Here is a 67,022-nt window from a genome sequence, read left to right on the forward strand (position 1 = left end):
ATGCAATATGCATTGGTACTTGGATTATAAGGTAGACTTCAAAGGATGGCAGAAGTAGCTTCATTTTTGAGTTTGATTACTCTTTAACCGTTTATCACTTTCCTAATAACATGACTCTTTTTCCAACTACACCCTTGTAGCGACAATTTCGTCAAAAGAGTCACATTTTCTTTCCTTACGTCTTTCCAATGTTGAGGCTAGCATTCATTTTTGTAAGTAAAAAAGTAATTGAGTATATATGGATAGGCCAAGTAATTGACATGTGGCTAAATTGGGAAAATAGCACCCTGGCTAATATTGAAACTCGTTGACAAGAAGACTGTCTTACACGTATGTGTACTCAAACTGGAATACCTTTATTCAACTATTTAACATACATGATCACAGGGTAACTTCTTCACATACAATACATCTTCCCCCCCCCCTCTCCACTACACTAGCAAGCTAATAACTAGTTGTTGATTTATTACTATCATGATTAACTTCATCAAAATAACTTTTATTAGGTTAAAGAAATCGTCGATTTCGATTGTCTCCACATAAAACATTGTAGGGAATTTCATTATCTCTGACGCTCAAAATCTCGCCCGTTTTACTCCAAACGCTAAAGGTGAAAATTGTTATTCTAGAACCCCTGGACGAGCCTAACAAGAGCCCAAACAGAGAGATGAAACGTCAAACATTTCCAGGAATATAAATCCACTTAACTTAATGGCCGATTCAAGGTCATTCAAGAATGAATATTGTCTTTCAAATATTGAATCCTTTTTTTCCCCACAGGAGGAACTTGTCCCCACCAATGAAGTCGTTTCCGATGTTCTCTAATAATCAAAACAGCCCCATAAAAATCTTTGAATTACAAGTACCACAAAATCATTATCATTTAGTAGTACTTGATACTAATAAGTCAGGATACTAGGAATAAGTGTGGGTACACGGTTATTCATCTGGAAGTGCACTCAATACCTGCGTTTTCGGTGTCAAAAGCTCTATAAATATTCGATAGTTGAACTGGGGCCCACCGGAGGCCATTGGTTAGCGTGCGGACAAGCCGTGAATGTACTAAAATCTAGCATGGTTCGCGCCATTCTATTCCACGTATTGTTCTTACACTTACCTCAATATTGTAAAACAATAAAACTTCAGTTGAGCTGAGCCAAATCAAAGACCACTCACCCGCTCACTAGCAATCACAACAAACGATTCCTACTCTTTTGGGACATGCACCCCTACTCTTACAACATGCGTGGAGCAGTGCCTCGAGAAGCCTAAGCTTAGAAAGCGCAAAAATGTTGTCAAAACGTGCTAGGCCAAAGTAGTTGAACAACTAGTCATGTCACTTAAGCCCTAGCAATACTCAAGACGGCTATTGTCTTGAGCTATACCTGAAAGAAACCACCAGAGACCTCATATGTTTTTTCTTATTCAATGAAATAAAACGCAAATTCTCCAGACTAAGACAGGCTAAGCTAAAAACGCTATAAAGATGGTTAAAAGGCACAACGGACTGTATTGACATCATAATCAGCACCTACAAGGTGCAAAACTTGTACTAAGGGCAAGATATGGTGTCTCTAATTGTAAAACAGCTGTTTAGTTCCGGGTCGGCCTTGGTTGCGGATCTCATCAATTATTATTTATTTATATTTTTATTGCGAGAATGTTTTTCTCATTGGATCGTTACATTTATATTGGGTCTTGTTCACCCACTCTGGGTTCCTGGAGCGCCGTTCGAGGCGATGATCCACTAGAGTATATGGGGTGGGGTGGTGGGGAGACCTGGGATCGAACCCATGAACCCAAGTATAGCTCGGCCGAGCGTTAACCAACTGCGCTACACCATCTCCCCTTAGAATAAGAATAAATTTTGGAGGTTCCGTGAATTTCAGTGAATGCTACTTCACGGGGGACTCAAATTTGGGCGATCAAGTTTGACGTCGAACTTTATTAATTGCTCTGAGGAGGGCGCAATCCAGCATAGTGCCAGTGCCCAGAGGTCTTTAGACACATTATTTTTTTTTTGTAATAATAAATCTTCATTGCCACTTTTGATCATGTCATGGCGTAAAAATAGATATAAATATGGTTTATAAGCATAACACAAACATTGTTAGTATATAAAAGAAAAATGTCAAAACTTTAAAAGCAATAAAATAGCTGACTAGAAATTGATTTCTTGGTTAGTATGACTAGTATTGTTCAATACACATGAAAAAAGTGAAGACGGAAATTGCAGATAGTACAAAAACAGGTGGAAAGAGGTAAATGATGAAAACCTTGGTTATTGCAGTAGAGTGAGTGGATCAGATTGAACAGATCTTTTGTCAGCTCCCATCGTTGATGGCATTTGGCCGGGAGCCAGACAAAGGTGCGTGACCATGAGTATCAGAATGGGTGGGCATCACCAAACTGGCAGAGGAAATAGAAGAGGGGGAGGGGTCGATGAGGGACACCCCAAGAGGACCAAAGAGTGCTGAAGATCACTCCAGCCTCCAACCTCCCTGGAATAAAAATAAGGGAGCCCAAATTGCATTGCAAGCAGGCTCTATAGCAAGCGTTATCATCTAAGACTGTAGATGTATGGACTCCTTGTAGAAATTGTGGGGCTGACTTGGCATTGGCTGGCAGTTCGCACTTATCTTGGCCCTTTGGTCCCATCATTTCAGCTGACATCAAAGCCAGCTTGGTGGCACAACATTTAATTCTGCTGTAACAAAAACACCACAGAAGACTTAAGAATTGCTGCTTAATCTTATCATTGGCCCATTAATCCTCAAAATGATTGGTAAGTATGAAATAAATGACTTCAAGTATGATATGGCTTCTGGTTGATTCGTTTTTAGATTCCCAAATGGATGTTTTGGTGGAACAAGATGACATATCCTACCTTGAAAATATATTAGAATCAAAAGTTGAAAAGAAACTATTAGGAATCAATTGAATGGCGTGTTTCTCAAGATGCCATTAGATGTTTCAACATTGCTCTCCAAACTTTCAGTGCCGTGTTCAAGTTCTGTTCATCACCACACCCAACGGTGTTGACCCTGTGGCCATGTGATTTGTAACTGTCTGTATGTACCTACCTCCCAATATTGACAAGTGTAAAATATTTAGCCTGCCAGAGGTACCTCCAGGTAAGGGGGGTTTTACTCTTGCATTCACCAAGAAGACCTTTGGGCAAAAAGAGTAAGGCCACCATAAGAATGAACCCAGAAGAACCTCAAATTAACGGCATCAGCAGAGCAACTTGAGAAAAATCAGCGGCCAATCCAGAGACTTGAAAGCTTGGAAATCACCAGGAACATCACCGTTGAGTCACCTGATGTAACGGTTTGTGGGAATTGGGAGATTCAGATTGTTCAAATGACTTTTTAAAACATCATTACTACTCAAGTCCATCCCTTATGAGAACCCAGCCAATGACCTTGGCCATATGCCTTGGCCAGAAGCTAGTTTATGCCGGCATGAGAAGGAGGTGCCTTGAAGACACGACTTTTGTCCTTCCAGATCTTGCATATTAAGATGCGAGGCCTTAAAAAAAGAGTAAAATCTTCCCACACATACCAGTAGCTCCCTAAACTTACACTCAGCCAGTAATGGCTTAAGATACGGGCTTGAACCAAAGCCCATGACAAAGCAGAAGACACACAAGTATTATGGGTTGATGACAGGATTAGTTCTGCTACCTGGCTAATTTTGGTCACCCATTGGTTAGTGCCTTGAAACCCTTGGCTACACAAAGTCATGTGGGCTGACAGAGGGTAAGAACAAGAACGGGAAGAGCAACAAAAGCAAAAAAAGAGGCATTATTGTAAAATATGGCAGGTTAGAAACAATACAAACAATATGAAATGTAAAGACACATCATTAAAAACATCACAGGAATGAGAGAGCTCTCATATTGGGAGAGACTAAAACAGTTGGGACTGTATGGTGTTCAGAGAAGGTACAAAAGGTATCTGATACAGTGCGTCTTCAAAAGCATCCATGAGCTTTGTCCCAACCCAGGATCTAGGGTTGATTCTAGTGACTGTAGAGGCTTAATGTGCCTTTTGAGAGCACCTTCAAGTCCTCAAGAATCCAGGCTAGTTCAGACAATGAAGTCCGCATCTCTTCTTTCTCGGGCTCCTTCGTTGTTTAACTTACTTCCCTCTAATATTTGTAGGGAATACATAAGCCTTGTTGATCTGGTAGCATCTTTCAAGTCAGACTTGGACAAATTTTTAGATATCATTCCAGTTCAACCCTACATTCAAGGACTAGCTCGGTCTGCCAACTCAAATTCGTTGGTAGACCAAATATCATATAAGATTGAAAGGTAATAAACAAACGAATTATAATCTTTCACTTCAATAGTACTGGGGATTACATTTCCTGTAGCGGGTAGAAAAGCCCGTGAAAAAACAAACCAAAAAAAAATATTAGTGTTACAAAAAATGACATGACTGTTACAGGAAAATTCTATTCTGACTAATGCAACTATTCTCAATGTCATCATTTTAAAACATTTTAGCGACCAAAAAAGCACATTTAGTTTAAGTTCAATGAGTTATTTTAAAGTCAATTGGGTGAATAAATCAGCTTTAGATCAGATTTTGCAAACATTTTGCATTAAAGAAATATTTTTCAGATTCAGGTCCAAGAAAAAGATCGGATTTGGATTCGGAACGAGCAGAACATTTTGGATTCAAATTTGGTGAGATTGGGAAAAAATTATCAGATTCGGATTACATAAAAAATCACTTTGGATTGGATTCAGAACCCTTGCAATGCACAGCTGTAGTAAACAACCATCTTTTCCACCTCTAAAAACAGAGGCTGGGCTGATTGGTCAGACTATGTGTCAAGTACTTTACAATATGGATTGCATGTCTTCAATAAGAATGGAGTGTGAATGGGTTTCTGGTCAAATTGGCCTGCTTTCAATAATAACAACTCTGTGTCAGTTTTGGAAATAAAATAAAAAGATAAGACATTCAAATAGGTGTGCTCTGATACCTTAATGCTATGACGTGGGTCTTAACGGCCTTGCAGCCAAATAGAGAATAAAGCTATCATCCAGGGTACTAGAAAAAGCCATTCCTACAAAAAGCAAGTCATCAGTAATGGTCAGAAAATTAATTCAAATGTTTTTTCCAGATAGTTTCAGGATGTAGAAGTAAGTTATAAAAGGATGAAAGAAGTTACAGTTCGATTTGTTATATTTAAGTAATTTGGTAGGTTTGCGGGGCCAAAAATGGCTGAATTCTCATTTAGTTGCATTCTGCTTTTTTGAACGAAAAAAAAAACAAGTTTTAATTTTGCCGTTTGATAAAAGAAATGAAGTGACAATGCACACTCATTCTTCTAACGCCACGGTTTATAGTCATATTTTGATGCGTTCTGAAAGGGTAACATAGAGAAAATGAAATGCAAGGCTTCTAAATTCAATATTGGCATTTTGAGAGTGTTGATATTTGAGATTAGTGTGAGATTGCATTTTAAATCAAGCAAAAACATGAACTTCTATGAGTATATGGTCACAATAATGTCTTTTGCTTAAAGAACTAGAATGAGTGTAACAATTTCCGTAGAACTTTTTATTTCTTATTTGCGTTTTTTTAATGAATGACAATATTTTAAAACAATGTTATTCAGGAACAACTTTACTTTAATATTTCGATAGTTTTGGTTTTTGGTTGTTCTAATGCTACAAGTTTTCAATCCAGTTGTTCAATAAGTACAATTCCTTTCATTTTTTGACTTTTTCCTGGACTCTAGTCCAGCATAGGACTCAGGTCTTTTACTAGAGTCATCTTAAGCAAAAAGACTGGTCTAGGGAAATTCTCAGAAAAGATGAATGTTTTTTTCTTGACGAGTTTGAATTCGAGTCCTTTCTTAAAGGCTAGAATCTAAGCAATTACTCAAAAATCGGATAAAAGACTTGAGTGCACTTGGACTTGAGTCCATACTTGCCCCAGGACTACCATATTTACACCATAGAAGAAGTAACATAGAAGAGTAAAAATCGAGTTTGTTGTGGTTTTTTACTGCAACTGAATCGGTAACCAGTGGACAGTGCAACTCTAGCTGATGGAAAGCAGCGCCTCTACAATCAAAAACTATACCCTAGCAACCAGTCAGCTAGTCAGCTGACATTCATTCCCTCTGAAAACTAGTCCGCCTGGCTAGCTCTCATCGCACTCTCCAGAAGTTGCTTCCTCTATGTTTACACCACCAACCCTCCAAGAGACCTTTCAAATTCTGTAAGGGTATAATTGCAAACGCGTATGACATCCAAACAAGGATCAACAGAAAGCAGTATGTTGCTTACTGGCAGCAAACCAAAGAGTTTTTTTTGCATCTTTTTCCGTGAAATTCTGCTAAAGCAGCTAGTGATAAGTTTAGAAAAATTGATACTCTTAAAGCTAGCCACCAAAAACTCGTGAAAGTGTGCTTTTCCCAAGACGTTTTCTTGGAAATGATTATTATAAAGTGTTGGCGCGATATAAACCATACTATATATAATCTCTTGTAAAATGATGATCTACATGTCATAACTTTTCAGAATTTTACCAATGGAGGATTTGAAACGTCTCCAAGAAGAGTTGATGGCTTATTCATGTTGTCACAATAGTTGGTCAGTAAATTGTTAATTTAATGACTTTATGACAAAATCTGGCATCTTAGAGCACATTTTCTCGTTTCCACTTCTGTTTTTAGGCACCTAGATGAAGCAGAGGGCGCTTCCTCCGCTCAATGAAAAGAACTATTGATATGAATTGATTCTCTTCTGGAGTCTAGTGTTATTGCAGTTAGGGCACTTTTCTCACAAAATGATTTTGTTTCTGTAGTTAGATCAAATCACATGACGTCAGGTATTGCGCTACTGCAGCTCTCCTTTTTGCTGACTTTCTGAAGCAGAAAAGAGGAAGTTGAATTTATTATTCAAATTTGTTGGTCGACCAAATATTGAAAAAAAAATAAGTGCCAACGACTATACAAATCACAATCTTTCGCTTTAATTATACTGGGGATCACATTCTTCGCAGCGGTTAGTAAAGCTGGTGAAAAGCCAAACCAAAAAGCAATGCAGAAGTTTCTAGCAGAAAATTTCATTCTCTATTTGATCTTGTTGTGCTGAAGTAAATAAAAAGATCCCCAACAAGAAACAGCAATTTGACAAGAAAACAGATAAGAACCTGATTTACAAAACGGCTTAGAGTGTTCTAGAATATGAAAACTAGTAAATAAATCATCCATCCAATCTTTTCGGTACAAAAATCTTCTTCTTCTAGAGGTTTTTTACAGGTCTAGTTATCAAGCTTTCGTAAAATGTAAAAATATCTGCTGCAAGCGGCTATGCATCGGAAAACGAAAGGCACGCCACAAAATTTATTCTTGAATTAGGGACGATATTGGAGGTATAGTTGATTCTATTATTTTCTTACTTCCAGCGGCAAAAAGCCGCCGTCATGGGCCGTTTGTGATATCTCGAGCTTCCCACCTTGGGCCTATTCTTGTGTGTTTGCTTTTTTAGCATTACCGAGGCCTGAATAATAAATATTAGTTTTTGATCAGAACATGGACATCCAGGCACACATTTCATTCAAAAAATATCAATTACCACCACCCAAATCTCTTTATATCAAGTTTAAAGTCGTTAAATCAACCAATCTAAACGTCCCTGGCTGGCTCAAACTGCCTGAAAGGCAGCTCAATACCAAAGCGAAGCCTCAAAACCAAATCATTGAGGGGCCCGGTGAAACTACGAAAAACAGATTAAAAATTGTACGAATTGTATTCATTTTTAAATGAATTTCGAAAACTTCTGAAGCTTATCCGAGTTTGCTATTTCCTACATCAATAATGACAATTTTCCAGATGTTGGCCCGAAAGGTTCACTAAGGTAATGTTTTCTGTTCTGTCTGGTCACCCTGCTTTTGATCATAATAATGCATGTGGAGAGAAGAAAATTTTGGCGAAAAAGAGCTCAAAGAGCAATTCATGGACAGCTGTAAAAGATTTCATTCCATTTATTACCTCTCATGAATAAAAATGGGTGTGTGTTGTTTTTCATAACCAAGATGCAACAAAAGATGGATGAGCAAAAGTAACGCGAAACTTAGGTGCCTTTGAAAATTTGACTCGTTTAGGCGGGAAAAGATTGTGGCAAAAGATTCATCCACAAAGAACTTCGATTCCTACGCTTGCCCTATTTAAAGCACGGACATTTAAACGCCACGTATACCAATGCTCTTTCCAGCCTCGTGATTATTTCAGTTTCCGAAGGATGGACATTGAGCTCCTCTTTCGATTACGGATCCAGGCCATGAATGAGGTTATGCCGTCCAACGGTGATAATCTATCCGACTTGGGACTGGATCTACTTCCTCTCGACTTGTTTTTCCCGCTCGTTGACCGGCGATAACCCAAACAGCCTGCCTAGCCGAATCAGCCGACGGAACACAACAACAAACAGAGAACATCGGCCTCCGTCAGGGTACCCTCTCTCTCATGATATTTTAGTGTGGCAAAAACCGATCCTCGCCTGCTGAGTGATGACTATTTGCGCCACTGGTGGATTAAGCGTCAAAATTTACTATTAGTTATTTGATGGTGATGGCTCGTAGGTTTTTCTTTGATTATCATAATTCTTTTCATGGTCGGTTCAATATTGTTGGAATAATATTGTAGACGGGCTAGACCGAACAATGGCGTCACCCTGGGCCAAGGTAGCATCAGTTGTAGTTCCCCCTTCATTCAGGCATTGGTTGAGCCCTTGAGACATCAACGAAGGAAGCAAGCATTCAAGCGTTGCCATTTGGGGACCCTCAGTCGATTCCTTCCGTTCTGCATCCTTGGAAGCCAACCGTACCCGCACACCCATCACGGTTCCGCCAGACGGAACAAGCAGACACGCTGACAGGCTGACACGCTCACCCGCTCCACTGACCCAGAAGTAAGAAGTGAGTGGTCGACACCTCACGCGTTCCGGCCGTGATCCGTGGTCCGTGGTCTGCCATCGCTCGCTCGGCTGTTGGCTCTTGGGGTGATAACTGGATCTATCCATACTTGTGGCCAATGCTTTAGGTGGATAGCTCGAAAGCGGATTGGCTATTTCTGGACTTTTTGACCCCATTATACCGCCGATCGAATGGGAGGGGCTCCGATCGTCTCACGCCCAAAATTCTGATCCGCCAAACTCGTATCACACCATGAAGAAGACGGCTCACACCCGTGGTAACACGGCTCAGGCCAGCGGTCCTCCCACGGTCCCCGAGGACCGCTTGGAGAACAACCCAACCAGCCCCGAGGCTGACCGACCGGTGGGAGCGGCCTCAGCCGATGGTCCAGCACCGGAATTGTCTTCGATCCGCCCGCAGTATGATTTGCTGTGTCGGGAACTGAACATGGACACGCTGACGGCGGAAGAGGCGTGGCAATCCTACCAGCAGATTCGTCAGCACTACACGCTCGAGGTAAGTAAGCAAAGCTTCAACCCTCTAGCCCAACCAGCCCAACCAGCCCACCTAGCCAGTTCAGTGGCAAATGGCAAATTCGGGCTCCATCATGGGCAGGTTCCTGCTAGAGACGGGTGTGGCGGGTTGTGGATGGTGTCGGTATTCAACATTTTTGAAGCGGTTGCTTGTTCTTTGCTAGGGTCATCAATTGCATTGGTTGGCCTGCGCGCTTTACGTGGCGTGCCATAACGCCCCCATGGCCACAGTGGGCGGCTCGGTGGATGATTCGGTCGAAGGCAATGGCGTGTCCTTAACGCGATTATTGCGCTCGTGCAAGCTTAGTCTCATTCAGTTTTTCAACAAAGCCAAAAAATGGGCCGACATGTCCAACTTGAAGGCTCAATTCCGCGAGAAGATAGACTCGCTCGAGCGCAACTTTGCCGTATCCAACGTCATTTTCAAAAAGTATCAGCCCATCTTTGTCGAGCTCTTTAAAGATCCGGCCAAGGATCCACAAAAGATGGTGCGCTCTCGCAAGCAAAAGTAAGATCCACGAGACCTGCCCAAGATGGATTTGACCACGTTATTTGCCCTTCACAGGAAACCTCCTTGCACTCCGGGCGATGTGTTCGACTTTTGTTGGGGTCTATTTGTTCGGGTGAAAAAGGACTTCACCGCCATTTCCGACGATCTGGTCAACTCGTACCATTTGCTCTTGTCTTGTGTGGACTACGTGTACGGGAACGCCCTCATGGCTCAACGGCACGATCTGCTTAACGAGCGATTCCAGCACCCTGAGGGCTCCGTGGATGAACCGCCCTGCATCCTGGAACAGTTGTGCCGCATGCATGATGGCATTATCTCCGAGGTCAAAACCATCCGTGAGCATTGGTGGAAGCCTCATATAAAAAAGTTCTTCGATCAAAAGGTAAAACTCTGTGAATCTTGATGACTGACTTATTTTGAACCTCGAGATGACCTCGGTAGATTAGAAAGGTGGACAAGTACATAAAATGAAAAGAAGATTGAGGGAGAAGACTTGACGTTGTGATTAGTGCAGTTTCCAAGTACTAGAGATGTCCCCGGTTCAACACTCGTCGCCGACTTCCAACCCTAGCTAGCACCTGCCACCAAACAAAATAAATGTCTTTTCTCCACAGTTAGCCTGGCTCTTTTTGGCTTCTTTACAGTTGTTAAAAGGTGATCCGCTAAGCTTGACGGGCATCCTGGATCCGTTGGTTTTCGACGTGAACGCCAAGAACGTCCGCAAAGATTACGAGGCCTACATTCTAAGTATCGGAGAATATGACGAGCGCGTTTTCTTGGGCGAGGATGCCAACGAAGAGATTGGTACCCCTTCCAAGTTCTCGGGCCACAATGCAGTTGACATCAGCGACGTTGGTGAAAAACTCGTTGCTCGACGGAATTTAAACACGCAATTTGAAGGCTCCAACTTAATCCCTACCACCCCGTTGAGTGGAAAGCACTATTTAAGGGCCAAAGAGCAGCTCAAGGTCACCCCCGTGTCCACGGCCACTTACTTGGTGTCACGGTTAAATGCCCTCATCGGTCGGCGTGAAGCCGAACCAAGTCAGAGACTCTTGAGTGTGTTTCAATCCTGCGAGATCGACCCAAAAGAGGCGGTGGTGAAGCGGGTTCAAGACATGGGCGACACTTTTTGTTCTCAGTACACAGCTCCCAGCGACAAACACCCTGGCTCGCATAATTCGTTCGCGCGCATGCGTCTCAAAATGGGTGTCATTCTGTACTACAAGATGCTGGAATCCATCCTGATCTCTGAGCAAAAAAAGAACAAACCTCTGGCCAACCTCTTAGAGCACGACTTGTTTCATCAAGCCTTGTTCGCCTGTTGCCTGGAGGTCGTGATTTTCTCCTACAATTCTCAGAGGACCTTCCCTTGGATCCTGGATACCCTTAAGCTCGAGCCCATTCACTTCTACAAGGTGATTGAGGTTATTATTCGTACCGAGGACTCCTTGGCAAGAGACGTGGTCAAACATCTTCAGAGAATTGAGGAGCAGATCCTGGAATCCCGCGCTTGGACTCGCGAGAGTCCTCTCTGGGAAGCAATTCAAAAAGACCCGCTGGGCGTGCCCACTTGTGAAGAAGTCTCCCTACCCGGTCAGCATGTGGGTGAACCTCAGATCGAGCCGGTTCCGGGTCAATCCCCACTCTCCCATCACAAAAGGCCGTTTGCCGTCAAATGTAAGTCATTGATTGATTGATTTTTCTTGTTGGCTCCTTCAGATCTAATTGTGGTGCGTTTTGGCGTGTCTTTTCGTTGTAGCGCCTCTTGCGGGAGATCGATTCAAATCTCCAGTGGTATCTGCCGTCGCCAGAAGACAACTAGCATTTGGAGATGCACCCAATCAGATTGCACCCACTTCTCCCGTTCGAGCCGGACAGTCTTTGCTCAGCCCTCAAAAGCAATACGTTCAGGTTCAAGGCCAAAGTACGTTTGTAATGCCGCATTCTCATTCGGGAAATCTTCACTCATTAGCTCATCTTCCTCGTTCAAGTCTTTCATTAAAGCATACGTGTTTTTCTCCCGTGTTTGTAGGCGGTCCTGTTACCCCGACCGGAGCTATCAGATCAATAGGCAATGGAAAGATCATGATGATCATCGACGATGAAGGCTCCGCCCAACCCCTGCGTCCGAAACGCACTGGATCGTTGGCCTTATTCTTCCGCAAAGTGTACCACTTGGCACATCTTCGCCTTGATCTCTTGTGTCACACCCTCCAGCTGACGGACGAGGATATCAAGAGGAAGATCTGGACCACGTTTGAACACACCATGATCAAACATACTCTTCTCATGAAAGACCGCCATATGGATCAGCTCCTGATGTGCTCGCTGTATATCGTTTGTAAAGTGGTCGGCCAAGATAAGAACTTCACAGACATCATGAAGAACTACCGGAACCAGCCCCAAGCCGCCAGTCACGTGTATCGAAGTGTGCTCTTGAGAACCAAATCGGATTTGATGGCTGGGGGCAACGCCTCCGACGAAAGTCAAACCGATGACAAAGAGAAATTGCCTCCAATTAAGGCCCACCCTACTCCCACCAAATTGGCCGCCTCATCCAGTATCGTGGACGGTGAAGAGCGTGGGGATTTGATCAAGTTTTATAACACCGTTTTCATGGAGAAGCTCCAAGAATTCAGTCGGAAGTTCCGCCGCAGTCGTCAAAATGAAGCCCCTCCCCTTTCACCGCTACCCAAACTACGAGCTCACCCTCAATCGCCTTGTCGCAAGGTATCCGACAATCACAAGGTTTTCATTCGCCCGCTCAAATCTGCACCTGAAGATAAGGTTCGATTCAACCCCCTTTCACCTCACAAACCGTTATCGTACAGCTTCAGTAGGAGTCCGGCCAAGGATTTGGCCAAAATCAATGCGCTCATGCGGACCGAAGTTGAAAAGAAGACAACGGTAGGAAAACGACTCCTCACTGATTCGTCTTCCACAGGCTCAGCCATGATTCTCATCAAGGAGGGAGAACCCCCGATGAAAATGCAAATTTTGGGAGGATCAGGCGCCGTCAATGCCAAGTTGGGTCTGATCCTCAATGACAGGAGTTCGGACGCGTCTTAACTGGATGAATATAGTTCTGAGAGAGACTCCTTACCCAAGGAAGACAAGTAATAGTTCCGTGCCCTTCACGTTCCTGAGGATCATTACACGAATGTAAGGGAGGAACTCTCCGATGAGTAGGACAGACGCTATTCAAGACACCGAAACGCATGATTATAATCAATAACGTCACCACCTTCATTAATATTATCATATAAACATACATATATATATATATATTTACTCGCAACTTTAGCTTGGCGCTTGTGAAATAATACTTTATTTCATCACAAACAGAGAGACAGTCTTCAATTGTTCATTTCATTATTTAGGTTTAGTCCTCCTGATCCTTTAAGATCCGCTTCTCAGCGATAATACCTCTTGCGTTGCCAAACGGCACAACTGATTAAAATCCACGACCAAGTGGGATCGCCAGAACCTTCGAACACGTCCCCATTGCTTCGCAGGGAAGTTGGGGCTCCCAATCCCATGTAGAACTCGAGCCACAGCTCGCCCACTCCACACGTGATCCGAATGAGTGCACACAAAGGAGCGAATATCGGCTCGAATTTGAGATTCGTGTTTCAAAGGGGGCGTTTCTGCCATGGACACTCTAAAGGCGGCCAAGTCAACTTGGGTCTCGTTGAAATAGTCTTGAATAAAGCTCTTCAACTTGTCGCTTCGTAACGGATCTACCTCTTCATTGGCTTCAGCAAAAGTTGGATAAGAGACGGCAGCAAAAGCCCGGAAGACTCGATTTAGGCTATGAAGTTCGGCCATTTCTTGGTCCTGAATGCGTTCAAACAGAAAATCGTTTAAGGAGTCCTTCTGTTCCGCAGTGAGTCCTTTCAGGGCCTCAAAATGGAAAGCCAGGTCACTGAATTCGACCAGTACGCCACTCTTCTGATAGCGATTGTTGGCAAATGTCCACTGCAAATTCTTCAACTCTCGTTTGACGGTCCCACTGTCCCATCCCATAGCCGCTGCCATTTCCACCACTGGAAACGAAAAGTGCCCGAGATTTGTCACATCTTGGCCCTTCTTGCGAGCCAAAGCCAAGGCAGCGGCCACTGGTGGGGACTTGTGGGCAATGGCCTTCAATTGCCTGGGTCCACGGTAGCACTGGATTTTACACATCGAGTACACGGGATTCAAGAGCTTGACCCACTGCTTGGGATCACTTTCCAAGTAACACAGCAAGGTGGAAATGTTTTCTTCGGGCAAATCGAGAAGCTCGACCGTTTCGTTCACCGAGATAGCCACTTCTTTGTAAGGCGAGCCCGGCAAGGCGTCCGCTTCTTTGGAACGATCGAAAATCGATTGGAGGAACAATCGAATTGTTCTCCGGTCCATGGAATTCGAGTATATGTGTCTTTTGAGCTCGTTCATGTCTTCGCCCAAGTTATTCAAAAATAAGTGGCAATGGGCTTCCAAGCCATCACGACCAGCACGACCAATCTCTTGAATGTAACTTTCGAACGTCTTCGGCATGTTAAAATGGATCACGGCTCGAATATCGGACTTGTCTATGCCCATACCAAAGGCCACGGTGGCCACGACGATCCTCAGTTTGCCGCCCATGAAATTGGATTGTATGGTTCTGCGTTTGAAAGGAGACAGACCGGCGTGGTAAGCTTCGCTGGTGAACGACATTTTGGTCCGACCTTTTTTCCGGCCATCGTTCTCCAGATCCCGGTCCTGCAAGTTAGTTCGAATTAGGGTGGCCAAGCGAACGCATTCCTCCCTGCGGGTGCAATAAATGATGATCGAATCACATCGGCTAAATCGAGGTCCTTGTAACAATTTGATCAAGGCTTGGTCTCGATGACTGTCTTTGGAAACGGACAAAACCAAATTCTTGGGCAGAAGGGGTCCACGAATCACACCGGACTTGATTTCCACTGACAAACTGGTAGCGATATCGTTGACCGTCTTCTCCGGGGCCGTGGCGGTGAGGCCGAGGATAGTTTTTACACCCAGCTTCTCTCGAATCACTTTGCACAACCGGAGATAAGCCGGTCGGAAGTTGTGAGACCATTGAGACACACAATGGGCTTCATCGATGCACACAAACGAAATGGGGGGTAAGTCCTGAATGATGGAAGCGAAAATCCCGCTCCCTCCGGCGAGAGACTCGGGGGAGATTAGCAAGAAATGCAATTTACCGGCCTTGACTTGCTCCACGACTTTGGTCCGATTAGTGGGTGTCAAATTCGAGTGCAAGCAAGCGGCTTTCAGAAAGGTGGGTAGGCCCACCACTTGATCTTCCATTAACGAGACGAGCGGGGAAATGACGAGGGTAATGGATCGTTCACGACGGGCATACAAATAAGCGGGTAATTGGTAGATCAAGCTCTTGCCCGAGCCGGTGGATAAGAGAACCAGGGTGGATTGGCCGCGAAGAATGCGAAGAATAGCTTCTTTTTGGCCCGCTCGGAAGTCGGGGTAGCCAAATTTGGCCAGCGTCTCGCTCAGGAGATCGGCTCCATCGTCTTCGGGCAGTAAAAGTGGACGAATACCGGTGAGAGCGTCCGTGGCCGGCACCTCCTCGGGCACTTCCCAGTGAGAGCAGGCTTGAAGCAGAAAGTCGTCGTCTAGATAGTCAAATACATGACTCGGGTCACCGTCCATATCCAGATGAGAGGCGCTCGATGGGGCCACTTTTTGATATAGCGACACCACAGTTGGGACCAGCATTGGCTGGCGAGTATTGCTTAAAGCCATAGCTGAAGCTTGGGCCAAGGTGGGAAACTCGAGCTGGTCGCCCAACTCCGCCTCCATGGATGTGGGCAAAAGTCGATCGGCGGTTCCGACGCAATCCCGGGCCCAATGACCGGAGCCCTGACACTTAAAGCAGACTTTTTCTTTTCTCGACTTGCTCGGGTTTTCTTGGGCCGGGTTCTCTTTCAGAGCGGTTTTCCGTTTCCACTCCATTCGGCGGTACTTGCCGCCGGTCATGCCGCGTTTTCCACGAGAAAACGACTTCTTCTTGAGATTAATCTTGACAAAGTTCTCTTGGGCGGCCGGGACCAAGGGACGCCGGGTCAGGCACCGGTCAGATATAGCCCGCACATCGCCCAACGCCTCGGGCTCGTCAAAGCCTAAGGCGTACACGTTCAACGCGTTGGGACCCTGGACGGGCGGAGGCAAATCCGTGACGTCCCGGTCGGGCGTGGCTGAATCTGATGAGACAGGGGGCCCAACAGACGAATGATCCGGGCTGGCCGGGGCCTGACACGGGCTCGGGACCGGGGCTAAGCCCGTCTCCAACTTCCGTCTTTTAAAGCGGGTGGGCCGAGGGTCGGATTCGGGCTCGGATTCGATTTCACTGACCTCGGCGTCCGACGACGGCTTGGGCCCGGACAATTTGAGGCCGGCCTGGGCGGAGCGATGGCGTTTGAGCCGTACCGGCTTCCGTGGACCCAGGGCCCGGGTCAGGGGGCGTGGTTCGGGTGACAGGGGTGGTTTGGGGCTATCATCGGCCTCTGGTCCTGGTCTGCCCGCGCACCGGTCCAGCCAGTCCAAATTGACATGCCGGATGGAGGCCGAGGGCCGAGCCGAGGGCCGAGCCGAGGGCCGAGCCGAGGACGCTCCCTGAGTGGGCGACCAGGCCGTTCCGGCCAAAAAGCTCATGGACTTGAGCGGCATGGAACGCGTCCGAGTCAGAAACAAGCCAGCAGTGGATTCTTCCATGACTGATTGTCCACCACCACCAACTAATATTAAACAACGGTAGTCCTTTACGACAGGGAAAGATGGATGGATGGATGGATGGATGGAGGAAGCTCGCGCTTCAGGATGGATCTGGGATCTTCCCACCACCCGTTCCAGAGCCCGACTGGATGACTTGAGCCCAGTCCAGGTCCAACGCAACTAGAGGCCACACAAAAGGCCTAGGAGTGTCAGTCAGTCAGTCAGTCAGTCAGTCAGTCAGTCAGGGCCGCTCTCCCGCGCATTTTAAAGCAATCTGCCTCTAGAGGGCGTCTCGTCTTGGTGATCGGTTCAATCATAGATGAAGGAACGTAGATAGAAGAGTAAAAATCGAGTTTCTTGTGGTTTCATACAGCAGCTGAATCGGTTACCAGTGTATCAGTGGACAGTGGAAAATTAGTTGATGAAAAGCAGCGCCTCTACAATCAGAAATCAGACACCATACCCCAGCAGTCGGTCGGCTGACATTCATTGGCTCTGAAAACTAGTTCTTCGCCTGCCGAGCTAGTTCTCATCCGCACTCTCTAGGACTTGCTTCAATTCATCTATGGTTCAATCACGAACTTTAAGAAACAAGGACTGTGAACGAGCTTCCCGCCAAAAGAGGGATGGTCTTAAAAAAGGAGTGAAGGTTTGGTGATTTCGGCATTCTTGAAGCTCTAGGACCAGCGCTGCCAAATGTGATGATTTTTCAAGTAATTTTGGGACAAAATTTTCCTTCTGATGATTGGTGATTTACAGCAAAAAGTATCTCAAAATATGGTGATTTTGAAAAGTCCGAAAAATCCAACTTTGGTTGGCTATGGTTGGCTAAAATAGGAAATCTTTTTTTAAAAAAGTGCACATAGGTTTGAAATAGATTGTAAACATATTACAAAACACCTACTTATGTTTTCCATCAATCTGAAATAGCTCTTTTATCTTTGCAACTTTTTAAGATACTCTAATTCAAATTTTGGAATTTACTTCTGTTTGATTAATGAACTTCTCTTGTAAAAATCAGGCAAATCTTGACGTTTTCTCATGATTTTTGTGGTGAATGGTCATGAGGTGGATGGTGAGTTTCAAAAAATTGACTTACCATTACTTTTATGAAACTTGAAAATTCTTTCTTTTCTCAACAAAATTGTTCTGCAATACACTTGTTAGGCTCTGGCATTATTCGGTTTTAGTTTTTGAACTGAAGGTTATCATTTTCACAAAATGTTAACAATGTGCAAAATGCTCATCAGTCTAGGAATAAGCATGGACAAGGCAAGATCTGCGCGCTAGGGATTAGCAGGTTCAAATCCCAACACTGGAAGATATCATGACATAATTTTCCTTTTCGTCTACGTGTTGCTTGATAGGGAAGGCCAAAGCAGCCCTTACAACCTCCAGAACGTGTTCGTGCTGATGCTTTGGAAAGTTTATTTGACAGTTTTTGTGCATATTTGATCGATTTGTTTTCATGCAAATTTGCTGTCGAAAAGATCAAATTAATCTTCAAATTTTGGCCCGCCCTATAAATAACAACAAAGCTCATGAGGTGATTCTCTTGGCAGTAAACTCTGGAGGGCATTGATGGCATTTTGCAATTCCATGGCTGAATTAGCCAAGAGAACCAGGTTGTCTGCATATTGAAGATATTGTACCGGAAAATGGTTGATGGTGGGTCCTTGGTGTGTGAGGGCCTTGGGCAATTCGGATACATAAAGATTAAAAAGAATTGGCAATAGTGGATAAGTGAGAATGGATATCACACTCCATAACAACATTTCCAAACTAGCATTGAATATTGCCTGTTTGACTGATGTAAAAAACTTGGTTATGGCATGCCACGGAAAATACAAGCGCAGGTTGATACTCAATTTGAACAAGTCAACATTCAAAAGCTACAAAATTGCGCATTGAACCCAAATTTAAGTGATCTGGATGTTTTCAAGTTAAAAGCTTTTGCAAGCATGTTAACCAGTCTGAGAATACAGTTGCCAAAGTATAGAGCAATTGCTCATTCTGGGTAATGTCCAAGCTTTAACTAACTCAGCTGTACAAATGTCTAAATTATTCACCTCTGGACTGACTGATTGGGTGATTGATAGATTGACATCTAACCTTCAAGAGGCTACAAGGTAGTAGGAATTTGGCATGCAACACCACCAAAGAACCACCTTGATGGGGATTAAAAGGGACGTGAATTTTTTTACCAAATAATACTAAGAATTTGACGTTTGCAAAACTTCTTAAAGTACTCATATGTTGGAAGGACAAAGTTGTGGAAGAGGGTGAATTCCAAAAGTTGTGAGTGGCCATTAAATTGGCCTTCCATCAGTGAAATTTCATCTTGTGAGATTTTACAAGGTGTGCCCATTCTAAAATCAGAATATCAAAATAACTCAAAAATGCTGATGCAGGTACAGAACCTTATTTATTGACATTGTCCACATAATCACCCTCTGTATCAATTCAGTTATTAATATGCTTCATCCATGACAAATATGTGGTTTTAAAGTCATCTTCTGATAGAAATTTTCTTACTGCCGCATTCCAGACATGGCTGACTGTATCCCCAACAATATTCTTCCTAGCAAGGAGTGATTTGGCCTTGCAGAGCTCATAAACTTGTGAGTTGATAAGGCCTTAGTATCAGGTAAAAGATGACGAATTGCAGCTCTAACATTGTTAACTGATTGACCAAGTCAAGACTGGTTAATCATTGCTTTCCTCCTATCCTTCTTGGTTTTCGGAAACAATTTCAAGTGTGGCAAGGTTGCGTGTAAGTCGATACCGCACTAATTTCCGAACTTGCAGTGCTTCCAGTGCGATGTGGGCAATTGTTGTTGGTATGGGAACTTATTCACAGTTGAATCACGCAAACTTTTGTTTCGAGATTTGAAACAAGGCCTACTAAGTTATAGGGACATACTGATTTTAGAATTGGCAACCTCCGTTAGATGGTCACCAAGTGTCTGAAAATTAGTCTTGAGTGTATCTTGCAGAATCTATCTCTTATAAAGGTGTGAAAAGACATATTTGGCTTCATTTGGGCCTCGATCAGGAAGAGTGTGAACTTGGGCAACTACTGTTGCAAAAGTTTTTTTTGTTGCAATTCAAAATAATTGCTCACGAAAGCACGTAGAGTATCTCATTGCTCCAAATTCAAACGAAAAATCAAAACAGGACTATATAAGCAAGACTTTAAATGACATATCCCAAGGCTTCATAACACAGAACCTGGCTTCAGTTGTGGAATCTGACTTCTAAAGGTGGACTCGACCCATCAGTAATTTGAACTCTCCCCATTCATTCCCAGTCACCCTGAATGTGTGTGTTGTTGTTTGGTATGAACCCTCAGCCCTTGGCCGGCTTTAACCCGCACCCCTACTGCCCCGCTCTAGGCATGGGACTCCTCCGGCCTTGATATTAGGTTCGATTCACCCTAACACCCACGGTCGTTGGTGGGCATCAATCAATTACGCCTCCAATACGTACCTGAGACCTGAGAGCGAGTTTGGTTGTCGATTGACAGGAGGAGGCTCTTCTGTGGGCCGTGATTCCATACTTCCGGCCAGTGTCTCAGTCATGTGTGTTGGTTGCTGACTCGGTTGCTGGCTCGGCTGATTGATCGAGAGTTGAGGCGGGTGGACTGAACGGCTGAGTGGCGTTTCATCCTTAGGTAGCTAACCTTTGGCTTATCAGCTGCCACTGTTTTCGAGGCCCTTGAAACCGAGCTGCCGTAGGCCCTCAAAGACCCCTGTGGAGTCAAGGTGAAAGAGCAAGGGTCCGAAGGGAGCGCCGCTCCATGCCATCCAACCACCTGGTTCATTCGTTCTGACTGACTCTCACCGTGTGTGTGTGTGTGTGTGTGTGTGTGTGCGTGCATGACGATGCTCGGCCAATTGACGATTGGGTCGATAGTTGGATGGATGACGACTGACTGACTGACTGTCTGTCTGTCTGTCCAGAGCTGTGCCTGTGTTTGATCGATGAAGTTTGAGGGCAGCCCGAGCTTGCTTTAGCCTGGGCTGGTCCCCGTCCGATCCCAGGCCCTCCTGCCAATGACCCCGATCGTCGGTCCAAGTGCGCTCAAGCTGATTGATCCCCAAAACGACATTATTCTCTCTGTGGATCCATCACCATGGGTCGCAAAGTCAAAGTCGCCGTGTGCACGCTCAATCAATGGGCCTTGGACTTTGACGGCAATCTCGAGCGCATCTTAGCCTCCATCCAAGCCGCGCGTGAGGCCGGCGCCCGGCTCCGCAGTGGTCCCGAGCTCGAGATCACGGGCTACAGCGCCCAGGACCACTTCTACGAGGGCGACACCTTTTTGCACGCCTGGCAAGTGGTGGCCCAATTGCTGACCTCGCCCGTGTGTCGCGATATCCTGGTCGACGTGGGACTGCCCATTCGGCACCGTAATGTGGCTTACAACTGTCGTTTAGCCTTCCTCAACGGCCGAATCCTCCTCATTCGGCCCAAGATGATCCTGTGTGATGACGGCAACTATCGCGAGACCCGCTGGTTCACCGCTTGGACTCAGGCCCGCACCCTCGAGGAGTTCTACTTGCCGCGTCTAATTCGCGATGTTACGGGTCAAACCCGTGTGCCCTTCGGTGATGGCGTGTTGGCCACCGTCGATACCGTGATTGGTTACGAGATTTGTGAGGAGTTGTGGAACCCGGCTAGTACTCATATTGGCATGGCCTTGGACGGGGTTGAGCTCATCCTGAATGGGTCGGGCTCCTACATGGAGCTTCGTAAGGCCTATGTGGCCGTTGATCTTATCCACAGTGCCGCCATGAAAGCGGGTGGTTGCTATTTGTTTAGTAATTTACGCGGGGGCGATGGCGATCGAGTCTACTTTAACGGCTGTAGCTGTATTAACTTGAACGGTCACATGCTGAATCGAACTCAACAGTTCGCCATTGAGGAAGTCGAAGTAGCCACGGCCACTATAGATCTCGAGGACATTCGCTCTTACCGTCACCGTTTGCGTAGCTGGAATATCCAAGCCGCCCAAGCGCTCTCGTATCCACGAGTTGACGTGCCCTTCGCCCTCTCGATGGATTCTGACCTGGCTCTGCCTTCCTATCAGCCCATCGAGTGGATCTACCATCCCGCCGAAGAGGAAATCTTGTTAGGCTCCGCTTGTTGGCTCTGGGACTATCTCCGGCGAAGCGGGCAAGGCGGCTACTTCCTGCCGTTGAGTGGCGGCGTGGACTCGGCTTCCACCGCATCACTCGTATTTTCCATGTGCACGCTGGTGGTCAAGGCTGTGAGTCAAGGCGATGAGCAATGCCTTACCGACGCTCGGCGGGTGGTTGGCGATAGCGACTACGTGCCGCAAGACCCCAAGGAGTTCTGCCGACGCATATTCGTCACTTGCTACATGGGCAGTGAAAATAGCTCGCAAGAAACACGCGACCGAGCCAAGTCATTGTCCAAAGAAATTGGCTCGTATCATCTGAATATTGCCATCGATACGGCCGTCACTGCCCTCATTGGCATCTTCTCCACCACTATGGGCATGATCCCCAAGTTCAAAACCCGAGGGGGCAGTGTGCGGGAGAATTTGGCTCTACAAAACGTCCAAGCTCGCGTTCGCATGGTGCTCTCCTATTTGTTTGCCCAATTAGCTCTACTCGTGCAAGGAAGGCCCGGAGGCCTGCTTGTCTTGGGTTCGGCCAATGTGGACGAGGCTCTCCGAGGCTACATGACAAAATATGATTGTTCGAGTGCTGATATCAATCCGATTGGTGGGATCTCAAAAACCGACTTGAAACGTTTCTTGGCCCTGGCTCGAACCACCCTCAATCTACCCGCCTTGGATTCAATCTTGTCGGCTCAACCTACGGCTGAGCTAGAGCCACTTCACGAAGGCCAAATCGCGCAAACGGACGAACAAGACATGGGGATGTCCTATGAGGAGCTATCCATTTATGGGCGATTAAGAAAAGAGCAAAATTGTGGGCCCTACTCCATGTTCTGCAAGTTGATTCATTTGTGGCAAGACAAATGTACTCCGAATGAGGTAGCCAAAAAAGTCAAGCTCTTTTTTCGCTTCTATGCCATTAATCGCCACAAGATGACGGTTCTCACGCCATCATACCATGCTGAAGCTTATAGTCCAGATGATAATCGGTTTGATCATCGACCATTTCTTTACAACGTCAATTGGCCTTGGCAATTCCGAGCCATCGACCAAAAGTTGGACCAATTCAAAAGTGGTCTTTCAAAGCCTATCTCTGATCTCGATCAAGAAGACGTCACCAAAACCGTGTCGTCCAGTATGAAATGCTCATCGGGGCTTCAAACCGACACAAAAGAGTTCGCTCGGACCGGATCGAATGTGTTCGGTGGAGTCATGGTCGCTCCCACGGATGGATCCTTGTCCGCTCATCCAGTTCTCAATATTGAGTCGGCTTCAGCGGCAAAGACTGAATTCGAAGAGATCCCTTCGTTTAAAAAGGCCAAAATTACGCCGCCCAATTGCCCTGCGCCAACTCACGATGTTGAACAGAAGAGAGTTTCATCATCGCTCGAAGACGGCCCATTCCTCACTCGAGTTCTACAATAAACGAGGATTTGGCATATGGCAATTAGTAGTCAAAGCACATAGAATTACACAGTTTAAGGATTCCAACAGACATGTCCGTCCAATATTAAAGGCACTCCTCACCTTATTGTTGCGTTCAGAAATATAATTGAAAAGAATATGTTTTTTTTTCCCTCTTCAGGATTCCAGCCATGAGCGACAAAATTGAAAAGACTGATGAGCCGGAAACTAAGAAACGGAAAAGTGAAGAAGATCCTCCTCAGGACAAGGCCAATGATAATGCTAATAAAATCGATTCAGAAGACGATGAAGATGAATGGGTGGGACCGTTGCCGAGTGAGGCAGCCCCTGTTCGTAAGAAGAAAGTCTTGGAATTCGAAAAATTGTACCTGAGCCATCTCCCCGATGCACAATCGTACGAAAAGAGCTTCATGCACAGAGATGTAATGTGTTTTGTCGCCACGACCAAAACCGAATTTGTCATCACGGCCAGCGTCGACGGACATGTCAAGTTCTGGAAGAAGCGACAAATTGGCATCGAGTTTGTCAAGCATTTCAGAGCCCATTTAGGAAATATTCAAGGAATCGACGTCAATCCAACTGGAACGCTCTTATGCACCATTTCCACCGACAAGAACGCCAAGATCTTCGACGTGATCAACTTCGACATGATCAACATGATCAAACTTGGTAGGTTTCCATGCTATCCAAAGTGCGCCCATCCTCGCCCCATCCCTTTTGTTTCGTTTCCTTAATATTGATTAATTTTCACCTTTTCTAGGCTATACGCCAGAATGTTGTTGCTGGATTCACCGCTCCGGAGATGCCATTCCAGCCTTAGCCATTAGTGAAGCCGAATCCACCCGAATTCACATCTACGATGGAAACAGCGTCTCGAGTGTCCCATTGAAAACCCTGGCTAATATTCATATGAAGTCAGTGACCATTTTAGCCTACAATTCTATCTACGATGTGGTTGTTTCGGCAGACCAAGGTGGAATGCTCGAGTATTGGTCGGGACCCAAAGGGGATTACGACATGCCCTCAAATGTGGATTTCGAATCCAAGTTAGACACGGATCTCTTTGAATTTGCCAAATCCAAGACATACCCTCTGAATGTGACCCTGTCGCCCAATGGGAACTTGCTGGCCGCCTTTGGAGCCGACAAAAAGATTCGAATTTTCAAGTTTCTGACGGGCAAATTGAGCTGTGTTATCGACGAGAGCCTCAAGCACTACACGGAAATGCAACAAGTGAGACAAGTGTTTCCGGCCATGGATTTCAATCGAAAAGTCTCCACCGAAAGGGAATTAGAGAAAGGCGATTTGCTCCGCCACAACAACATCATCTTCGATAAAACGAGCAACTTCATCATATTTGCGGCCCTCCCCGGAATCAAGGTGGTCAATCTGTATTCAAATGAAGGCAAGCGCATTTTGGGCAAATCAGAACATCTGCGGTTCCTCAATGTGTCCCTATTTCAAGACTTGGTCAGGAATTACAACGTGGCGCCTTCCATCGAGGTGCAAGCCTCGGAAAACCCGGCTTTGGACGACGGTGTTGTGGATCCCACGCTCTTCGTGACAGCTTTCAAAAAGAATCGATTCTATTGCTTCAGCAAACGCGAACCCAAAGACACGTCGAATGTGGATGCCGAGCGTGATGTGTTCAATGAGAAGCCCTCCAAAGAAGACATCATCGCGGCCACGGAAGAAAAAGGGGCGCCACGGTTGTACGAAAATGCCACGTTACACACCTCCGTGGGCGATATCCAGTGCAAGCTGTTCGCCCGTGAATGTCCCAAATCCGTGGAGAACTTTTGCGTTCATGCCAAAGAAGGTTACTTCAACGGGCACATCTTTCACCGCGTGATCAAGCAGTTCATGATTCAAACCGGAGATCCGACAGGGGTAGGCACGGGCGGAGAGTCCATTTGGGGCGGTGAATTCGAGGACGAGTTCCATCCCAAGTTGCGACACGATCGTCCCTACACTCTGAGTATGGCCAATGCGGGTCCCAACACCAACGGCAGCCAGTTCTTCATCACGGTGGTGCCCACCCCATGGTTGGACAACAAGCACACCGTGTTCGGACGAGTCGAACGAGGCATGGAAGTGGCTCAAAGCATCTCCAATGCCAAGGTCCATCCCAAGACGGACAAACCTTATGACGAAATCACGATTGTTAGTGTGTCCGTGCGTAACCCTGTGCGTCTTTGAAAGAACATCAATTGATAACCAAATACCATTGCTGTGTACTCCAAACGTATGTAACAAAAGCTCCCAATCATCTGTCCTACTCCATGACCAGTCGAGTATGATGAGTCGTGTTCTTCCAGAGCCAACGACAACAGAAACCGAGCGAGACGAAGGCCTGCCTGACTTATATTATAGACAACAGATGCAGGGAAAATAGAAAGGGAAAAAAAAGCTTCTAGGCAGAGAAAGGAGATCTTCGTGAGATCTTCGTAAGAGGAATTTGACACGTCTTTGGTACCTCGTTCTCAAATCATCATCCCCCTCTGTGTGAATCGTCAGTTGCTAGTTATTGATCGTCAGTCTGTCAGTCAGTCAGCCTGTCGTCCTGTCGGCCAGTTGAAATGGTTTTGATTTAGAAGTGCGCACACGGAAGGGAAAATCGACCACTACAATTGTTTTCCCGCTCTTTCATATGTTCCACACGTTCGGAGGATGTGAAATTATTGTGTCTCATTGACAACGAAACTTTGAAAGGATTTTAGCTTCGCGATAACATGTCTGGCCATGCCAAGCCATGCCTACGTACCCATTGTTTTCTTCCCTTATCAAGCGCCGCAGTTGTAGTGCGTTTGAAAAGGGCCGGCTTTTGTCAAGTTGGCCATCCATCCATATGTCCCATCAAGGTGGCAAAGAAGTGGCCAATCATCATCGGCCATGGACCATTTTTCGTAGAGGGTTCGTATCATGATCATTGCTGCAGATCAGGACTCAATCCTATGGGGACCCATTTTTGGAGCCAGTATACCGCCCCTATGAAGTCCTTCCACAAAAGAACAAACACTTAGTTGTTCCATGGAAATAGCGCTTAACGCCATGGGAGTCGTATCATGACGATAACATCGCATCATTGTTGCATTAATCATGAGTCCTTGAACGCAGGGAAAATGTGTTTTGATGACATCAGGGATGACATGAATGACACCTTTTGTGAAAAAGAAAAAGAACTTGCGCATGTCCTTGGTTACCTTGAGTTTGGAATGAGGAAATCCACACAACATATTTGCAATTCGCATTTAAAAAAAAAGCCACCTGAGACCATCAACAAATCTAATCACTCCGAAGAATTCATTGCGATTTCATTGCAATTGAGCACGCCTCCCAGCGTACGGAGGATTCAAAGGGCATATCTAATGAATTGTTCGACATCGATCAAACCTCTCCTGACGAGTTACGCGCGCTTACACATATTTCCTCGTTGACCAATTTTGCGCTGTGCCTAATTGGTCCTCGATTAATACATAAAGTGGACAAATGCAACAACAAATATCGATTTTTCACGAATGCGAGGGAATTGCCATGAGCCTTCATGATCAAGCAGTACTGCAATGTCCGTCTCTTGTACTTGTAACACCATGGGCTAATATTTACTACAACACGCACTTGATCAATGATCATGTACGTATAATGATTAATGAACATCGACAAACAGGATATGCTTAGGTTCACTCTCTTCCTCGGAATTGAGGATTGACGAGGGGCTGACGAGAACGCGTCAGAAGGGACAAAACTATCGTGCGTGAAACTCGGTTCTCGAAAACAATTTACACGAACATAATTTCCAGATGTCTACAGCCTCACTCACGTCTTCTGAAATTCGGTCACAGCAAGTGTCCAAACTCATTCATAAGAACAAGCAGAAGGTTTAAGGGATGTTTTGTTCCCATTTTCTGTTCGAGGAGGCGAAAATGAGACATTGATCGGAAAAGCTTGTGGCAAACTGTGAGAATCGAATGATCCGAATTCAAGCGAACAGTCAAGTGATTGCGAATGTTCAAAGGAGTACAGATGCCTCCTGGTTCCAAGGTTATTCTCATTGGAAAACTGAACCAAATCGAAATGTTCGTCGCTCTAGCAGATTTACGGTAGGTACGTTTGACAAAGAGCCCTAAGATGGATGGAAACCATTTGAACTTTCAAACACAACCTCATTGGTTGCATATGTCTGTCAATAAAATAACGCTCATGTCACACAAACTAAGTACCTAATTGATTTTCACTGCGGACAAAGCCTGACCTGAGTTAAGTCTGACTTGTTTTCCAATACAGCAAATAGTTCTAGTGAGAGCCAATATTGATCAATAACGTTTTGCTACAAGAACCATTCTAATCTGCCTTCCATTGTTTCAAGCTGGAAATTCTTACAATCCACTCCACCACCAATTTGAGGAAGGACTGCTCACTTGTTTTTAAGTTTCCACATAACTAGAAAGTGTGCCAATGGAGATGAAATACGATGTAAGACTTCATGGAAGAAATTGTTCAAGAGACGCTCAGTGCTCAATAGCCATTCTGATTTTGATTGCTCTGCGTTTATCACCCAAGAAATTAAACGAAATTGACGGCTTAAATCTTGTTATGTGGATATGGCTAATGTATATGAATAAATGCCAATTGCATCGATCGTTGGCGCCTCGATGCAATCGTTTTCTGACTCGAAACCAAGCCATAGCACTGATTCACGTTTTCACTAGGTAGGGCTCCCTGGGTAATTAAGGCGATTTCTTGGTTACGAGATTTTCGGAATCGATCTCATTGCCAATTCTACGTCGTACCTATAACACGTGATCATGCATAACGTGCGTAAAACCCACCAAGAGAATTTCAACATGACCTTATTCATTGAAAGTCGAACAGTGTGTTATCTTAAGAGTATGACGTCCGAACTACATGTACACTGTATAGCCAACATGTTTCGGTTGCCTCAACATGACATCAATGTTTTTGTCCGCCATCCACCATAACAAAACTGGAGCAGTGCTTTCAAGCACATGCATGGCTGTTTCTCGCTTTGGTTTCTCTCTTCATCGGGGGAATGGACTTCGGCATGAAATTGCGAATGAGGCTCCATTTGTGATGCGAGTAGTATTTATTCCTCATTCAAATGATAGTACTTGATGGCAATGCCATTAATGCCCCCCAAAGCAATGCTATTCTGCTCTTCTGCTCGTACACACGCGCACTACGTATGCGTACATCCGTAGGCACTAGCACATACCACATATCAATAGCTTTCCTGGTTTGGCTACTTTCGATTGGGTGCCTTTTGGTTGGACTTTTTCGGTGAAGTCACAAGCTCAACGGGTTGAGCCACCGCAGGAGTCAAGTCCGGGATGTTCTTGGTTGGAAATTCCTCCGTGGTGAAATCCACTAAACGAGCATCAGCCGGCAATAACGGCGATTGACCAAGATCATCTTGACGGAACTCGGACTTGGTGTCATCCGTCTTCAGAGGCTCGGCTTTGATGGCATATTGCGTAGAAACCCCTCCGACATAGGACTGAACAATGGCCCGACCGAATTTGTCTTGCTTCGGCCCATCTCCAATCGGTCGGGAATCCATCTTGGTCACCCGGTAACCATTGGCATCGGCCACGTAAGCCACTATTCCAACCGAGGAGCGTCCAATTCAGTTACACGAGAAGAGGAATTTTTGAATTTTAGCATCACAAGGCAAACATGGAAAATGGAAAAAGTAGAAAGTCGAGTGAATGAAAACGTCGAAAATCAAGTAAGTGACGACAAAAGTAGGACGGATAGCTTCAAGTTCATTTCAAATCGAGAAGGCTTCTTGTGCATTTTTGAATTCAACTGTGCCAAGGTAATCGATCTCGTTCAATTCTGAAATTCCCACTTGCTCAATCCATCAATATAGAGCTTGGACGAGGTGTAGCGACCTTTTCAGTGAAAGATCTGCCGCACGTGGTACATATATGGAGGAATCATCTCCAACGTACACGCACCAATAATTGGATCCATGGCAGGAACTGTCCAATCATTCCTTCCTCCACAAGCCCCTCCACAAGTTTAAAGTCTGTGCTAAAAGTCCGCCTCATATGCATTCGTAATGACTCATGACAGTTCAAAGCCCTGAGAAATGTTCATCAAATCTGACGGCAATTGAATTGACTTTTAAGCTTGATCTGGTTGTCCTTGTCTCAGTCTCTAGGAGGTCCGAATGAAATGGACGATCCTGAGGAAAATCATGGCGATTGCTTGAACTTTTCGAGACCGACCGAGGAGGTCGCTGCAAGAACAACGGGATCGCTTATTTTCGAGCACGTCTTTGATCATCCGTGGACGGGATTGGTTGACCAAAAGGGCATCACCCTCAATGGAGGGCTACCGTTGGTTGAAGAAAACTGCATCACAGTTTGGGCCTACCTCTTCATGTGCAACAACATAGGAGAGGAATAGGTCACATGATTCAACTCGCAGACTGGTCATTGGCCTTATTATCACTGGTAGAAACAAGCTCTTCAAAACGGTTCATTACTGGCAAAAAAAGGCCCTCGTGCCCCCAAAATGCAGAGGCTGGCTTGTATCTACTTGGGCGCGAATACGAATCGATCATGTCAAATCAGAGTCAGAGTTGTTCTCGCCACCTTGATTTGTTTGTCTCTACGTACGCACATACGTTCTGTGCTCTACTTACCCGTGTGCTCAAAATATCCATCACTGTACGAATAGGATCCAGTCGTGGTTAGACCATCTCGTTCCTCCGTTCGGGCTAGGTAGGAATCGCTGATCTCATCCTAAAGGCAATCCAGAAGATCGAGGTTGAGAATCGGGCGAAATAAAAGTGTATCTATGTACGTGAAGCAGGCCTCTTCGGACATGTTCAAGTTTTTCCCAATCACAAGTGTTTTTGCCGTCCCTTTACAATCCTTTCTTAGTAATCTCAATGATAGCGTTGCATTGTGAGATTCGAGTGCGATTGTGAAGGTGTGAATGCTTTTTATCTTGAGCAATCTCAATCTCAAGCCTTTTGCACTGCAATCAATAAATTGGAGCCGCAATTAGCTCCTTTTGTACTCCCTACGATCGAGTAAATGGCGCTATTTCCAAACCCATGACTACGTGAAAATCGTCGCACGACCCGATGATGCATGTGCATGACTTGGAGTTGTTACAAATGGAAAAAATAGTGCAGCCAGGCTTATGGTCACTTATTGTGGCTGGTTGGTTGGTTGTTGGCTTCAAAACCAATCCACATTTAATTGAGCTTTCAAGCTAGCTAACAACACCCACGAACGTAAAGTGCCGCCGGGGCATTCAGGGAAATGCGCAATTGAACTAAAGGCATTACGCATCAGGCAGCCCCTTCTCACGGCACCCTCCGATTCTACATACGTAGTGCATAACACCACGATACTCACTTTCGCCGCCCAGCCAGGGAAAGATCCATTGAATGTGAATGTTTTGTTCGAGTGCTTATTTTAACCAACGTAAATGATGTTCCACACTAAACTAGTCATGTTAATCTGGAATACCCGGAACTTGCCTGCACTTCGACCTGATAGACATATTTGGCTCCCTTGGCTTGCTTCTCATCCACGAGGGCTTGCAAACGTTTCCGATCCTCGTCCTTGGTCAGATCCAATTGGGACAACACCTCAGGTTCCACGTGACGACGGGCCTCCTCGAGAAGAAATTCCACATTCCGACTGGGGCTTGTGGGCTCAGTGATGTCTCGTCGGAATCGGAATCGGGGTAGGGGATCGACCAGAGGCCTCATCTCATTGGAGAAATGCCCATGGGTGAAGGCTGGCGTGGGGCCCGCTTTGGTGACAGCAATGAAATCCGGATCATAGAGCAAGGTACGAAGGTCCATACATTTCACCGATGAGACAGATAAGCCAAGGTAGAAAAGGGCAAGCCAAAACATGGTGATGTCAATGCCTTGAACAAGGTCGACGAACTGATCAATTCAGATCAAAACATCATTTTCGAGGGGCAGGTAAGAAAACTCATTACCGAGTGCAACCTGCAACCCTCTCCTCACCAGACATTGGCAACTAGTTCGTCGGTTCAACTCTTCAAATTCAGGCAATTCCAGCCTCACCATTGGTTGTGGTTGTATGAACCCAATGATTAGACATTGCTGCACATCAACCGACCATCATCTTGTACGAAGTCCCGGCATCATCTTCCCATCTTCCCTCCTTCCCTCCTTCCCTCCTTTCCGCCTTCCTTGGCCTCTAAGCTTTCATCTTTGTCGGACAAGCTACCATCAAAAGACGTCCTAATAATTGTTATTTCATAACATCCTAACAATTTAACTAAGAAATTGGTCACCTTAAGAAAAATAAGTACACAATTCAACCATTGTTGGGTATTATGATCTTTTAGTACCACTCCAGATCATTCCTTAAAAAATGAAAATTGAATCTTCCAAGTACGATTTAGGTATCCAGTTTCATCATTGAGCTTTGAACGATATACTGCAAGTCTAAGTAAGCATTTTGCTTGCAATTGGTGTTTTGAAAGTTGACCGTGCTTTGTTTCGTTGTTTTTGCCTGCAGGGATTGCAGGGATGGTCTTGTTGCCTAGCAAATGGCTTTCCCGACAATCTCCGTGAACAACCCCGATAGACGTTCGGGGGTCTTTTTTCCGGGAGAAGTTTCTTCTCCGCTTTCAAGTTCGTTCATGGGGTCATCTGAAGTCATGTCTTCCTTGCCCCTGACCGAACGGATCAATGTACTCTGATCCTGGCTGAACCTACGCGTTCATAGCAGCTCACCCGGTGGGATCCAACAAACACAAAGATCTACTACGTAAGGGGGAGGATGCGTTCGTACTACGTACATACGCGTAGATAGCTCATTCTCGTAGTAATAGTAGTAAGATGGAGGGGGACTTCAATTGCATTGCTGACCACCGTTTCTATCAATATTTTTACATAGCGGTGTATTATATGTCGCTTGATATTCTTTTCATTGCTTTTCATCTATCTGAATTCTGTCGAGTTTTACATTGGGCAGCTGAATGACGAGACCTCTTTTAAGGCCAACAATATTTGCGGCCAGACATGCTCGTTGTTTCGATGCTTTGAATGCTATGGCGACGTCCCAATTTTAGAAAATTTCGTTCACGGTTTCAATTATGTGCAATGGAAAAAAGAGCGTGTACAACTTTGAGATCAGGTAATGGAGTTGGCCCACTGAGGCGGAGAGTACCAGCTCGATCATTAATCTACGTAGACTGTTTTCTCCTCGAATCTTAGGCACCAATTCAAGTGCATGGTAAAACTTTTTTCCAAAACAGTCATCGTAAAAGGTTATCTTTGCAGCCTCCTCAAGCACTCGGCTCATTACAGCACTCCCAGCCGAGGTAACTTGTCCTACTCCTGAATCGGTGCAATAAAACTTTCACAAGAATGAGAGATCGGAGAGGCAAACGAGTTTTTGAACCCACATTTCACCCAGAATTTGGAATCTGTCCATCGCTTTCGAGCAATGAATCAATGTGCGCTTGGTGGTGCTCTTTTTACATCCCAGGGTTGAGTTCAAGCTCGAAAGGTCAAAGTTGGGAATTGCCATTAGCAATGATATCTGCAGATCCTGTCATCCTGGTTAATTCAATACTAGGTGGGTCATTGGTGCAATTAAGTCCATTCCCAATGACACAATTTCTCACGATTAATTTCCGCCAAAGACTTCGAGATCCTCACGATGATGGCATTCAGTTCCAGTCCTAGAAAATAACCTTGTAGCCATAGAATTAGAGCCAGTCTACGTACTTGAGAGGAGCGTCAGTCTGAGAAATGAAGGATTGAAGTCATTGCAAGTCAGTGCACCGCACCACGCTCATGCCAGATATCTGACAACATCGGGTGTGACGGGTGTTGGATGAAAATGACCCAAAGCCCATGGAAAGAACGAAGAGCAGTGGGCATGGAAAGGAAAGACAGACTGCCAGACGTGAGTCATTTTCCTTTGTTTTGATATTTTGAGTTCCCAACGTGTTAACTAGGTGTGTGAAGCCAACTCACTATTTCTCTCATCTCAGAGGATCCAAGCAAGATCAGATAGGACTCCAAGAAGTCCAACATCATCAGAGTGCAATCTGACTGACTTCCCTCAAAATCCGACTCTGGTCATCATTAGAAACTGCCTAGGTTGCCTAGAATCTGATAAAAGGATCTTCTTGCACGTGTGTCCGTTCAAGATTCTTTTTCCGGAACAAAACGATCTCTTCAACCAGTGGGTTTACTTTGTAGGAACCAGAGGCCAATCCATTGTAGGTACGTGTGAGTGTGAGCACAAGGCAACTGGACACGGACAATTCAACGCATGCTCTTACGTTTGCTCGTGGGTCGGTTGGCTGGTATACATGGATAGGTGGGGCTCTTAGCTGTAGCTGGCTAGCTAAATACGTAAACGAGAGAGATCATAGGGATCCAACATCCCATCCCAATATCGGGTAAGTAGATTCGAGTCAGTTTGTTAATTTCTATCCTCGCTATCATGGTCTCCTGCTGGCTGCCCCATCCGATGTTACCATGGAGATTTTCGCCTTGTTCGCATTTATCGTGTTCAACCACTTTAGTTAGTTAGCTACATACCATGGTGGTTCTACCACATCATCATCAACAACAACAACAACAACGACGACGACGACGACAACAACAACAAATTGACAAAACGTCAAGCGATGAAATCTAGCGGACCTAAGCACTGCCAGAACCACACGGGAAAACTGAGGAAGGTGACGACTTCGAGTGCGGGGTTGATGCCTTAGTTGGAGATAAGGCGCACATCGGACCCGCACTTGGCATGTTGACTAGCCAGCGCTAGAGTTAGATCGAACAACCAGCCGAGAATCAATGCGAGTTGGGAAACGAATTTAGAAGTGGCATGCGTCGTTGAGTTGAGCAAGAACCATTGGCCTGCATTCCGTTTGGAGGACTTGAGAACCCGCCAAAGGCAAGCATGCCATTGCCACTCCTATGGAGTACATATATCCACCGTTCCTACATAATGCACACTCTTGTACGACTACACTCCTTTTCAGGGACGCAGGCGACGGGCTGGAAAAGGCCCTTTAGGGTACGGGTAGCGAACTATCCAAGTCAGTGTTAGGACAGTGCTGGGAATTGTCGACATCATATGTATGAGAGCGTGTACCACTACCACTATCACCACCAAAACCACGAGGGCCACTTGCATTAGCACTACCACGACCGTCGTCCTCGTCGTCGTCGTCGTCGTAGCGATGTGCGCAAGGCTTGAAAAAGAAAATAATTGAGAGTAATTTCTTCAGCGATTCAGTTTCAATTTTCAACCAGTGGGAGGATGAGGTGGCTCCGATGCTCAACATGGCTTATTGGCCTGGTGCTAGTGCAGACTGTGAGAACAATCCGTATCCAAAAGCGACAACAACAGAGACGCCAAGAAGTCATCAGTGATTTCCTTCAAACACTGAAGAATACCCCGAAAGCCCACAGTTTGAGTCCCAGCTGGAATGGGAAGAGTCAATATCAAGTGGTGCCCATCAACCACCTTCCTTTGCAAAACGAGGCTAATGTGGAATCTCCATCCGCCGTCGCCGCCAGCAGTCAAGTGCTCAACATTGGAGGCTTTTCAGATCTCGGGGGCGGGTTTCCTTCGCCTAATAATAAGGGCTTCTCAGACTTTGCAGCCTCGGCTTCTCGTCCCAGGCAGAACGGAGGTCAGTTTAACAACCACCACCACAACAACAAACACAACAAGCCCGGTACGCACAAAAACAACCGTAGACTAAATCCCAAGCATGGCTCGAATTTAAGAAATCGAAACGCTCAGCACTCGGCGGGAAACAAAAAGCATTCCCCATTTCGCAGACCGTTCGCTGCCCAAGGACGTCGAGCAAATGGCAACGGGGAGAAGCAATTCAGAAGACCGCAATTTGACGCAGGAGCCAATGGCAACCGAAAACAATCGGGAGGCAACCGACGACCCGAGTTTGGTGAGGATTTCCCCAGACGCTCAGAGTCAGGTACACCCGGCGTCGAAGTCTCTAAGGTACTTAGAAAACGACCCACACAACCCGACTTCTTCCGAGACGAACTCAATGAGCCTCAGCCTCAGTTTGAAGAGCGTATTGAAGACAACGGAGACGCTCATCGGTATGATTTCGAGCTAGGTAAACCCAGTCAATTCCCCGGGGCGACCAGACACCAACAAGGGGAACGACCCACCGCTACGCACCAGCCTCAAGCAAATGGTGATCGCAGTTCTAATAGACCAGGATTGAGCGTGCCCAATTCAAACTTGGGCTTTAAAGGATTTGGAGCGAATCCTTTTATCAATGAAGAGCACGACGATTTCCCGCGACAATTTTTCGAGCAAGCCCCCGTGATCAAAAAAGACCAACCTGAACGATCGAGAGAGCCTTCTCATCATCAATCTCCAGATTTATCGACCATTGATCGCAAGCAACCTGGACCTCCACCTGGCTATGATTCTTCGCCCGATTTCCCTCCTGAGTCACCGAATAGATACCAAAGACGTCCCCCCTTCGATCAACCGGAATATCCAAGCGACGAAGAGCTCGAGCGTGGTTACAACACTTTCTCAGATGACTTTGGAGCAGATGGTCTCGATTTTGACCCCAATGATGACAATGTGGCCAAGTTCAAACTATTTGTTGACGATGATGACGACTACACAAATGGCGGGGGTCCATCTGTCGAGTTTGAAACTCGACCGCAGTCGCCAGCGTCTTACGAGCGCGAGCGATCTTTCTCCACTACGCCGAGACCAATTCCCACGCCAGGCCCCGAAGATTTCCCCACTCCCCCTCCCACTCAGCCTACAGCTCCTCCAACACACCCAACTCATCCCACTCATCCGCCAGCTATTACACACCCGCCATCCCATTATCAAACTCCATTTGATTTTGGCCCGGAATACTTTTCCGAGGCAATTCCTTTGAACGAAAATAGGAAACCGGCTTTCTTGGATGGCACATCCATCCAACCTGGCCCACCTTACCGAGACGAAATCGAATCTCCCTTTCAATCGCCCAAGGGCAATGATGAGAGAGGATATGAGCAACCCGATTCGGGTGCATCGTATCCTAGCTTTGGATCCAGTTCTTATGACGAAGGCTCTCCGTATGACGATGAAGAAGACGATAACGAGTTCGTCTCAATTCCAAGGCGAAATTTCAAGGCCTCGTCATCACCTTCCGAGGACAGGACCAAGAACCATCGTATTCGAGACCATCTGTATGATGAAGAGGATCACTTCCGAAGCGTTTCTCCCTACAGCAACAAGAATGAAGGTGCACCGCTTTCTTACGAAACGGCATACAAGCAACGTCCCGAGGTTCCTACCTACTCAGCGCCCAAGTTTGATGCTCCTAGACCACTGTCGCCCTCTAACGCCTTCAAAACCGACAGAAATGACCACTTCTCCAATGAGGAACAAGACCTAGCAAATGAGGAAAGCGATGGCTTCTTTACCATGCCCGAGAACTTTCCCAGCTTAGAGGCGTTAGGCTCGGGATTTGAAAGCATGAAGATCCGAAATAAGCGAAATGCAGAGCCCGATGAGATGTTAGCTCAAGAGCGTCGGTTCGTCCCAAAACTGAGAAGACACAGGAATTTGCGACAAGAGCCTCGAGTCTCGTACGGAGCTCAACCAAGGCGGGATGACGAGTTCGGCTTGAGCCGAGGTTTCTGGGAGGATGTGGACACCGAGTTTTACCCACACCACAGGAATAGTTTCGCCCAACGGCAACAATCGTTTGAAAACAATCGTCGAAATAACCGGAATCAATACGAATTCCAGTCCCCCAAAAGGACTCCAAATTACAGCTACCAATCTTCGCACGGATATTCGTCTTACCCCTCCCGTCATAGAGATCCTTACCCGCAGAGCTCCATTCAGACGTTTCCTAAGAAGACCGGGTATGATCGAAATTCCTATTACGTTCAAGATGAGAAAGACAATGAAATCTTAGGGTCGGGTAATTTTGAAGTCATCAAAGGAGGCACTTTCTTCGACGAGGACACCTATCATCAATCTTCGTATAATCGACGACCTCAGCCTAGCCAAAACGGCAATTTCTTAGAGAACTTTCGCGATTTCGCCGATATCAAAGGCGATATCTATCGGGAACAGTACTACTAGGTCCCTGGCGAATAACACAAATTATTATGCTACTAGCTGTAACTAGGAGGCTGAAACGCGTACATTCTATTGAATGTGTCATCAGTATTAAACATTTTGTTTAGATTGTTATATCTGTAACCCTGATTATTTTTTTAGACAATTTGATTGAGGACGAAATAAATCTCGAATTATGTTCACTTATATTTTGACTCTTTCACGCTACAAACTTTGAAGTGAACTCTCCAATTTGGAATCTTGTTGCGTTTTTTTGATGATGATCGTCTATTTGTGTGGGGGGCCGAGTTAGGCAGAAATAAGAAATGTAACTATCCCGCCATCAGGTTCAACACGAAAGTGATCAGGATGACGGTCGTTACTTATCAAGGTTTGGGAGAGCATAAACAACAGTCAGAATAATCCCTACGCTTGGGTATGGTTCAATAATCTAGGACAAATGTCGCCCTTGTTCTAGCTCATGAGATCCTTGCTTTGTTTCTCGGATCCCACCTTTAAACACCAAGCTAACCGATCATCAACTATTTTCGCGCCGAATTCTTCATGGATTATCGGCCAAGTCTTATGTGATGGTTTGGTACCAGGCTCTCGCGAATTAAACGGATTACTCCGATGCCGGGGTGGGGCTTTGGGCTCGTGGCCGTTCATGGGCGATGATACACCATCCCGTGTTACGAGCGGGCATCCCCCTCGGCGTTCGGCTTCGTCCAACTCGCTGAGCTGCTGCTCCAGTTCCAATACCATTAGCTTCATGTAATCGTAGGAGGCACTGGCCAAAATTTTCATCCACTCTTCCATGACTTCCTAAGGAGAGATGACATTGATTATACGAACGAAGTCAAAGGTTAAGGCAACTCGTGGATCATGTCACAAGCTACGATATACTCACGGGTGTCTCCGTGCCCAGAATGAAGGTACGTTTGCCCTCGCCATGGAACACAATCTTGAACGAAAACTTTTCTTGCTCCTCTTCGGCCAATTCGATGGTGCAGCCCTCGAGAATAATCACGCCCACGGGCTCCTTGTCGGTATTTTTTTCGAAGTAGAACAACAAATTGCCTTTGAGCACAAAGTAGCGCTTTTGAAAGTTTCGGTTCACTTCACCGCGTTTCCACAACCAACCCACTTTATCCGTGGGCGTGTCGGCGGATGTGGCGTAGCTAATCAGGGTGCGTTCGTTAATTTTCATGATGCTCAGCCGCAGTGGCATGGGTGGCATGGGTGTCAGGCTGTGTCAGGGCTGGCTCACAGTATCAGCCGGTAGCCTTAAGCGTGAGATGGGGGCTAGGAGGACAGGGATTGTCGCTATTGTGGGTAGTATGGGGGTTGATGGCTGGGATGATTAATAACGCTCATCAACGGTCACGTGCGCGCCGGAGAGGGCTTGCACGGCCGCGTCATACCAAAAGAACTTTTCCGGGGTGGCGGGGGCGGGGCCGGTGGCACCACCTGCGCCGTGCGTGTGAGCCTCAAGGGTCGAATGGGACGGGGCGTGGGTTGAGTGGTCGAGGTCGTCGCCCGAGTTAGAGATGAGGATGAGGATAGTGAGGAAGACCAAGCTACACATGGTGCAGGGCTTTCGCTCGAGAAAGAAACCGATCAGGTACAGCACCATGACCACCACGTGATTCGAGAGAAAGGCCAGATTCACGGGCTTGGGAATCAGCAGCACCGGAATGAGCCATTGCAAGCAGTACATGGCCCGGGCCTACCGGCCGGCCTTCGAATTTCCTCGCGGCTCTTACCCGCCTGACACGGGCTCCTCGGCCAATACCGGCCAATACCGGCTAAGAAGAGCTCTCGATGACCTTCGCTCTTACCCCGCCGCACGGACGGACGGACGGAACGGGGGAGGATTGATTGGGGCTACTTGAGGGCAGTGATCCTCGAGGTCCTGGTCTTGATGGGCCGGATTTGATTGATACCCTTAAGGGCGGCCACGGGACTAACAGCACAAAACAGGGAGGGATAACCTGAAGGGTGGTTGTTGGTGCTCTCAGTTTCTAGGCGTGCGTTGGGGCGTGCGGAGACCTGCCTTCTTCGATTGCTAGTTGACACTAGATAGACAGTCACGTCTCACTTCTTGCCAGTTCCCAGTTGGGTTCCCAGATTGGTTCCCAGTAGAGGCCCTCTAGTTCCCAGCACTTACTTGCTAACGTCACGTCAGTCAGTCAGTCAGTCAGTCTAGGCGATTCTTGTAGTGACGCGACCCAGAGGTTGGGCGATTACCAATACATTAACTTCCGTTTACGTTTGCAATATGGTTTTTTTTGCAAAATTGAAGTTCCTCCAGATGGACTGACTGACGGTAAACGTTATTCTCCACCGATTAGTTGGCGGTGCTACTTTTTTAAATCTTAACCTAACCTAATCTAACCTTACCTAACCTACCCCAACCTAACCGAATACGATATTGATAACCCTTAAAGTCTCTTTCTAAACTTTTTAACATTTTGCCACAAATTTAAAAATAAGCACCGCCAACTAGTCGGTGGAGAATAACGTTTACCACTGACTGACAGTCAGGGAACCTGACTAATAGGGTTGAATCTGAACCAGAACCGGATGGACTTGACAGAGATGGGTAACGTGTTAATAACTTCTGGTCAAGTTTCAGTCCCAGAATTCCCAGGTGACCATTGGCACTCAATTTTGATTAACTTTTTTGAACCTCCTCTTACTTCAATTTAGTTTGCTTGCAGTATCAAAATATGGAGTGTAATACCTATGCAGCATTCCATGCAAAACCACAAAACTGAAGTTTTTTCCCCATTTTCTGTGAATGTTTGCTCATATTCTATTTCAAATTTGAAAAATGTGTGTCAACTTTTCTACAATTTACAATATTCTTGTGGTTTTTCTGGCTTTGGTTCAGGTTTTTACCTTTAATTAAATGTCTAGCTCTAAAAAACAAATGACAGCTAGGGTAAATGTTTGTTTGGAAGCAAATGAAAATGTAGTTATGCACTTTGTTTTAACAAGACATATATTTAAACAATAGAGTCAAACTTTTTGTTTCAGCGAAACAAAAGAGAAATTTAAACTGAAAGTATTATGAGAGCGCCTTCTTATTGACGGGGAAGAGAGACCGGTTTTGGGAAAAATGGGTCCTCTTTCGATCCAAATTAGGAAAGTTCTTTGGGTGGGGTGAACTACACCAGCTGGGATTTGAACTTCATTGATGAAGAGCAACAAATGAACAAGAGCATCTTTGCTGGTCTCGCTATCACTTTGGTTTACAACGGGTTGTCCTGAATCCAAACACAAAATGGCAGGTTCGTCGGGACCCAGTTCCACAAATTGGGCGGCTGAGTGGTTCATGGTGATCGTTTGGGATTTTATCTCGAAGGGCCAAAAAGCAAACGTTGCTGAAGTTAATGAATTGGAAATCGCGCAACCTCTGGTCTCGCGTCCCTACAAGAATAACTTAGAGTCAATCAGTCAACATTGAGCTCAAACGGACTTTTGGAGTCCGATTTGGGTACTTTGGCTGCGTGATTATGAAAATGTGGCATTGCGTTGGATTTTTTGGGTATTTATTCAATAAGTAGTACGACTTTTTATACTCCATTAATGGATCCGTTTGGATATGAGAATAGTGTTCACTTAAATTTAAAATGACTTATTTTTGGTAGGGATGTTTGCAAACTACTGAGATTGTTGTGTAATACACCGGCATGAAAATTGAAATCCCAGTTACGAGCAAGGATCCTTAAATCTTGCCTCGTAGCATTTCGGGTGGTGTGGAGGGCATTTTTGGGTTGCTTCTCCATACCAGGGGACAGACCATTCATTATTTTCCAATTTTCAACCACTGCAGTTTTGATTGCTAGTCTATTAAGTGTGAGGAGTCCGTTTTCAATGTTGAGAGTTTCTAGGCGAATCTTTTCTCTCCTCTCTTTGTTCAAAATGAAACATTGAACATCATTCAAGGCAATTTGTAGCTTTTTTCGGGGGGGCCCAAGTACTGTCATTTTCGGTTACACGTATTTTTAGGCAGAGAGGCGGACAGTATTGATAAAATTGATGATTCCGTTCAACGCAATACTGCAAATGGGTAACCACACAACTAAAGTACCAAAATCGGACTCCAAAAGTTCGTTTAAGCATTGAGGTAACACTGCAGACTTGCTCTGCTCCCTATCGTCCGTATCTCAGACCTCTGACGCCATCTCTGGGCACTTATTCAAAGTATGAAACCGTGACTCATAAATGGACTTATCGACGTCATATTGTTGCTCGAGGAGAAGATGTCCCTTAAATCCTAGTCTTCAACAGATATTTACTCCCAGGATGTTTCTGACATTTCAACCCTTCTGTGGCAAACCCTTAAGTATCTTTCTCAAGCCAGTAATATTAAAATCACAGTAGTTTCATTCACTTTTTTGAAGAAAAAAAACATTCAAACGCATCAAATCTTTACATCTTGTAACGGTAACAATAAAAGTCAAACATTATGCATCAGTTCTTCCTTTTTTGCCTCTAAATGTCCTTTATATTTTTTTGTTTCTCTTTATCCGAGCAACAAAAAGAAACTTAAACATTTATGATCGATCTTCCCAGAAGTTACTGAATGTCAAACGATTATCATTAATAATAGCAAAAATTCACATTTGGTTATAACATATCCTGAATAGGAAATGTCTGTCTGTGCTAGAATTTATACTTATCTCTTAGCAACATTGAAGGTACTCTTTGAATTGAATCTATATAATGCACATTCCATTCCTACAATTTGACAATTGAATGAAATAATCTTTTACTTGCATCCTTTCATAATGTGGTAAAAGGCGTGGAAGATCAACTTAGGAAAACTAGAAAGTTACAATGCTTTGCTTTAGACCTACTATTCGTTTGTGCCCACTGGCTCCACAATTAAAACAAAATTGCCATAAATGAAGTCACATAACCATACAAAACTTAAGGAAAGTTTCCTTAGGCGCCTGTTTTTATAATTCTTCCCATTGCTCTTTTAAGGCTGCCTCAACAAAATATCCACGCTGAAAAAGATACCTGCAGTTTGAAAGATTGATTTAGCTACAGTTTCTAGAGTGACATGGACATATTATAAGGCACTGTTCAAAGGTAGTTCTAGACCAGCAACGGAACACTTTAGCATTTCAAATTTTACCTCCTCATCTCATAACATAGATATATTGTGAAATGGTTAAGTGAAGGCTTCTATGACTAAGGGTTGAATACAGCAAAAGTAGAACGTACCTCAAAGGTTTTAAGTAGAAAGTACTCTAAAACACGCCAAACAATAATGCTCCGTTACGCAACCGCAGAGAAACTGAACGCTAAAACAAACCTAAAGCAAGTCACACAAGATTGTAATATTTCATTTTGTAATTATAACAAGATGATTAATACTCTCTCCTGTGCACAGAGATCAAAACAAGCAACATTAAAAAGAAGTTTGGTGTCTGAGATTGGGCGACATTACATAGGTGACTTGAGCAGTAGCAAGTCTCTGACTGGTATGACAAAGAAATTGAAATAATGTCGTTGGCTTCTATCTTTGAATTATCTAGGAGTTGAAGAGGAATTTCCATTTCGTCGTTTCCAACGCTAGCATTGGTGAAGGAGGTCAGATTTTGATCGTTCTCCAAGGACACTAGATCTGAGGTCCAACAATGTAGTAGTGTTCCATTGTTTGTTTCGATCTCCTCACTAAAGGTCTCGTTCAGTTCAGCCAAGCTGATACAACGCTTCTCAACTTGCACTTGATAAAGCACGAATGTTTCATTGTCGTTAGCAGTGAGATTAGACTGGATTATGGTCACGGATCCAAGACATACATGGTCACTGCTTGGACAGAGCTCCTTAGTCTCAGTCATAACGATATTTCCAACGATGAATTCACTATTGATAAAGGCAGTGGAGTTTGCAAAGAAACATGCCAGAGATTCCAGTTCCTTTGGACGAGATTGAATTGGAGAGCGGTAACGAAAGGGAAACGCTAGACCAACGGGCCGCACTAACAGGCCTGTTCCATAACCAATCAGTAAGCCAGATCCTAATCCAAGGCCAAATCCATTCCAACTAGCAGTTCTTCCTCCAGCTAATCCTCCATTGCGGACATACAGGGTGTGCCGTGAAGCAAAGCTTGGGATGGTGCGAGGTCGAAACGAGCCTCTTTGCCCCTTCGCACGTGACCCACCTGCTTTGATGATACCACTGCCTCGGAAAGAACCCCCTCGGAAAGAACCCCCTCGGAAAGATCCCCCTCGAAACGATCCCCCTCGAAATCCCCCGAAACCTCTGGATTCAACTCGCAACAAGTAATGTACATGGGTCAAAAGAAAAATAAACACACACAAGTGAATCCTCATGTTCCTTCAGGGAACAATCGCTGAGTATTTATTTTTGAAGGTGACGCACTTCGATAATAGATTATGGAAGTTGATAAAAACTAGCCATGGCCTTTACGAAAGTCGATGACTCAACTTTTAAGCAAACGCAATGGTTTTCCTGACTCAGGTATGAATTGAGAAAGAAAGTTAGGTGCACAACCAACGCAAGAAGTGGAACAAAGGCTGGAACATGCGATTACAATGTCTGCTCTTATGAATAGTTTGATTGGCTGGCTTTTGACACAAGGCGAAATTGGTAGTTCGAACGTCGTCAAGTTAATCATGATAATCTAGACCATGCTAACAAGGTACAGTGACAAGGACACCCGGTAATTGCATGGCCTTAGTGTTGAAATAATCATAAAGAGATATCTCTCTCTGAACTATGGCTAGTCATTCGGTATCGCAAAACGTTCGTGGTGCGTACGTATTGCCAGTTCTCCTCATTTCTAAGTATTACTTCTTGCACACACGGTACCTATATCAACTGTGACGCATAATGATATATTTCCCACAATTCGATTGATGATGTTACTGATAAAGTTCTACCTAGACTCGCACTATGACTTTTCCTTGTGACTTTCCCTCCATTTGGTTCACGAAAGCTTTGGCCAGATTTTCAAATCCTTCCACGGTTTCCTCGAAAGGTTGAACGATACCATCTTTACACCAATCCAAAAGCTGGTCCAAGGCCTCTTCTTTTCGATCAAAATGTCTGAAGACGTTGAAGCCAAATATCCGAAGCTCCTAGAAAAAAAAACCTCTTTTGAAATAACTTGATTTACTACACTTTAGCTACTTTTCGTTCAACTAACCTTGAGTGCAATCGCCATGTCGACGGCAGGGACCATGGGAACAACCTTAGGATTATTGTAGGAAGCCAGGTTCCCCAAAATGCACACACGGCCGTTTTGAGCCATACTTTCTAAGACAACATTGTGAAATACACCACCCACAGAATCTATGAAGATATCCACCCCCGCGGGAGCGGCAATTTTCAGGGTAGACCGTAAATCTTGGGTTTTGTAGTTAAACGCCCAATCGAACCCTAAGTCAGTCTTGATCCATGATACTTTGTCAGAGTTACCCGTGTAACCAATTACTTTGAGACCGAGATATTTGGCAATTTGACCCATGATGTGTCCCACTTGACCCGCCGCTGAGGATATGACAATTGTTTCACCGCCTCGAACTTTGCAGGCGTAAAACAAAGCCATATAAGCTATCAATCCGGGAATGCCTAGGACCCCCAGACAAGCAGACTTGGGGAGACCAGAATTGTCCAATTGTCTAGGCAGATTCTCCACGATGGGCAGCTCCAGTCCACTCATTTCAAAAGTGGAGTCCGGGTCGACAATTGAGTATGTTTGCCAGCCCAAGTTGCCAAAAACTAACTGTAAATGAAGATAGAAATGAAAGCAAAGTCATCACATGGCAATTCTCCAATTTCCGAGTGGAGTTGGGACAGGATCAGTTTCATTCAACCATTCATTATGGTCAACTTGCCTTGCCCTTTGGGAACTCTTTGTTTCGACTCTCGACTATTCTGGCCACCTGACGTCCAGGCACAAGGTCTCCAGGCCTCATGCCATAGGCCATGTATAATCTGACAATCGGATCCACAGACATAAAGAGAGCCCGGCACAAAACCTGCCCTTTTCTCAGATCCACTGTGTGTTCTTCGTGCATTTCAAAGTCTTCTTCGCACGGCAGATCATGACACTTTCGGGACAACAACCATTGTTTGAACACCGGCATGAGGAAGGTTGAGACCAAAAAACTTTCCGGGAAAAAAGAAACGCGGCAGTAAGTTGACACTTGGCCACACTTGAGAGCCCTCTCTCAGTTTTAAGGCCAACTGGTTTTGAAGGTAAAGGCAAAAACAAAAAGACGTTCGAGATGTTCTGACAACATCGAGCGATGTTGGCAATTTGTCAAGAATTTTCGCTCCCTCAACCCAGTCCATGCTGTCCCCCTTGCTTCTGTGGAAAGTCAAGCCAGGAAGAAAAAGGCTGCCTTATCGTAAGGGATGGAGAGAGCACTTCCAGCATGTCCCCCAAATATGCCTATTGCACACATAAGCCAAATGGGGCGTGTCCAGTAATGAAAAATGGTCCCGATGTCAAAGGAATTGAATCATTTGGCAGACAGTGACAAAAAAGAACTAACTGTCCTCTCTTTAAAATCTAGCACAAGGCTACTAGTCCAACCATTAAGATATTCAAACGATAGTGGCATATAACCTTGAGCTTGTTTTTTCTCTCTTTGTGCTGGCAATATTCGAGACTCCATAATTGACTTGGCTCAGATAAGAGGCCATCTAGCCAACAATGGCTCGTTAGCGGGCTTGCAGTAGTTCATAATGAGGGAAATGATACATCTATGTTAAGAGTAGTAAGCTGTGTTTAAGATGAAGTTTTAGGATTCTGTTATACTATATTGATCTGCAATGGCATCCCACAAAACAACAAAAACCGTTCATCTGAGTTTATCAAATGAAAAATGTAGCCAGATCCGCCAACTCTAATCCCTTGGCGGATCAGATATTATAGGAATATGAAGTTACGTAAAGTACGTACATTAGTTGTTCGTCTAGAACTGCTGGGGATTCTATTCCCAGTTACGTTAAGGAAGTCCGCATAAAACATTAGTAAGTTAGGCAGACGCTTAACATATGCTGAAGGGATGTAATTTGGAAGTGAAACTGACAATTTCCATGATTATGTAAAATGATATTTTGCTTGAGGCGTCGTTAAGTATGCTTAACATACCATATTATACATTTTTGCACGGCAGCTGACTTCCTGATCAAACAAAGCTCGTCTCTACTGTTTTGCTAATTCTGATGACATTTTCAAAACTATGCCTGAAATTCCCAGACCTAAAATCTCCCATTAGTCGATTTACTGTTTGACGGGTTGGCGTAGGTGCGGAGAAATAGCGTTTAAATTCCAATGAAAAAGATGATTCATGGGGAGGGACTCTGAAAAATTAAGCAAAATTGTCAACATTTATTTGAAATATTTTGCCATTTGGGAGAATTTTAAATATTCTCATGTTTTTTGCTTACATATGGGCTAAATAAGCAATCGTGTTTTGAAACTATTAAAATGACATATTTCTGTCTCCACATTTCACCAATAAACATTGATATTGAAGCTTGGTGCAATTCCATTTTTGCATTTTGAAACTGCAATGGAAAACGTTCTTTTTGTATCTCTTGACATGCTAAATTCAGCCCGGCCCACAACACTGATTTTTACATCCGGATCTCAAATGTTTGCAAAACTTTAAGATGGTTATTTTCAGCTATGCTTATTGGATAAGCACTTCATTTATCTCATTTCTGGCCAAATTAATTTGAAAACGTTTTTGCAAAGCAGATGAAAATGAAAAAAAGGAAACCACTGCTTTTCAAGGTTGAACTACTGGATCGTTCTCATCAAACACTTAAAACAATTTTCAAACTTCATCAAGAACAAACAACAATGAATTTTATTACATCATACCATACTTTTTAACAATAATATCATTCAACGTGCCGGCCTTTAGCTCTATTGACCCCGTAGTGTTTGGCTGAGGTGGATTATTCCTGACCGGGTTCCAGGTGATCATTGACGTCACATTTCGAACCAGTCGATTAGTTCTCAGTTTTCTCCTCGGACATACTCTTTTCGACTCCTCCTGATGCTTCAAATAATTTTTTGGTCCTTTAGACCATCATTCGACTGCAGTTGAGGAATATAGGGATGTCAGCGTGGTTCAAGCCGTAACGTAAAAAATTAATGATTGTCAAGTGCATCTCCTCTTTTTATATAGATTATTTGCTTTGCTTCCTGTTGAGCTTATTTTTGTTTTTCTCAATCGCAACATACAAGTTATGACGCTTAATCTGAAAATCACAAAAAGTTTTGGCACGAATGGAAAATGGGAGCGCAGTTGTGAAGATTACATGTCCAATGGTGGTTATTGAATTCTTTAAAACATAATGAAAAATGAATGGTCAAAACAGTCTTAACAAATTTGACTCTACCTTAGAGTGAGACATATCTTAACAAGTCGAGATAATGACTTATGGGGATGTATTTAAGCTTACAAAAGCAAATCAGTAATTTAGAGATGTATTTTCGTTAGTCGTTCTGATTGAAATGTTCAAAAATCCATTTTTAAGAAGCCCCTTTTTAATACTTTTATTGTGCTAAAACGTCATTCCAAAGTAATTAGGAAAATATTATATTTCCAATATTGGCTCTATGTTATATAAGACAGTTTTATTGTTTAAGGTATTGTAGCTCAGGTTACGTTGTAATACAACTATGACTCAATTGATTTTCTTTTTAAAGAACTGTCTGGTTCAGCGAGGTTTAATTTTTTCTTCTCGTTGGTAATTTTTACAAGAACATTTCAAAAGTGACAGATTTTTATTACTTTCGATTGATATTTTTAGATATTTCTTTCATATTTCGCCTTTTATCCTTTGTGGTGTAAATGATATTTGAATGTTTCACCTCTCCAACTTCAATATTTTCAGAGTCTCAATTCATGAGAGTAAAAGGTGTCAGAACATAAAGGTTGAGTGCGCAAGAAATGGATAAAGGGCTTCCTCCATTTACTGATTTAGATGGGTCAGTTTGCCGTGCAATTTTTGGTATTTATTCTGCTTTGCCTGTTCATTAATCTTCTAATTTCACGGGGGTTTATTCCAAAATAAACTCCCAGCTTCAACCTAGTCGGGTAAAAAGTACTGTTCATTGACACTTTAAACTTCTGGCTTGCAATATTTCCTGTTCGGAATTGCTGTATTGACATTATTTCATATGCACAGTATTTATCATTGGGTGTCCGCTTGAGTACATGAAATGACGCCTATGGGCACATGATCCTAAATTGATCGAGTTTTAAACGCCATTCGTCATGAATTTCGCTGAGGAGACCAAGTGGACCAGGCCTGGTCGGCAATTATGCTTTTCAGGATGTGTCACAGTTCGGTTGGTACTTTCAAGGTGAAACTGGTCAATTTTGATTACTTTACAGTGGAATAAGAGAAGGTTCGAGTTCTTTTGATGTCAGGACACTTGACGTTCTCGAGAGCCGGACCTCTCTTTACTTTGCCGCAGAGAGGCCCCCCTCAGACAAAGTAAACCGACCAAAAGGAGCTTCCCCAGTTGCTTCAGAGTGCATGCAGAAGTGTAGAACAGAACCGTATGGCTTGACAATGAGTGAAGGTCTCCCCTCTGCTTGATTCTAGTTTCATTCTTTCTGAAATGGTGAAAGAGGGAACATCGTTCTCGCAAAGGAAACTCTCCTAGTCCGAGAAGCTGTCCCCCAGGTGAAAGCAAAATGGAACCTCATCTGACAATCCCGAACAATTTGAATGTAACCAACAATAAGGAACAAATGGTTATGGAAGAACAATCTTCACCTTTGTTTGGCCAGAAAATTGAGAAAGGCTCTCTTAAGATAAAAGGTAATAGTTTGCTATGTTATCGTCAATCGAACTTTTTAGAAAGTACCCCGATGTTAGCCTAAAATTTACAGGGTTGTTCTTGTTTATGGGAATTAACTGTCGAATGCCAATTAAAGAAATCAAATTAAGACGTAGAGGCTTGGGTCGCAAATGATTTTGATTTAATAAACATATCTTTGGGCCTAGCATGACTTGACCAAACTTCGCAAAAAATAGTTATTTATTTATTTCTAGTTTAATGACGATATAAAATCCAAACTCTATATACTATTAGAATGTTAACATTTAGAATTGCATGCAAACTTATCTTAGTAGAATGTATTCATGAAAATAACCGGTTAACGTCCAAGCACAGACCTCTGAGGTACGAGTTTTAAAAAACTGGCCTCCGGGCTAATTTGGTTGTTACTTAGAAGGACCTTGCTTTTTTATTTAATTTTACTGGCCTAATAATCTTTTTTTTTACGTGTTGAGTATTTTGTTTCCAACAAAAAAAAACCCGCGACAGACATATTTTTATGATCTTGTTGTATTGATTTTGCCCTTGCTTCACATTCAGTCTACAAACCTGTGAGGCGGACTTAACGACCAAAATTGTCAAATCAATATTTTAGATAGATCTATAGAGTATCCGTCATTACTTTTTATACATTAATTTGAATTGAAAAGCAACTAAAAGTGTAGCAACAAAATGAATTGGAATTAATCTGCTAATTTTCATCGGTTTTAGCATCAATTACGTAATGAAGCAAAGTGCAAGCATGTTCTATTTCGACATTAACATCCATCCATCAATCGATCTAAAAATTAACCTCTAGTTTGGATCAGCAGCAATTACCTAAGCACTTTAGATCATTCATAATTCCCACATGGTGTGTTTTTTGTTCTCGTTAAATAGGAAACATACGTATTTGTATATATAATACAAAGCGACTTATAAATAAACATATCCAAAGAATCTTTTGTATTAGATTGGATGCACAAAAGCAATGGTGTTATGTAACCTCTTGAGAAAGCAAACAAAGCCAAGGCTTAAAGATGGAGTAAGAACCAAAAGGAATGTGAGTTATAGTGGTACAAGCCATTCACGATTTGCTGCATTGCAGATTAAAACAATCGTTTGGTCCTGTTTTAGAGGCTTTTCTTGCTTGAGATGAACTGAGAGTCTTGATAGCGTTCAAAAATATTTTGTATAGTGGTTCTTGATCTCCCCAAGGTGTGGAATGCATTCCCACAAATTTAGTATTTAAATTACGGTTGCTGGTGAATCTCGTTTGATTATTAGACCCTATTTGTAGCTATTTGCGTTACTTGGTCTGATTGCACCTCTTAATGGAATTTGAAACACTCTTTCAGAAAATTTGGATGTTGCCTCAACTATTGAGATTTTTTGACATAATATTTTCGAATATATTCACATCCCTCCCTCCCTGACAAATAATGATATGAAAGATGAATTAATGACAAATGACGCACATGAATAAGGAATGTTATTTAATGGAATGGATATAATTCTGCCTGAAGGGAAAACGAAAACTTTTATGAGAGTATGCTAGGAAGGAATGGAGAACTAGAAAGGATATGATTCAAAGTATGGCTTCCAATTAATGGATGGTAGCCACCAAAAAGTTTTGAAACGAAGACAAACCAATTTCACCCAATTCGAAGAAAATATTCAAGTGCACTCGAGTCTGGACTCTCCCATCACTAGAGTTTGATTTTCATGTTTTAGAAACATTTATAAACCTTCCCTCTTCGGCAAAGTCAACGGCGTCATTTACGATTAGCTACATGCCTAAGGCACCCAAAGTTCAAAAGTGGCTCAATGACCATTTGGTCAAAGACAACTTGGCCAATTATTTTGAAGAATTTGTTTGAATTAGTTTGAAATCAACGTGCTCGATATTTGCGTGCTAAGACTATCACAAGAATATATGTCTTGTTTTATACCTTAAGTTACTAATGGCCGACATCATTGTTCAAAAAGTAGCTTCGTTATTTGTTGATCTCTTTCACAAAAGTCATTCAACTATCGGACCAACGCCCTGGAGAACCCCTTCTTGAAGATGATGTCCTCCCTGCTGGCTGCCCGCTTCTCCGAATTGGCCGAGGATAGGGATCTCCTGCCCGAGTTCCAATTCGGTTTCCGGAGAAGCCGCTCTACCACCTCGGCAGCTACTCTCCTTTATGGAATTATGCATTCTAACATCAGCAACAAGAGGAGAGTGGATTTTCCCAAAGCATTCGACAGGGTGAACCGAACGCGGTTATTTCTCGAACTCGAACTGTAGGGAGTTCCGCATTCAATCTGTGTCCTGCTGTCCAACATCTATGCGGGACTCAGATGCTCCATTCGTTCTGGTGAGGACCTATCCTCCTGCTACTTCACTTACATTGACCTGCCGCAGGGGGATCCTCTGTCGCCAATTCTTTTCAAGCTTTGAATGTCCGACTTGCCTGAAGTCCTCGCCCACCAAGGCAAATTGCCATCAATGCGCTCCATGGTTATTGCCAAGAGAACGGCCGTCAAATTAATACCATCAAGAAGAAGGCCATGGTTTTCCATAAAGGTCTGCCTCCCACCTCCTTCCATATCAACAATAGTCCGATTGGAATCGTCAAGAATTTCAATTATGTCGGTTTCACATTCTCCGCACAACTCTCCTTCACCAATCACCTCAAATCCACGATAACTAAGGCCAGGGCCAGGATCGGATACATTTGCAATAGACTACCCATCAAGAATCTTCCCATTTCAATAGTTCTTCAACTCTTCCGGACCTATATCAACCCAATTTTCCTCTAAGGTCTTCCTTCACCTTGGCCTTCCAAACTCCGCTCAATCCGCCCTCAAATCCGCCAATGCCACCTTCACCAAGTTCCTCAAGCGATACCTGTGTGTGTCCCAATATACCAACAATGCATGGACGCATTTTCTATGCGAAACTGAGCCCCTCACCCTCGGGCTGGCAAGTTTAGTGTTCAACAGTGTTGGGAACCTGACCTTTCCGGAGGTGATGTCCGGACATAAGTTGTCCTTCCCGGTCAAGGCCTTTCTTACACCTTATTGTCCTTGGCTTGACATCCCTTCGGAGTATTGGCGGTCACGCACCTTTGTCCGGTTCCCGGCCAAATGCCATCAACGACGGAAGCTGACAAAGGACCGGTTCCATCTGACCCACCCACTGTAGTGGACTAACTAAACTTTTCATCATTTACCTCTAACTGCTTATGCTTTTTCTGTGATTTCCCTCTTCACTTTTTTCATGTGCACTGAACCAACCCTAGTCATCTCTGTTGTGATATTACATTCCACTCAACTATTTTATCACTCTGACCACTTCATTCTTTTATTCTTGTAACGATTTTTGTACATGGTTTTGTGTATGCAGTTTCATACATTTTACAATCTGTCATGACCGAGGGTCGCAATAAAGGTTATTATTATTATTATTATTATTATTATTATTATAAAAGTTAACTTTGTCAAAAGTTCATTGGTTTTATTTGACCAAAACTAATTACCCTCAATCAGCTATAGATAATTTCTCCATGCAGTACTTAAATATAAATTGACCACGTATTTATTCTTCTCTACATTCTAACAGGTTCCTACTCCCCAGGTTGGTCGGCAGTGCACTCGAAACGATGGCGAGATGACTCTGATGAGAACACTATTGAATCTGAATCTGATGAAGGAGTGGAAGTGATTGATTGCACAGCTTGGACAAAATGCGTGGGGAACTTCTGTTTCAATGAAAATCGAGTTAAAAACAAGAAGAAAGATGATAAGATAATAGAAAAATAAATATATTTCTTACAATATTCATTAGATATAAACCTTAGTTCATTTTGGACATTTCTTTCAAGGAAAAAATGGAAAAAAGGTGTACGGAAGGTTCGAACCTTTCCTTAATTTAAAGCGTGAGAAATGTTGACGATGGAGCCAAGGATAATTTCGTTGTCAAAAGGTGATTGACGCTGAGGTGCTGCAATAGCTTTTAATTTTAGCCGATTGTTATTGTTTAAAAGGCTTATTGCTTCATTAACAATAAAAAACTTGTGGATTAGAACTTTGCACAAAAGACTGACAAATTATTTGCTTTTTTGCAAAACACGCGTTTAGTATTTCAAACAAACAACAACAAAAAAATTGAGAGTCACAGTGTTAAGCAAGGTTGTCATTTTACGGAATTCATGCAATTTTATAGTTGATGGATTATCGTCATGCACAGGCGAGACATACTTTCGGCCCATTCGTCAACAAGGGTTTTCATTGACGCCCAGCACGGAAATATGTAGATTTTTTTCCCCGAACGAGCAAGTCTAGCTTTTAATGAGACCAAAATTTGTATCCTTTGAAAGTAATTAGTAGAGGGCGGATCTTAAGGTTGTTCACCTTGAAAAAGATATGTTTTCGCTTAATTTAATGTTTTAGGTGAAAGAATCTGTATAAGTCGATTGTCCAGCCATATCTAGAATATGCCTCATCCATTTGGGCTACGATGAGTTCAGTTAGTTTGCACAAGGTTGAGCAAGTCCAAATATGTTTACCAGGTGCATTAAAGGTATGAGAGAGCTCTCGTATTGGGAGAGGTTAGAAAAGTTGGGACTAAAGCATTCAGAGAAGGTGCGAAAGGTATCTGATACGGTACGTATTCAAGAGCATTCAAGAGCTTTATCCTAACCCGCGTTTTAGGGTCAATTGCAGTGACCGCAAAGGCTTAACGAACGTTGTGAGAACACCTTGAACCCCCCGTGAATCCAGACATGTTTGAACAATGTAGTCTTCCTCTCTTCATTCTCGGGCTCCATCATTATACGTACAATATGCTTCCCTCAAATATTTGCAGAAAATATATAGGGCTTGTCAAGTGAACGCGTCCATGAAGAACTGACGTTATTCCATGGAATAAAATCAAAGACAACATGACCAGCCAAACCACACTGTGTATGCACTGCATTTTGATATTTATTTCATTTTTTGTTGCTTCTGATCTTTTCAAACGGCCGGGGTGAGTGTGTTGTGTTGTGTAAGACACTTTTGTTGTTTAGCTTTCTCTTCTTCCTATCATTAGTAGTTTAGTCTTATATCTTTTATTTTGATGTTCATGGCGTATTTCACTTGTTCACATAACTTTTCATTAGAATAGTAGTGGGAATCAAATTGTTTTTTAGTTGGGTAGTGTTTTCATGGAATTTCTGACCACTTCAAGCAATGTGACCCCAGTACTAAGTCAATTGGGCGTATTAAAATTGATTTGAATTGGATTAAGCACAAAAACTCAGATTATGGTTGAATTCAGCAAAAAAATCTCAGAATTGAATTAGGCAAAGCTCTTTGTTTTTGTTTTTTGATTTCAATTTGGATAGGGAAAAAAAGTTTGGATTCAGGGTCAGTTAGATTGGAGAAAATTCCTCAGGTTCAGATTACAAAAAATGGATGTTATGTATAACTTACTCCACATGAGCTGGTCAAAGTGCCATTATGACCAAGTCATGGACATAGCAATTGAATTCATCTGAATTTGTGCCTAGAACTTGCAACCATAGATCCCTTTAAGAGTTGCCCCAGTTTACGTGAAATCCTGTCCTCTGAAAGCTATTTATGAACGCAGTATCCCATTCATGAATAACAAAACCTCGGGTTCTCTTTGAGAGGGAAATTTGGCATCTTCAGCCTGGGCCCAAATGGCAGCACTGACAGAATGATCACAAAAAACAAACCCAGGCCTTCTTTCCTTAATGTTCCTGACTTCTTGGAAAAGGACTAAAAGGCCAGAGGACGAGCAATTTGCTATCAGCCCGGTAGGGAGTGCTCTCAGTCTGCGGGTGGAAGACCATCAATCAGACACAGACTCGCTCACCAACCACCCGAGGAGGTTGAACACCCTGTTAATGTTGGATTATTGGAGATACGTCGTGCTGGGTTTTGTCTTATCGTTTAAAAGTATGAAGTGAAAAGTAGCCCAGTTGCGGTCCATATTGATGGGACTTTGGGTCGGGCCATTGGTCGGATCCCGCCTTTAGTCAATGTCTTATTGATTGGTTGTTCATCCCACCCGGTGGAAATGGCCACGGATGGGAAGGCCGATGTGGAGGTGGCTTCTTCGCCTGTCATTCCAGTCAACGAAGAAGGAGGACAGGGTAAGTACTCAGAACGCCAGGTGGTTACCACCAACCACCGCCATTCAGGCGATCTGTCCTTCGGGGCCCTTCTCTCTCCTTATAGTTAGAGCTAGTCTGTGTGACAGCCGACCAGTTTAGGCCGTTTCTTAAGATTGACCTCAGTGACCTGACCTGTGATTGACTCACGGCATTTGGGTTGGCTATCTTTGGCAGGTGTGGTTTTGGGAATCTGGTACATGTTCCAGGGATGTTTCTTGTCATCGGTGACCATCTACGGATTGGCCTCACTCACGTCCTTCTTGATCTTGAGGAAACACAAGTTTGGCCGGTAATGACGTCGGTTTGGCTGAATCGCTGGGCATTAGCGTGCAATCCTAACTTATGGCTTTGTATCTTTGCTTCTAGATTCTATTCGATCATGATCCTCTTCATGGGGTTCGTCATCCCACTGACCTTGGGGATCATCAGTTCCACATCGATCGCCTTCGTGTACCACACGTCCAATATCCCCCTCTTGCCTCAACCTGCCTTCCTGTGGGGCGTGGGTCAAACCATAGTCCACGCCCTCTTCGGCCTGTCGCGAGTACTGGCCACCTTGTGAGTCAATTGATGTTCGTGAAAAGACGGGGGCCAACCACTTGTCAGACTTACGGGCAAGCGGAGTCAAGGATCCGATCGTTATGGAGGATTGAGAGGATTAGCATTGAGCTTTATTTGGTCTTGACATTGAAGACTGGCGAGGCGCCAAAATCACATAAAATCCCCCCACCCCCAACATGGAGTCTTATTGTGAATTTATTTCGTCTCAAGAGGTCAGGCACCGTCTCTGACGTTCTAAAACGTCAGGCCGGGATAAGAGCTTGAAATACAAGTTAATGCGATGGTTAACTTTTCTCGACACCGAACATAATTCGCCGATACGACCTAACACGGGTTGGATCACAGCAGGGTGGAAGAGGAAACATCGAAAGCCATTATATAAAAGCGACTGTTTCAATTCCCACTTTTCAATCAAATCGAATTTCTCGTCCGTCAGGTATTCCAGTATGTAGGGCGCCTCTGAAATTTGTTGCCCATATGTTCCCAAGGCCCACAATATGTTGGCCAGTACTTGAAAGTCATTCAACTCGATTCGACGGGTGTGTATATCAGCGAAGAGAAGGCGCAAGAAATCCGGATTAGCACCGACGTGCAGCACCCGATCCATGGCTCGCAATTGTCTCAATAAGACCAATACAGTGCCCTCATCCGTTTGCGCCAAGGACTGAAATTCACGAGTCACTATCGCAGACACAACCTCTGGATCGCTTGAGCGCTCACAAATGTCCAACAGAGCAGAGGTAAGAACTTCAGTTTGTAGCTTTTGGCTCTTGAGCAGAGACAAGAGGTATTGGACCATTTCCACCTCTGACTCTGCCGAAACCACATGGGCCATGGCACGAATTTTTTGACCTTTTAAGGCTGCTAAGTCTTTGGTATCCTTGATACGAAATTCCAGCCAAAGACAAGACGCTTGTGCGGAGAGCTTGCGATCCCAAGACAAAACAAAGTCTAGTAATTGCACTTGAAAATCTTGGATCGCGGGCTGAGAGCTGGGCTTCAGGAATTTAGAGATAAGCGGTCGGATTCGTATCAAGAAATCGGATAAAAGCCGGGATTCGCCCACCATAGCTCGATCACGGGCTAACAAGTCTAAAGCAGTGCGATAAAACAACACGCCCGCTGCCAAGAACACTGGGCCATTGGAGCTCTCAAAATAAGGGTCCAATTGGTTCACCATTTGGAGTTTAATGGCCGAGTTGACGGCAGGATTGGCACTGACGAAGTCGGATAAGTACTCTAGCACAAAGAGCAATTCTACATCCGGGAAATCAGGCAACCGTTGAAGCAGATATTGCGTCATATGGCCGTTGATCACGATCCCCCCTTCTTGAGCTAAGATGTAGTTCAAGGTCTGCATGGTGAAAGTAAGTACGGTGGGATCCGGATCTTTAATGCGTTGATAGAGGGCATCAACTAGTCCGTGATCTTCCACAACATCCGGCGAATGCAACCAAACCTTGCCACAGCCTGTAATACCGGCTTGGCGGACGCGGGGATTCGAATCTTGCCAAGCGGCTTGGATAGCTGAAAAAGAAAGTGATATCAAGTTACACAGGTTCTCCATGATGGACGGAGCGAGAGGGAAAATGAATGTGGGCGAAATGCACAAGTCAGTCAGGGACCGCACGCTACCTGGAACGGCATGGGCTTCGGCCAAGCCGGGAATGGAGCAAAGCGTGGCCACGGCCACTGCCCGGACATTGGGATTGGGGTCTTGACGATCGAGATGGAGCACATTGGCGGCTAAAAGCGCTACCTCAGACTGTTCTTGGGCAATGCGAATAAGAAGTTGGCACGCCAAGCGTTTCACTGTCTCATGGTTGGCGGCCATCAATTTGACGCAATGGGACAAGATTTGGTCCGAAGTCAATGTGTGAGCGTCCAACATATCCGGAATCTGCGGTAGAAAATCAAGTTCAATCAATCCTTGTTTATTAGCTCTATCAGCTTTAAGTTATCCCCAACCACTCCCTCGATGTAGCTCGCTAGGGTGGATGAAAACCTTGATCCTTCACAAATATCCCGGAATCTCGAAGAGAGAGAAGGTAAGGGGAGGCGTCGAAGGTTTACGGGAATTTCTGCCAGTTTAGTACGGGAAAAATTGAGAACTTTACCCGTCACGGTGGTACCCACAACTCCTGTTAAAGAGTTTGCTCATAATACAAAGCCTTCTAGTAATAATATTCATTGATACAGGACCAAAAGGACCAGCTTTTGTAAAAAAAAAAAACCACCACTACTATTCAAAATAGCTCAGATTGTTAGATTGATCCACTTTAAACCTATAAAAAGAAACATATGCTGAAAACGTGATTAGATGATGTTATGAATATCTTTCGTAACGTATTAAATTGCATCAAAATCCATCTAACAAGATAACAGGCTCGGACATGTAAGACTTGATGCAAAAAGTTGTTTTTTGCATCAAACTGAACCACAAAACACTCCGAGGCAAATGTTTACTTCACTCCAAAACTCAACTTGTCATCTGACGAACTATGCTAGCCAAATAAATATTATTGAAATTTCGTGCCTATACCTTACAAAGGCGTCTATGAATGTTGTTTGACTTGGTTTTATACAGTGATACTTTTTTATGTATCAAAATGATTACATATTCTAATCTGAGCTACTATTCAAGACCTTTTTCTTGCAAAAGTTGCTTCTTTTGTTTCTCTAACATAGACCCCGCCATTAGAAGACAGCAACTAATACGGCACGGTGGTTAAAATTTCTGATTTCTGTGTTTACTCAAATGCTGAGTCTTCTAGTTGTGGGGGGCTATGTTAAAGAAACAAAAAGAAATTCTCATTTCGCTTTGGGCTGAGTTTTAAAGGTTATTGGATTGCTCCCCCCACCCACCCCCTCTCCAGTGATGAATGACATCGCCTTTGACCAGGGAGAATTGGATGTGACAAAGTGTCGAAATATTAATCACTGGCGGCCATTACAATCCATCGTCAATCGATCTATCGCGTTTTCATGCTTTCCCTGTGATAAATACTCACTTTTTCCAAAATACGGATGATTCGCTGAGTTTCTTCCGGAGGATGGACGCTGGCCGGGTTGGCCAAATAGCGAGAAAACAAACGCTGGATGGCGGCTGGGCTGAGCGGAGGGACGGGCGGACCGTTGACAGCAGGCCGGAGCGAACTACTCCAGTTCCACGGCAGAGGGGCTTCGGCCGGATTCGATCCCCATGAGGAGCCGGAGGCGGAGCCGGACACTGAAGAGGAGGAAGAATTCCGGGTTCGGCTCATGGCCAGGGTTGAAAGGTCCTGGTATCGCTCGTGGCTTTAATACCGACCCTGTTTATAAATAGAGAGAGGGGTCCTTCTACATACAGTAAACAATGAGATGACAGCTGTCAGGCAGGCTCTAGGCCAGGTCATGGCCAGGTCATGGCCAGGTCCTGGCCAGGTCCTGGCCAGGTCCAGGCCTACCAGGGTAGGTGGGTTCGATGGATGGTGAGATCAAGTTTAGGAAAGCAGCTATGCGCCCTGCTTAGCTTGTAATTGCCTCTTTGGACTTGAAACTGGCTCTCTTTATTTCAGTTTTCCCTTGTTCTTAACCAAAAGTAAAGTATTACCTTTTTTTGACCAGCACAATTCAATAATTGCCGTCAATTGGTCAAAATTGAGCTTTTCATATCTTTAGTTTAGCAGCAATTTGGCTCAATACCACAATGGTATTTGCTTAGACAAGCATGTAAAGAGGAAAAAACGTCAAAATTCAAAGCATGCACAGTGCAGTTTGGGTGGGCATGTTGTCTTTACTGAGGTTTACTGATGGGACCAAATAAATAATCACGGGAGGTTGCACCTAGGGCTGCCAATTTACATTTTCAATGCAATATATCCCAATCCGCATTATGGGACGGACTTGCACTGGGTTGCCGTTCTGGTTATACAGGCGAACTTGCCCCGGATGGTCTATCATTCTTTCTGTTTCCCAAGAATCCTATGATTCACGCCCAATGGGTGCACTCCATTCCTCACGCCAACTAGACTCCTTGCTGTTTATCACGAATTTGTGGTCTCCATTTCCAAGCCATTGATCTAGTTACGATAAACGTTATTTTCCACCAATTAGTTGGCAAGGCTACTTTTTTAAATTTGCGACAAAATGTTTAAATGTTTAGATAGAGACTTTAAGGGATATTAATATCGTATTAGGTTAGGTTGGGTTAGGTTAGGTAAGGTTTGGTTAGGTTTCATTAAGTTTAAAAAAAGTAGCTCCACCAACTCATCGGTGGAGAAAAACGTTTACATATAGGTACACAGAGTAAAGATGGACAAGCCCATCAACAAAAGCCGAAATTCGGTGAAACCAAGAAGCTGACTTGAACCCCCTTGGAGGACAAAGCTATGCCAACTTTAGTTTCCCAATCTACCAGCCTATCTTTCCAAAGGAACGCCAAGTTCAGCCCGTTCTAATAAGGCCTTGAGTACCACACAGTGGAATAAACAACAGCAAGTCCAAGACCACCCTCCCATTGGGGATTTGTGAAGTCAACCAGGGGCAAGATGTCATTTTCATGTACTTTCAATTTTCACTTTTAATTTATCAAAATACTTCTCCTGCTCTCTATCGTCAATTACTACAAGAAGGTATTTTTTCACTTCCCAGTGTCAAGCTTTGAAACGGTTGACTAGACCTCTAAATGCCAAAACTGGAATGAGCAACAAAACAAGTGTATCTTCAGGAACGAATAAAATTTTTGACCGGACAAGAAAAAGTGATGGTTTTGATGGCTGACAAGATACGCATACATTGCGCTCAGCGCATGGAATTGTGGGCTGAAATTTCTTTTGACTTAATAACAAGCAAATAGTGAAAACAGTGTTAGTGTTTATGGTTAAATCGGTTGCAGGGCGTTTTTGCGACACTGTTGCTCTCTTCCCCTTAACGAAGCTAGATTCAAAAAATCATGACTTCCACCACAAGTCAAGTCTTGAAAATGTTAAATGAAATTGGATGCCAAGTAATTTTTATGTTATTGGATAATCCAACACTGACTCCATCAATTCCCATCCAGAAAAGCTGTCCTTGCCTTTCTTCATGTCATTTGACCCTGTGCACTGTTTCAAGAATCTATACAATAATTTTCAAACCAGAAAAAAACTTTGTTTGTCCAAAGTTTGAGGAAAGTGGCACTATTCATCCTTCATTTATTCCTGTGGAAGAGCTTTTCTTGTTGTAGAAAGCCAAGCCAATCAAAATGGCTTATAAATTGACCCACAAAGTGATTCATCCTACCACCTTTGTAAAGACTAATGTTAGTTCTAATATTGAAATATACAATTCTCGTTGGAACTATACAAGCTTGAGCTTTGTTTTGCAGCTCGCCAATTCATCCCACATATTGTGTGACTCATGTTTGAAAATTCGACAAAATACACTACAACGACCTTATCTTTTAATGTGTTGCGACTAAAATTGAGTTTAAGTATCACTAGAAAGGTTTTAACAATTTGAAACATTGTTTATTGCAAATAGGGCTTGTCAAGTAAACGCGTACATGAACAACTGACGTTATTCCATGAAGTAAAATCAAAGAGAACATGCCTAGCCAAACTGCATTGTGCATGCAATGAATTTTGATCTTTATTTCATTTTATCTGCTCGCCTAAGCACATAGCATTAAGGTATTGAGCCAATTCGATAAGGCATTCACCGAGTAACACCAAACATGTTTGCTTTGTTGGTTTTTGCAATAGAGCTCTCTCAAAATCACTCGATTATGGAAAATTCAATGGGCGGATAATGGGAGTTGGCTGTGATGTTTGTCTTAGTTCTCCCTCCCCAAACTGCCCAATATCAGGGTGCCGGACCAGATTTTTCCTTGAATTTCCTTCACTTGATATGCCCTATACCACTTTACGACACTGGTCCTACAATAATCAGTAATGCCACTATGGAGAGAAAAACACAGCCTGAGATCAAAACGTACAAGCACATAAATCTTAAGTCAAGAATCTATTGATAAAAAATAGTTTTAAAGGGGGAACTGCCAAAAATATCAACAATCATAGGCTCAAATCTGTTAATTTTGTAATTTAGATATTTTATCAGCACCTTTATGATTAACTTCAAAGTAGAGCCTTTTCAAAGCAGTTGATTAGGCAAATCTACTTTAAAGACCTGTATACGTAGTGTTTTTTCTTCATCCGTCTTCTTTTATGAAATGTCTGAGTTTTCTGGTCGAACGAATCTTCTTTCCCCCTTAAGGATCACCTCCTTTTAGCCGTGCGTCATCCAGGTCCTCTAGAAGTCCATGTTCCAACCAAACCACTTGAGAATTTGTTTTAAACACATTTTGGTAGTTGGGCAACAGGGTGTCGGCTGATCCACTTCTCTTGCGTTACTCAGTTTCAACCAGAGCGGACAAACGAGCCGTCAACTCACTGGCTCCCTGAATTCGGAACTTGATTTTGAGAATCGCGGAACTAAATATGTTCCAAGCCGATCCTCATTGCACACACCTGGCAGCCGCGAGGGGGCCAAAAAAATTCTCAGAGATCTCTTGAGGGTCATTCCTCTGACTAGCCCCCTAGGGGCGACCAATCCATTTGGTGGTCAATATAAGGTACGTGGTCACCCTACGTCAACTGATAAGTTGTGTTGAATGTATTCAAAAACAAACAGACCTACAAGTCTACAAGCCTGGCCAATTTGGTGGGAACCTGGGACAAAACCAAACGCTATATCCGCATTGAATGGAACGGAGTGGCCCTCTAAATCGGAGGAATTCGCCCATGAGCCATGACCTGTCCCTCATAGACCACTGAATCAAGTGGTTGACACGCTTACCACGTCTTTGATCCAGATCACAGCTCGACCGACTCGGTCGTCATTCCGTTGTCAAGCCAAACCCAAGCGAATTTCAGTCCCTAAGAGGAGAAGGAGGAAGGCGCGGACGACGTCATTAAACAGGCCCCTTCTTGCCTTCCTGGGGGATTACAAACACCCGGTCTGTGAGCATCCAGTGGGGCTCAATGGTGGCCGAGTTGATGTGGTCTGTCCATGAGGTAGTTTCTCGGGGTCTAAGTGGGCCAACCCTGCCGCATGCCGAGTCCCATCCATGTTACTTGGCCCAGGCTCAGCCAGGGTTGTGCCTTAGCTGATCGCTCTACCCCCGTTGGATTGGAGCCGATTGATGGCCATGAGCTCGGAGACGCCCGGTCCGCCCGGTCCGCCCGGTCGAGGCTCTGGAGCCAAGGGTGGCCCCGTGGCCCATCTCCCGGCAGCAGCAGTGCCTTGGCCTTTAGCTTCCTCCGGGCCGAGCTCGAGTCAAGGTGGTTCGGGCGGGTCGTCGTGGCCATCGTCGTGGGAGGATCAGGTGGATGCGCGTTTTCAGGCCTTGCTCCGCCCCATCAAGGACTTGACCGAGAATTGGCAGGTGCCGCTCTCGCGTTACCTCGAAGATTACATGGAGGAACTCAGCGACCTGCGAATCAATCTGGAAGGCGGTCAAGCCCCGGTCAATTTTGCCCAGGCCGCCCTTTTGTTGCAAGGCACGGCCTCCGTCTACAGTAAAAAAGTTGAATTCTTGTGGCAAAATGTGCTCAAAATGTTAGATTTGTTGGCCAGTCAAAAGGCGTTGGATGATGCTGCCCGCCAAACCGGTTTGGAGGCCGGCAAGTCTGGACGACGCGGTGGGCGTCGTTTGATCGGAGCCCAACATGATTTCAATGATTTCAGTCTGATCACCGCTGATCTAGCCCGGAACACTAATCTCAAGACTGACGCCTTAGGTGTGGAAAAAGCCCGCGATCGTAAGGTGACCTTAAACTTCATCACCGTCACGCCGCGTCAACTCATCGAAAAGGAGGGTAAAGAGCAGAAAGTGGTCAGAGTCAATCTGCACACCCGCAACCAAAAGGACTTGTTGGGTCAGAAGGACGACTATCGCATCAACGCCCAATTCACCCTCAACACCGGGATGCTCGGCGAGGACCTGACAGTCGGCATGTATTTGGCTCAACACTCGGTTTCTCTCTTTGATGAAAGCTCCCTTCTGGCTTCGAGTTCCCGCTTACCGCCACCCATCCTCGCTAGTCCTCTCCTCGAGCCCAGTGACTTTATTGCTGGCAGTCCCGAACCTTTATCTCCGCCTGGCACGCCCACGCCAGCCGAACTGGTACCTTCAACAGCCGACAAGGCTGATAGCCCGCCCACTGTACCTGATAAGTTTGACGAAGTCCTCAGTAGCCCCATCGTCAAGCATTCTATGCTTATGGAAAGCAATTGCCTTTCAGCCCTCGGCTTACCATCCGATCCGACCATCCAGCCCTCCTTGGGTGACACGTTGGAGAAGAAGCGCCGACGGGATCGATTTCAAGAGAACCTCGACGAGACCAAAGCCCCCTTGGAAATGCCTTGGGAGCCCATTAACCCGGAGGAGGCCATGATCTTACCCAAACCTGCCAAAAGAGCCAAACCGGCCAAGAAACGTGTCATGAAAATTGACGATGAACCCGTCCGGCGAAAACCCGGTTGGCGGTCCAAGAAAGGCATCAAAACCGGACAGTATTCTCATTTACCCAAAGTAACAGTGCCCGTGGAAGAATTCCTGATTCACGACCTGATGAGCCGAACCTACGAACCAATGAGCTTGATGCCCGACTTCAATGTCCGAGAAGATTCCGCCGTCGATATTATCGATGACGATTTGTGTTTTGTAGGCCCGGACACAGAAGATCATATCGACCCTGTCCCGGATCTGTTTGAGCCGATTGGTTCCTCGGCTGATTCATTATCGCAACCTTCGATGAGGCTGTCGTCATATGAAGGTGGAGCAAAAAAGTTAGACGACACGGTCGATTCTTATGAGGAATTAGTGATGAAACGCGTGGCTGCTTATGTTCAGCAGTCCCAAGACTACATTCTGTCTACAGATTTGGCCAAGAAGGTGTCCAGTTGGCACGACCAAATTCGACCTCGATTAGAGGCCGTGGAGAAGCGAGGTAATTTTGACATTCACTTGTACGGATCGCATATATTATCGACGTTTCCCGAAGGGAACGCCAAAACTACCGTGCCTTTTGAAAAAGTGGTCGAGAATCAGGACCGCGAGGAGGTTTGCCGGTATTTCTTGTCTTCGCTCATGTTGGCTAATACGTACAATATTGATTTGGCCCAAGAGACCGGCCGACCGAAATCGACCGACTTGGCCGACTTGCCCATGGATGGAGTAGAGCTCACGCTGCTCTCCAAAGTCCGGCATCACGAAGACATTTTGGCCGATTTGGATCGGTCACCATTACGGAGGAAGACACCGGCCAAAGGTAAAGGGCGAGGCAAAAGCTCCAAGAACGACAAGGGCAAGGCGGCATTGATGAGCAATTAGCTTGATACCTGCGTAGACGTATTCCTAAACCCTTTCCAAATGTAAGTTCTCCTGGCCAGGCCTGGGAACCCAAGTGAAAACTTCGGGCGGCCATCCATCGAGTTTATATATACACTTGTCATTCATCGGTTAGTCAGTATTGATTGCCCTTTAGTGAGTTTTGTACACACAGCGCCATTGAAACAGAACGGAGGATATTAAAACAACTGAAATAGTTTGGCTAATATGTAACCTTGAGTATAATATTGAACTTGATGCAAATAATGAGAACGCGATGGGCGTTTGCAATTTAGATAGATGAGGATACGAACATTCACCGTTCGCCCGGCCCAGTCAAAGACTTATCCATAAAGCGCTTCTTGGCAAAGCACGTCCACCATTTGGAAGGACGTCCATCGGGTGTGTCAAACACCCGCTCACAGAGTCGGGAGCCCATTTCGTGCCTCAGTTGGAGAAAATACTGTCGCATGAGATCGGCTTCCTCGGGACTGCGGGGCTTGGCGTAAACCCCGTTGAGTGGGAACCCGGCCTCGCCCGGAATATCAAACCGCGTAATGGCCAGCGAGTACATCTCTTGCTGGCCTTGGGCCTGACTAGTGCATTTCTGGAGCTTGCGCAAACAATCTTGAATGTACAAGGTCAAGTAAATGAGCACGCGGTCGGCCTCCGAGCGAATCTCATACGTGCGGAAGAACACGTTGGCTTTGAAATAATTGAGTGCCTCGTCCACCACATCCGGCTCGGGGGCCGTCTTGGACAGGAGCGGAACCGGGCCTCGAACGCCACCTTTGATGGGCAATAGCGCCACATTGCCCACGCACTCGACGCCCGACGAGTGGAAAGAAGAGTGATAAGCCGGCATTTGGCTTCGGGGCACCTCAAAGGCCAACCACGTCAATCACTAGAAATTGCAAGCAACCAAGCAAGCAAGCAAGCAAAGAGTGTGGGGGTGTAGGGGTGTAATAAGGCCAGATTATGGAAGTGGAAGGAGGTTTAAATGATCCGTGCGTGGGCGTGGGGAAAACCCATCAAGACATCTTGGCCCTCCCTGGCCCCACCCACGACGCTGGACACAAGTCTGGTCGGGTCTAGACCGATCAAAGGTAAAAATTGAGGCAGTAGGAGAAGACGAAGCCAATTAGAAGAGCTATCTAAGATAGGCGGAGTTGAGACGTTGAATGACTCTAACGGACTTCCCGAGTCAGATTTTGTTACTTTAGTTGCGTGATTACAAAAACGTGGCATTACGTTGGATGGATGGTTTTGATGCACACCCAGACAGTTTTCATGAAGCCCCACCCCCACCCCCCCACCATTGTTGCTTTCAATATAACAAAACCAAGCAAAATCAGCCACAGGCTAAAAGGAACCAAGGGGTCTAACTTGTTCCATGATTATGGACAGTGATTTTGTTTAAAGCTGAAGATGGCATGTTCAGTTTCATACATATGTACATATAAAGAGCCATACATTAAAGCCCTGTGGACTTATGAAAAGGGCTTTGTTCACCTGGTTCCTAAGACAAGCGTCTTTAGATATGTTTGCTCATGTAGCAATGGTCAATGACTTTTGATAAGCTATAAACTATTCTAAGTTTGTGAAGTGAGTAAAACTTCATTCAAACTTAAATCACGAGGATAGTAGTGGGTGGTGCTTGCCACATTTTACAAACATCT

At 44.6% G+C, this 67,022-nt stretch overlaps 15 protein-coding genes across 16 annotated transcripts in view; 6 read left to right on the forward strand and 9 right to left on the reverse strand.

Moving 5' to 3' along the window:
- The window catches only part of LOC131884511 (uncharacterized), a 6,986-nt gene extending 5,850 nt beyond the window's left edge, over positions 1–1,136 (reverse strand). The window contains exon 1 of the mRNA XM_059232323.1: positions 1,118–1,136. The gene's annotated coding sequence lies outside the window, so the exon portion shown is untranslated. The remainder of the gene's footprint in view (positions 1–1,117) is intronic.
- LOC131884513 (uncharacterized) overlaps positions 1–1,248 on the reverse strand; it is a 13,313-nt gene extending 12,065 nt beyond the window's left edge. Inside the window, exon 1 of the mRNA XM_059232325.1 lies at positions 1,177–1,248. The gene's annotated coding sequence lies outside the window, so the exon portion shown is untranslated. The remainder of the gene's footprint in view (positions 1–1,176) is intronic.
- A 7,477-nt stretch (positions 1,249–8,725) lies between these two features.
- Positions 8,726–13,338, forward strand: LOC131884510 (retinoblastoma-like protein 1). The gene is made up of 6 exons (XM_059232321.1): positions 8,726–9,461; positions 9,643–9,986; positions 10,044–10,371; positions 10,634–11,669; positions 11,752–11,916; positions 12,025–13,338. The coding sequence occupies exons 1-6, from the start codon at positions 9,198–9,200 to the stop codon at positions 13,059–13,061; spliced, it is 3,174 nt and encodes a 1,057-aa protein (XP_059088304.1). The 5' UTR covers positions 8,726–9,197; the 3' UTR covers positions 13,062–13,338.
- On the reverse strand, positions 13,298–16,957 carry LOC131884509 (ATP-dependent DNA helicase Q4-like). Its single transcript, XM_059232320.1, has one exon. It carries the CDS (start codon positions 16,731–16,733, stop codon positions 13,392–13,394), a length of 3,342 nt encoding a protein of 1,113 aa, XP_059088303.1. The 5' UTR covers positions 16,734–16,957; the 3' UTR covers positions 13,298–13,391.
- A 3,135-nt stretch (positions 16,958–20,092) lies between these two features.
- LOC131884691 (glutamine-dependent NAD(+) synthetase-like) lies at positions 20,093–23,467 on the forward strand. Its single transcript, XM_059232538.1, has one exon. The coding sequence runs from the start codon at positions 20,869–20,871 to the stop codon at positions 23,305–23,307; it is 2,439 nt and encodes an 812-aa protein (XP_059088521.1). The 5' UTR covers positions 20,093–20,868; the 3' UTR covers positions 23,308–23,467.
- LOC131884692 (peptidylprolyl isomerase domain and WD repeat-containing protein 1-like) lies at positions 23,333–25,585 on the forward strand. The gene is made up of 2 exons (XM_059232539.1): positions 23,333–23,976; positions 24,068–25,585. The coding sequence occupies exons 1-2, from the start codon at positions 23,478–23,480 to the stop codon at positions 25,504–25,506; spliced, it is 1,938 nt and encodes a 645-aa protein (XP_059088522.1). The 5' UTR covers positions 23,333–23,477; the 3' UTR covers positions 25,507–25,585.
- A 2,490-nt stretch (positions 25,586–28,075) lies between these two features.
- Positions 28,076–31,311, reverse strand: LOC131884924 (uncharacterized). Its single transcript, XM_059232819.1, has 3 exons — positions 30,827–31,311; positions 29,978–30,077; positions 28,076–28,926 (listed from the first exon to the last, which is right to left on the reverse strand). Exons 1-3 carry the CDS (start codon positions 31,208–31,210, stop codon positions 28,568–28,570), a joined length of 843 nt encoding a protein of 280 aa, XP_059088802.1. The 5' UTR covers positions 31,211–31,311; the 3' UTR covers positions 28,076–28,567.
- Positions 31,312–34,149: 2,838 nt separating this feature from the next.
- Positions 34,150–37,625, forward strand: LOC131884923 (uncharacterized). Its single transcript, XM_059232818.1, has one exon. The coding sequence runs from the start codon at positions 34,620–34,622 to the stop codon at positions 37,440–37,442; it is 2,823 nt and encodes a 940-aa protein (XP_059088801.1). The 5' UTR covers positions 34,150–34,619; the 3' UTR covers positions 37,443–37,625.
- LOC131884925 (sesquipedalian-1-like) lies at positions 37,606–38,658 on the reverse strand. The gene is made up of 2 exons (XM_059232820.1): positions 38,329–38,658; positions 37,606–38,243 (listed from the first exon to the last, which is right to left on the reverse strand). The coding sequence occupies exons 1-2, from the start codon at positions 38,656–38,658 to the stop codon at positions 37,893–37,895; spliced, it is 681 nt and encodes a 226-aa protein (XP_059088803.1). The 3' UTR covers positions 37,606–37,892.
- Positions 38,659–38,719: 61 nt separating this feature from the next.
- Positions 38,720–39,274, reverse strand: LOC131884926 (bladder cancer-associated protein B-like). The gene has a single exon (XM_059232821.1). It carries the CDS (start codon positions 39,136–39,138, stop codon positions 38,782–38,784), a length of 357 nt encoding a protein of 118 aa, XP_059088804.1. The 5' UTR covers positions 39,139–39,274; the 3' UTR covers positions 38,720–38,781.
- Positions 39,275–44,278: 5,004 nt separating this feature from the next.
- LOC131885560 (prostaglandin reductase 1-like) lies at positions 44,279–45,744 on the reverse strand. The gene is made up of 3 exons (XM_059233634.1): positions 45,302–45,744; positions 44,611–45,189; positions 44,279–44,542 (listed from the first exon to the last, which is right to left on the reverse strand). The coding sequence occupies exons 1-3, from the start codon at positions 45,551–45,553 to the stop codon at positions 44,345–44,347; spliced, it is 1,029 nt and encodes a 342-aa protein (XP_059089617.1). The 5' UTR covers positions 45,554–45,744; the 3' UTR covers positions 44,279–44,344.
- Positions 45,745–54,957: 9,213 nt separating this feature from the next.
- Positions 54,958–56,166, forward strand: LOC131885690 (transmembrane protein 170A-like). The gene is made up of 3 exons (XM_059233814.1): positions 54,958–55,409; positions 55,605–55,719; positions 55,797–56,166. Exons 1-3 carry the CDS (start codon positions 55,334–55,336, stop codon positions 55,990–55,992), a joined length of 387 nt encoding a protein of 128 aa, XP_059089797.1. The 5' UTR covers positions 54,958–55,333; the 3' UTR covers positions 55,993–56,166.
- A 4-nt stretch (positions 56,167–56,170) lies between these two features.
- LOC131885687 (AP-4 complex subunit beta-1-like) lies at positions 56,171–59,599 on the reverse strand. Of its 2 annotated transcripts, XM_059233811.1 has the most exons (4): positions 59,584–59,599; positions 59,003–59,302; positions 57,627–57,891; positions 56,171–57,518 (listed from the first exon to the last, which is right to left on the reverse strand). In XM_059233811.1, exons 2-4 carry the CDS (start codon positions 59,252–59,254, stop codon positions 56,197–56,199), a joined length of 1,839 nt encoding a protein of 612 aa, XP_059089794.1. In that variant the 5' UTR covers positions 59,255–59,302; positions 59,584–59,599; the 3' UTR covers positions 56,171–56,196. The 2 variants fall into 2 exon arrangements, with proteins under 2 accessions (XP_059089794.1, XP_059089793.1); XM_059233810.1 differs by lacking the exon at positions 59,584–59,599 and having other exon boundaries at positions 59,003–59,421.
- Positions 59,600–62,549: 2,950 nt separating this feature from the next.
- LOC131885686 (condensin-2 complex subunit H2-like) lies at positions 62,550–65,577 on the forward strand. The gene has a single exon (XM_059233809.1). The coding sequence runs from the start codon at positions 63,154–63,156 to the stop codon at positions 65,344–65,346; it is 2,193 nt and encodes a 730-aa protein (XP_059089792.1). The 5' UTR covers positions 62,550–63,153; the 3' UTR covers positions 65,347–65,577.
- On the reverse strand, positions 65,562–66,552 carry LOC131885689 (actin-related protein 2/3 complex subunit 3-like). Its single transcript, XM_059233813.1, has one exon. The coding sequence runs from the start codon at positions 66,206–66,208 to the stop codon at positions 65,660–65,662; it is 549 nt and encodes a 182-aa protein (XP_059089796.1). The 5' UTR covers positions 66,209–66,552; the 3' UTR covers positions 65,562–65,659.
- Positions 66,553–67,022: the final 470 nt, after the last annotated feature.

This window comes from Tigriopus californicus, chromosome 8, assembly GCF_007210705.1.
Source record: "Tigriopus californicus strain San Diego chromosome 8, Tcal_SD_v2.1, whole genome shotgun sequence".
Classification (NCBI taxonomy): domain Eukaryota; kingdom Metazoa; phylum Arthropoda; class Copepoda; order Harpacticoida; family Harpacticidae; genus Tigriopus; species Tigriopus californicus.

What these genes read in the sequence shown, in the direction of transcription:
- LOC131884510 (XM_059232321.1), top strand. Translation starts at nt 9,198, where the DNA reads ATGAAGAAGACGGCTCACACCCGTGGTAACACGGCTCAGGCCAGCGGT. An exon ending in GTGCGCTCTCGCAAGCAAAA is followed by an intron (nt 9,987 to 10,043) that starts GTAAGATCCACG and finishes TGCCCTTCACAG; the next exon opens with GAAACCTCCTTGCACTCCGG. An exon ending in AAGGCCGTTTGCCGTCAAAT is followed by an intron (nt 11,670 to 11,751) that starts GTAAGTCATTGA and finishes TTTTCGTTGTAG; the next exon opens with CGCCTCTTGCGGGAGATCGA.
- LOC131884509 (XM_059232320.1), bottom strand. Translation starts at nt 16,733, where the DNA reads ATGGAAGAATCCACTGCTGGCTTGTTTCTGACTCGGACGCGTTCCATG.
- LOC131884691 (XM_059232538.1), top strand. Translation starts at nt 20,869, where the DNA reads ATGGGTCGCAAAGTCAAAGTCGCCGTGTGCACGCTCAATCAATGGGCC.
- LOC131884692 (XM_059232539.1), top strand. Translation starts at nt 23,478, where the DNA reads ATGAGCGACAAAATTGAAAAGACTGATGAGCCGGAAACTAAGAAACGG. An exon ending in GATCAACATGATCAAACTTG is followed by an intron (nt 23,977 to 24,067) that starts GTAGGTTTCCAT and finishes CACCTTTTCTAG; the next exon opens with GCTATACGCCAGAATGTTGT.
- LOC131884924 (XM_059232819.1), bottom strand. Translation starts at nt 31,210, where the DNA reads ATGTTTTGGCTTGCCCTTTTCTACCTTGGCTTATCTGTCTCATCGGTG. An exon ending in TCTATCAGGTCGAAGTGCAG is followed by an intron (nt 30,078 to 30,826) that starts GCAAGTTCCGGG and finishes GATTGCCTTTAG; the next exon opens with GATGAGATCAGCGATTCCTA. An exon ending in TGGATATTTTGAGCACACGG is followed by an intron (nt 28,927 to 29,977) that starts GTAAGTAGAGCA and finishes CGGTTGGAATAG; the next exon opens with TGGCTTACGTGGCCGATGCC.
- LOC131884923 (XM_059232818.1), top strand. Translation starts at nt 34,620, where the DNA reads ATGAGGTGGCTCCGATGCTCAACATGGCTTATTGGCCTGGTGCTAGTG.
- LOC131884925 (XM_059232820.1), bottom strand. Translation starts at nt 38,658, where the DNA reads ATGCCACCCATGCCACTGCGGCTGAGCATCATGAAAATTAACGAACGC. An exon ending in TTCTGGGCACGGAGACACCC is followed by an intron (nt 38,244 to 38,328) that starts GTGAGTATATCG and finishes ATCTCTCCTTAG; the next exon opens with GAAGTCATGGAAGAGTGGAT.
- LOC131884926 (XM_059232821.1), bottom strand. Translation starts at nt 39,138, where the DNA reads ATGTACTGCTTGCAATGGCTCATTCCGGTGCTGCTGATTCCCAAGCCC.
- LOC131885560 (XM_059233634.1), bottom strand. Translation starts at nt 45,553, where the DNA reads ATGCCGGTGTTCAAACAATGGTTGTTGTCCCGAAAGTGTCATGATCTG. An exon ending in AAGAGTTCCCAAAGGGCAAG is followed by an intron (nt 45,190 to 45,301) that starts GCAAGTTGACCA and finishes CTTCATTTACAG; the next exon opens with TTAGTTTTTGGCAACTTGGG. An exon ending in ACATGGCGATTGCACTCAAG is followed by an intron (nt 44,543 to 44,610) that starts GTTAGTTGAACG and finishes TTTTTTTTCTAG; the next exon opens with GAGCTTCGGATATTTGGCTT.
- LOC131885690 (XM_059233814.1), top strand. Translation starts at nt 55,334, where the DNA reads ATGGCCACGGATGGGAAGGCCGATGTGGAGGTGGCTTCTTCGCCTGTC. An exon ending in CAACGAAGAAGGAGGACAGG is followed by an intron (nt 55,410 to 55,604) that starts GTAAGTACTCAG and finishes TATCTTTGGCAG; the next exon opens with GTGTGGTTTTGGGAATCTGG. An exon ending in AGGAAACACAAGTTTGGCCG is followed by an intron (nt 55,720 to 55,796) that starts GTAATGACGTCG and finishes CTTTGCTTCTAG; the next exon opens with ATTCTATTCGATCATGATCC.
- LOC131885687 (XM_059233811.1), bottom strand. Translation starts at nt 59,254, where the DNA reads ATGAGCCGAACCCGGAATTCTTCCTCCTCTTCAGTGTCCGGCTCCGCC. An exon ending in TCATCCGTATTTTGGAAAAA is followed by an intron (nt 57,892 to 59,002) that starts GTGAGTATTTAT and finishes TTTCTACCGCAG; the next exon opens with ATTCCGGATATGTTGGACGC. An exon ending in CGAAGCCCATGCCGTTCCAG is followed by an intron (nt 57,519 to 57,626) that starts GTAGCGTGCGGT and finishes TTTCTTTTTCAG; the next exon opens with CTATCCAAGCCGCTTGGCAA.
- LOC131885686 (XM_059233809.1), top strand. Translation starts at nt 63,154, where the DNA reads ATGGCCATGAGCTCGGAGACGCCCGGTCCGCCCGGTCCGCCCGGTCGA.
- LOC131885689 (XM_059233813.1), bottom strand. Translation starts at nt 66,208, where the DNA reads ATGCCGGCTTATCACTCTTCTTTCCACTCGTCGGGCGTCGAGTGCGTG.